Source organism: Procambarus clarkii, chromosome 24, assembly GCF_040958095.1.
Source record: "Procambarus clarkii isolate CNS0578487 chromosome 24, FALCON_Pclarkii_2.0, whole genome shotgun sequence".
Lineage (NCBI taxonomy): Eukaryota > Metazoa > Arthropoda > Malacostraca > Decapoda > Cambaridae > Procambarus > Procambarus clarkii.
This window is the reverse complement of record NC_091173.1, coordinates 28,840,129-28,912,217: the sequence shown is the minus strand read 5'-3', so window position 1 is coordinate 28,912,217 and position 72,089 is coordinate 28,840,129. Positions and strand designations below refer to the sequence as shown.

Below are 72,089 nucleotides of genomic sequence, written 5' to 3'. Positions count from 1 at the left end.
TTACGAGAACCCGAGTCCAGAGTGTTGATTATGAACACCACAGGTCTTTTTTTATGTATTTTTATCCATATTTTCCGGACGTCATCAGCTAGGAAACATCCTAGATAGTCTACCTTAGCACCTAAATTACTTCTGATAGCCTCATTTATTTCCAAACAATTCATATTAGTATTTTATCCTCGCGTATCGCAAATAACGCGACGATCCACGTTAATGCTGATCACACCCATTGTAGAACCGTAAACTAGTATGACTTTATTTCTAGCTACTCCGCGTTTAAATTCCAAAGTGATCCTCAGATTACCACTTTTTTCAATTGGGATGGTGTCATCTATATCCTCGGGTTGTAAATTAAAGGCCAGTATGGTTCCACCATTCACATATGTGTCATAAGATAATATATTGTCTTTATCGAAGCCTAAGGCTTGTAATGCTGTGTAATACAACTTGGCTCAGTTATGAGGGAAGTCACACCCAATATTGACAATATTAGTGCTATTCTCTGATATTAATACTTTACTAAGCTCGCAGTTTTCCAAATAAAGCGGGTTGCGATTATATGCACCAGACACTGCCTCCATATCAAGGATGATCATATATAAATGTTCTGGTATAACAGTCCCCCATGGCTGGTCCATTGTTATAGAGCGTTGACCTGTGCCCAATATATACGTTTTGTATAAAGTTTTATTAAAAGTATACGTAATAGGAGAGTTGTTCTGCACCATGGCTTTATTAATGGCTACTAATCCTTCAGGGTATGGCAATACTCGATCCACCCATAGACGTGTAGACTTGATATTGTATTTAAAATTAGCGTGTTCATTATCGCTGAGTATAAGCCACTTATCAGGTTGAAGTTCGAGCCTCACCCTGATGTCCACATTATCCAAAACGTATTCACTAACGGATGTGACATCCAGCATTAGTTTAAAACAAGTATTCACACCACTCGTTTTCATATTAGTCATCCGCTGCTTCTCACTAGCCGAGGCATTAGTGAAATAACCAGCTTCAATTTTACCAGGATCGACTCGGTTAAAAAACTGTGACAGTTTATCATAGCGGTTAGCCTTACACCCAGAAATCGTAGATAATAACTTTACTGTATGACCAGAATGAGAATAATGAGCTGGTTTCAACTACTGTTTCGTTTAAATACACAATAGCGGATTTGAATAGAGTTTGCGATAATCCATTCACCAACGATGCGTTTTTAGCATCTCCTAAAGGCGTTATTCCATCTTCTTCGGTTAGATCAATAGTCAACTCCAAAGCTATAGATGATAAATCCACCAGTTGACCATTCACTCCCTTGATGATGAATTCCAGATAAGTGTCTGTAAACTTATTATTGACCCCAGAATTCACAGGTAATACATCCACCGTTTGTCTGCTGGCAATTGTTGATTCTACCAATCGAGGGGAAAATACTTTAGGAAAGGCTTCACTAACAGCAGCGGTATAGTGTTCTAATGGCACCTGGAGGCCCAGAGCGTTATATCCGGCCATGTTCGCGCTTTAGACAACACCAGCCGAGTGAGAAGAAGTTATGACAACACATCATTATATTTCGCTTTAGTAAAACGTTTGATGTTTACTAATTTTTTTGTTTGTTTATTCTTTTTCTGCACTCTTCCGCCTATCATTTGCTTCCCCACTTCTTTCAATGTTTCAATTCCGCGTTTCTTAAGAGATTGTTTGAAAGTTTGTTTGTCATTATTAATGTCGTCTAGTACGTTCTGCCCCAAGCTAAGCGCAGCCGGAGCCAGAGTCCTCATGATAAAGGGCGCTGCTCGACGCGCTATTCCGCTTAAAAAGGAGAATATTCCTCCTCCTCGCGTATAACGTCTACTGCTGTTGAAAATCCGTATATCATCAGTTCCACCACCTCTAGGAGGGGTTAACAGAATGTATAATTCCTCAACAGAGGGGGGAATAAAGTGGACACGCATTTCTCCGCTTGTTTCAGACGAATGAGGAGTGGCGGGAAAGCATTGGTGTTATATACCTCCTGCAACGGGGCGTACATGCAAGACTGCTATGGTGCACCCACGTTCATCAAAATGTATGGGGTTACCATCTTGATCCCTAATAGTGATGCTGACGCTGTCTATCATGTTAGTGTTAAGATGCACATATAGTTTTTTATTGTTGCTGTTATCACTTCCATTTAGGGAGATTACATCCAAAATATTTACAGACTGGTTTCCATATCTAGTAGAAGAGATTCTATCGCAATAAACACACAGAATATCAACTCCTCCTCTAGGCATTGGCGGGAATAGACATGTGTTAACTACACTCGAGGCATACTGACGTTTTGCGAATATGTCATATTCAGTTTCTGGAACTACGCCCAACACTTTCCCAAAAGCTGTTCCAAATGATAATGTAACTCTACTGATGTTTTTATGCCCCGTTGCAGAGCTAATATTCTCATCACTAATCACAGTAGTGAACTTGTTTCGATTGGAGGAAGAATCATATTTAATAAAATGCGTTCCATATTTAGCTGAAAATTGTTTTAATGACTTTCCTAAAAAACTCAGTTTAGCATTACTTGAAAATATGGCCTCTATTTCTGTATTAATCGTGGTATTAATTTCTTTTATAGTTCCGGCTAAAACATCAGATGATAATAAATGCTTTGAATGCATGTATTTCCCCTCGCTCACTTTCTCATACGTAATGCCTACACGTATATATGCCTCAGGATTATCACGCTTAATAACGTAATGTGAAGTGGGGAGGAGTAATTTTTGTAGACACATTTCATAACTCCTCCTGGGATCTAATTCTAGCTGGTTAAACAATCGATTTTGGAAAGATGCGGGGATGTTATTGGGGAATAAATGCGTATCTGATACACTGGTGGCGTATATCACGTGAGTGTCCATCGCTCTATCTCCTTAGACCGCTTTTTGTCTAGTAAAGCCATCTACACATTACACGCTCATTTATATACACTCACCTGCTAATATACGATCCAGGAAGCTTTCCTTTTACTGTGAGGATCAATCTTGACAGTTGCCTTTCTCTTAACAGATGGAGGCTCATACACTTGACTGCTTGCCGTAGTATTACGGAATAAATCTCGCGATGTAGATGTTAGTGTGAAAAACAGTTGAGCAATGGGGAGTTTATCCGGTAAAAAAACAGATTTAAGCACAGTCATTTTATGTATAATGTCATTAATTATATGTATGCCAGATACTGGAACCAATACATTTCCATTCAGATCCCAACGAACGATTCCGGTAGCATCATAATGGTTTAGCAAGGATCTCGCATATTCGTGATCTCTCACTTTCAACTTCAAATCTATTAAATGTTTTATGGAAGGGTTGGTATGCAGCTGAGGAGGAGGTGGTGGTGGTTTGACAGTAAGATGACGAGCATCCGCTTTCACAGTGGGGTAAGCAGTGCTGTGTACAGCTTTCCGGTTGTCTACTATTTTACGCGGTACGAGATAAAAGGCTTTCATTTTTACTTTACTTACTGAACAACCGTGTAATTAAACTAGCTGCAATCGGTAAAATAATGGATAAAATACTGCCTCCTCGTTTGCTGGTTAATATCTGTTTCTTAGTTGACACAGAAGGTTTCTTACAGGCTAGTGACCGAATAAGCAATTTATATTTTTTCAACTTTTTAACGACCTTGTCAGGCACGGGCAATTTTTTTTTTTTAAAAGTTATTAAAAATTTGATAAACAATTTATATGTGGTTTCTTCAATTTTTCGATCAACTGTTTTCTCGAGGAATACAGAAGTTTTGATAATAGTTGGATCAATTCCTTGTATTTATAAACTAAGGGCTTCTTCATTATAAATGTAATATCTCAGCAGCATTAATCCATTGATCGAATGATCGATCATAACCTGCGTACCTAACTTTATACTGGAGTTTGCCAGAGACTCTGCGTTGTCCCAATACCTTCTCAATATTAAAGGTTTGAGGCAAATGTGTTGGTGTTAATTCTTGTTTATAGAAGCCACCAACAATTTCTTCCCCATTCTTTTAGAAAGTATAAAGGGATGTGTTGTCTCCGATCAATAAGTGTAACTGTAAAGATCTCTCGGGTGTTCTGCTGCTTAAACCCTTTCTTAAACTTGGAAATGCGATCAGATAGAGTGATGCGTACTGTAGCACCAACACTCAATCGATGAATGACAGCTCTCTTTGATTTGCTCGGGCTTTTATACATTAAATCAAATTGTTTGGCGTGTTCGCTGGGCGAGGATAGAGCGTGCACCTCCGCAGGTGTCTTCCCCTTCAATCCTCTGTGTGGGGTTAAATTATGTTTTCACAATATCTGGTAGAGCCTGCATGTATTTTAAAGTGTTGCGCGCCGTCATAAACTTGTAAAGTTTACCTTTAAAAGTACGTATGAACCGCTCAGCGATTGAAGCTTTAGTGTCCTGAGAAAATACACTATATAACTGTACTTTCTTTGCTGCCAGCATTTTTTTCATAGTGGCGTTATAAAATTCGCCAGCTCGATCAGAATTATTTTTGCGCACTCCCTGAGAATGAGGTGAATCTAGAATTAAAGCCAGAGCTTTACTGGTACTTTTCCCGTCCTTGCTGCGTAAGGGTACTACTTGGGCGTACCTGGAGAAAATATCTACACATACGAGTAAATATTTCACTCCGTCATTATGTTTGTCCAATAAACTCATCTCGGCCAAGTCTATAGCTTAAAATAGTCGTGGTTTAGGGCTTAACACCCGACGCCGAGGGAATTTATGCGGTTGTAAATAATGCAACGTATAGGAGTCGGAGCTTTTCAGATAGTCCTTTACATCGGCTAGAGTTATACTAGAGTTAATTAATTTGGCGGCCTTATACAATCTCTGTACCCTTCCAAGCCCCCCGCTAGATGAGGGGTCGTTATATACTCGTTCCAGTACATCTTTCTTGCTCACCATTGGTAAACTATCTCATAGGGCGGTTCGTGAACAATATTACCTCGTAATGTTATCGTAGATGGAGTGTTCGAGCCCAGATCTACTAGCAAATAGCCGTAGGGTTGGCTAATAACTTGCTTATATAACTACAAATTTCTTTGAATCCACTTTCCCAAATATTTGTTGTCCGAGTGTTTCAATTTGTGACAGGTCTCGTGATTTAACCAATATGAAATGAGAAGCATTTAAACTAATATTCCTAGAATATTTACCAGGAAAAAATATATTTTGTGTAATCAATATGACGGAAACCGTGAAATGTCGGCCCCTAGTAAACATGTCTGATACGATTTTTGAATTCGCAGACTCTGTAAAAAGATCGTCGTAGATTACTAAGATATGCGAGTCATTATCTACTCGCTCTTCCACAGGATCAATAATGGTTGAATTCTCGATCAGCTTCCCTTTAATTTGTGGATCTGATCGTAATTCAGAGTAACCTCCTCCGCATATGATTATTGAGGAGAGCTTGTGGTGATACTTCCTTACAAGTTTACTGCACAAGTAGGATCTTCCGCTGTTTGAATAACCAGCAATAATAACACGAGATGGTTCTCTGAAAATATCTAGATGTTCCGCATGGATTATATCATAGGAACTGTCCATGATTAATGCTTCGTTAAGACTGCTAAAAACTAAGGAACTGAGGTGGTATTTATACAAACAGTCATTTACAGGTGTTTATTCACATATTTTATGTACAGCAACATCATTTTTAAAACTAATCATAGTTCTTACAGTTCACAAACAATAATATTAAACAGCATATTTTAAAACTAATCATAGTTCTTACAGTTCACAAACAATAATATTAAACATCCTATTCATTTAGTATAAAAGTTCGTCATATGAGGCATCCATCTTAATACTACCTAACAATTGTACAACATAAAATTTAGCGAGGGATGAATAGTTTCTGAGCTGTAGCATCGCGTTTGCTCCAGAGGCAGAATATTGAGTAGAGTCTCTGTGGTTGCTCTACTTCCTCTTCCATAAACACTTCTTCCATCTCTTCCTCTCCCACTTCTACATCTATCTCATCATCATTGTTATTGGGAATATCAGGATGACCATACGCTAAGGACTGTGTGGGGCTTAAAATGTAGCGTTTATCGTCAAATGCTGACAATCCTCTGCAGGTACTGCGACATGTACAAATCTTTCCTTGCACGTTGCGTATAGATCTCGACACATACCTGATTGAAGTGTTTGTTTCAAGAGTGTGTTGAAACGAGTCGTGTGAGAGTTTCTCTTGTAGGTGGTATGGCATGCCCTTTCACTTACAAGTGTGCTCCCCATCATGTGTGGTGAACGAATATGTTTTAGGTCTGAGAGCAATTAACTGGTTAATAATCTTAGAGCCTATTTCAGACTTGAGCAATCCTAGTTCACCTTCTCGCGCTTTAGAGTATGATGGATGTGTGTCATTAAAATTGCTAAAATCCATACAGTCGAAGAGAGGAGACTTATTCAACTCTTCAAACACATCCTGACAGTCCAGTTTAATGATGAAAGAGTCTGTGTCTGTATATAACAGACTCGCTTTATCCCCATACGCAGGTTTGACAACATCATACCAGAACTCATAGAGTCGCCTCTTAGCAATTTGAAGTATATGATAGCCCAGATACGTAGGAGTGTTGACTAGGAGAGACTTCTGCTTGATAGTACATATCACACGATCCTTACTTAACAAAAGACTCCGCTTGAAGAATGGGTTTCGAGCATGTTTCAGGAAATGACTACGATCTGTGACCAAATAGTGTTTGTTCCCATATTTAGATACATCTGTGAGACTCTTTCCATATATAGAGTTTGATACGAGTTTGAAAGCCTTTTTTTTTATCGCGCATTTGGTACTGGCTCGTTCACGAACATTGGTTTCAATGAAGTCTTTAAGGTAACTCCTGCTCGAATTCGTAGATGTCATGAACTTTAGCTACTTCTAATCCAATGCGCATGAGCAACTGTAACAAGTCCAGACTAACGAGGTAGTCTTTCTGAGGAAGATGAGAAGCAATTAATTTAGTGTTGTTTTTAGGCAGACCGCGACTTTCTTCTGTAAGAATATTATTACTGTAGGGTGAAATGTGTTCCTCAGTAATGCATGTATGTGAAAGAACTAGGGGCAGTTCATCTGTATACCTAGCTACCTCAGGTCGGACCTGCAGTGTATCACACAACACCCAATATCCCTTGGACCCGTCACATGAGATATTCTCCAAGCCTTGCTCCAGCAGCACGTCACGCTCATTGTGTGTCAGTTTCCGAATCCCACCCCGAGGGAGCAGTTCAGTCATACACGCCCCGTAAAGACTATTAAAGTCTAAGTAAATGATGTAGCTACTATCTTCCCCTAGATCTAAGCCTGTGTGCCTGTTCTCCACATTCGTGTACTGTCTCGTCACACTGGTGAACCCACCTCGGAGATTCCGACGAAGTAAATCATATAACAATGGGTCTGACACAACATCAAGTTGAACTTTCGATTTAAGCAAGAACGCATCCCAAGCAAATGAGGGTAAAGAAAAGTAGTGTGAAATGTCTAATTTGTAGAGAGCAAGCATGGTATCTCGCCAGACTGTGAACACATCGGCTAGCAAGTAAGTAAGTAATTATCAAAAGAAGGCACCAAACCGGGAAGGCTATGTAGCACCATCAAATACGCAAAATAATCAGAGGGCGCTAAATATCACCAAGGATGCCAATACGAGAACAAAAACGCATAAGGCGAACGATATCAAAAGTATCCGAGTCACCAAGAATTCTATCGAGGGACAGGTGACCGCGAGGGGCGGTCGTAAAGCAAGACACACGCTCGTCCTGGAAGTCAGGACATTCAAGAAGGACATGCACGACCGTAAGAGGGACAATGCAACTAGGACAATAAGGAGCAGGGCGGCGCTCCATCAAGTGACCATGGGTTAAGCGAGTATGGCCAATACGCAACCTCGCCAGAGCTGTTTCCCACCGCCGGTTACGGTGGAAGGAGGACGGCCACGAGGAAACAACATTTAAGAGTACGTAGCTTGTTACCAGTAACAGACAACCAAGAAGCCTGCCAACGGGTAAGAACTGAGGAATGGATAACTGGGTAAAAGTCGGAATACGGAATGCCTTTACGAGAGATGGGACAAGAGCGGACAGCTTCCTTAGCGGCAGCATCCGCACGCTCATTTAAAGACACACCAATATGGCTGGGAACCCAACAAAACTCAACCGACTTAAATTTACTGTGAACGAGAAACAGCCAATGCTGGATCTCGACAACTACTGGATGAACCGGATTAAAGGACCCGAGAGCCATGAGGGCACTACGAGAGTCAACAACAACCACAAAGGAAGACTGACAACGAGAAAGCAGGAGACGAAGTGCATAGAGAATAGCATAAAGTTCTGCTGTAAAGATGCTAGTCTCCGGAGGCAAGCGACACATATAAGTGTGATCAGGAAAAACAACAGAGTAGCCAACACCGTCCGCTGACTTAGACCCATCGGTGAAGACAGAAACGGAGCGGGAGTGAGAAGAAAAGTGCTCGAGGAAAAGGCGTTTTAGAACCGTAGGAGGGGTAAAAGCTTTAGTGATACGGGTCAAGGAAGTACAAAACCGCGGAAGAGGGACCCTCCACGGGGGCAAAGAAGGAACAACACGAGGAGAAACACCAGAAATACGAACGGAGAGAGAATCCTGTAGGCGAGATAACCGGACAGAAAGAGGGAGGTGGTGAAGAGGAACAGGAACCGCAGGAGGGGTAAAAGTTAAAGCACGACAGAGGCGAGAGGAAGGATGTTGCAAGGACCGCGCAAGATAGCGAAGACAGTAGCGATCACGGCGGTCCTGGAGAGACAGGAAGCCAGTGTCAACATACAAGCTAAGGATGGGAGTCGAACGAAAGGCACCAGAACTGAGGCGCAACCCAGTATGGTGCAAAGCATCAAGACGGCGAAGAGTAGAAGGAGAAGCAGACGAGTAAGCAGGGCAACCATAATCGAGCTTAGACAGGACGAGAGAGGAATGTAAAGCAAGGAGTGCGCGCCTATCTGCCCCCCAAGAAGTATGGGACAAGACCCGAAGGAGGGTAAGGGCCTTAGAGCACTCAACACGGAGGTAAGAGATATGGGGAGACCAAGACAAACGAGTGTCAAGGAATAACCCCAAAAGCTTCGCGGAATCTTTGTATTCAAGGGGATGACCATAAAGTGACAAAGAGGGACGAAGAACAACCCGTTTCCGCGTAAAAGTCATGGCACAAGTCTTAGAAGTAGAGAACTTGAAGCCATGACCTGTGGCCCAAGACGACACGGCATCAATTGCAAGTTGAAGCCGGCGTTGAAGGAGAGGCGAATCATCACCCTGACAACAAAGGGTAAGATCATCGACATAGAGAGCGGAGAAGACACCAGAAGGAAGAGAGGAAAGAAGACCATTGAGGGCAACAAGAAAAAGAGTAGTGCTCAGAACACTACCCTGGGGCACACCTTCGTATTGCTGAAAAGAGGGAGAGAGAGCGGTACCAAGGCGCACCCGAAAGGAACGACGAGAGAGGAAGCTGCGGAGAAAGAGAGGGAGATGGCCACGAAGGCCAAGAGAATGAAGTTGAGATAGGATATGATAACGCCAAGTGGTGTCGTAAGCCTTTTCTAGGTCAAAAAGGCAACCCGTTCTCACACAAGACAGCACATATATGACTTAATGCTTAAAGTCAATATGTTGAATATGAATTAGTAAATATGTGATATATTCCCAGTTACTTTTTTTACCAAGGCCCAAACTCTTCCTCACGTACCAATTTACGTGTCACAGTACCCGTCCGTCAACATAGATTGCAGAATATTCGTGATTGGCTCAATTATAAGGAAAATTGTAGTTTTCAGGTCCCACATGGGTTGTGAAATTTACCTACTATTGTCCATGCTCTTAGAATATTACAGATCAGCTACTTCCTATTGAAGGCTCGTAGTTTTGTTTTGAGAAATATTAGTTGTTCTTAGTAAATTATAATAAGCACTAAAAATTATTACATAGAATAACAGTCCTTCACCAATCAATATTATATACCATAGTTTGTGCTTTACAAATCTTTAAAGAATGTTTTGTAGGAACGCTAACAGAAAACGATGTTACGTTGGAATGTCTATGGGGTAAACTACTGCAAACAGGACGGTATTGTGTCTACTAAACCAACTATAGCTAGGATGGGTATATTGTCACCTACCGCCTGTTAGGTGGGAAAGGGGTCCAATACCACCCACAGGATGGGTATGAGGGTCACATCCACCCACAGGATGAGTATGGGGATCACATCCACCCACAGGAAGGGTATGGGGTCCAATACCACCCACAGGATGAGTATGGCGTCCACTACAACCCACAGGATGGGTATGGGGCTCCAACCACCCATAGAATGGGTATGGGGCTCCAACCACCCATAGAATGGGTATGGGGCTCCAACCACAAATAAAATGGGTATAGGATCCAATAACACCCACTGGATGTGTATTGCGTCCATTGCCGCGCGTCGAGCTCGAAAACCGCAGCATTCATCTCAGAACCATGCCTATTTCACACAGATTCCTTAATAAACGTAAGAGTTTTATATGTCACAAGAAAGATAGAAATATAAGCTTCATTCTAAATACCTTACCATGGGCATATTTAAATTTAAAGCGAAGATACGTGTACTTTTATAATAGCCGAGCTTTAACCCCGGACAGATTGATCGACCGAGCAACTCTCTCTCAGAACAATGTTTATTTCACGTGAATTCGTTAATAAACATATATGATTTATATGTCTCAAGAAAGGCAGACATATAAGCTTCACTTTAAACACTTTACCATAGACATATTTAAAGTTCTAATGAAGATACATGTATTTTAAAAATTACGGAGCTCCCACCCCGTACAGACTGAACGACAGAGCAATTCTCTCAGATCAATGTTTATTTCACGTAAATTCGTTAATAAACACAAATGTTTTATGTCTTAAGCAAGATAGAAATAAGAGCTTCATTTTAAATACATTACAATAGACATATTTATAGCTCAAGTGAAGATACATATGTTTTTATAGTAGCGCTCAGTAGCTTGTCGGGCATGGAGTGCAGACGCCTACGCACTTGCCGATATATTGTATAATTAACAAAGATACGCTAATAAAGCCTAAAATCTTATATGCCTCCAGAAAGATCGAGATATGAACATTATTATGATTTCACCAAATGAAATATATCATGTTCGAGAACAAAGATATATCAATTTTAAATTAAGTTTCGACTCTTGCTCGGGCGAGAGAGAGGGAGCGACTCTCGCCCCATCTATTGGAGATTCTGTCCACTGAAGACCCAAAGCAACTCAAACCCTCCTAGCATTATTTAAGTAATGAAGTAATATGGTATATTTACTATAATGTGGGTGCTGAATGCAGAACATGAGAAAACATATATTTACTCCAAACTAATATAATTTCATTATGAAATAAGTAAATAAGTAGCATCAAAGGAAGTCGACGGTCCAAGCGTCAATGTTGTGGAGCGACTTATCCAAGATATATCGTTGTTTGGAAAGTGTTTGTTGGCATATCCAGTTGTCGCACTTCTCTGCACAAATTATCACAAATTTAAATTATAATGTTAACTAGTAGAATACGTATTTTTAATAAAATCTAACATAACTAGCCAGAAAACATTTAACATTTATTAAAAAAATATATGTTTGGAAGTTAAATCGACTTCATAGGACAATTGTTTTGTTATATCAACCAATATATCTTTGTTATATTGTTTTTGTTATATCAACCAATCCTTGTAAAAATTTATTGCATGTATGTACCTTACCTAAATAAAATTGTATTGTATTGTATATATACTCGTTATTCGTTGACATGCGTTCGCTACTTAAACTACCATGTACTGTACTTATGTAAAATCTCCCATGTCTCTTCGCTCATCTCACCGAACCCTACAGGCTCTTTGATATATTGTTTAATTAATTGAGCTTCACAAATAAAGCTTATAATTGTATATGTTATCAAAAAGGCAGAGCTTATTTTAGTTCATTTATTATGCACCCCATACCCATCCTATGAGCGATAGTGGAGTGTTACAGAGGCACATAATGGGCTCAGGGACTGAGCCCCACAATTCATATAGCCAAGCAAGTTATAATCTTGATAAGCTAGTTACAAAAGTCAATGCACATTGTCACATCAACAATGGGCTCGAGTCCGACCACAAGTACAGCAGTTTATAATTTAAGCAACTGACATATATGGAGGGCTAGTGTCACAATTGATATGTTTATCCTACACATAACCCCCTCTCCCCCATCCAATGGGCAGCGGTGGATAGGTTACAATCAAGTCGTTTTTTGCGTTTTATTCAGAGATTAGATCTTATTGGGTGAGGAAAGATATTCATATTTGAAAGAAGGCTTCTTGGCTGATGCTCTCCATTGATGGAAAATATACAACCTTTTGAAAATCAATGTTAGTTTGATCTAGATATTGTAATTAACAAAAGTATTTATGTCATCTGAAAGGTAGAAATATAGGCTACATTTAAAATCCTTTGTCATAAATATAACTGAAGTGAAAACGAAGTTATATGCGTTTTGATAGTTACTTGATGGCTAGCTCTGAGAGTGTGAAGCCCTGCACACCAGCCAATAAATTGTATAATTAGTTTCCATATATTTTAATTAATCTTAAAAATCTATATGTCAGAAGAAAGGAAGATGTAGCCGTTAATGTGACAACATTTAAAAATATATATATCTTAAGTTAAATAAATAATACCACCTTATTGCCGGTGTCCGGACACATGAAAACTACCTAGGTATCAGTATCCAGCCAGGCGGGGATCACAGGCTGCTCAATACTGATAAATTATGTAATGCACTACTTGTGGTCCATCTCGAACCCATTTATGATGTGACGACTTATAGTGAATTTTGTAACTAGCTCATCAAGATTGTAACTTGCTTAGCTAAATGAATTGTGGGGTTCGGTCCATTCATTTTCTTTCTTTATTATGCACCCCATAATACACATCCCGTGGGCGGTGGTGTAAAGGATTACAGAGGCACATAATCGGTTCAGGAACTGAACCCTCTAGTTCGTTTAGCTAAGCAAATAACAATCTTTTGACGCTAGTTACAAAATTATTAATGTACACATACTTATGCATACATGTACATATTCATACGTATACATATATACATACATATTTAATCACCACCACAAATACACACATCAGTAATCTTTTGTGTCACAAGTGATTCAACAAGAGGCTCACAACAGTCACTATACAAGGCACTTTACATTTATGGTGAGTCACACAGTTACTAGTCTTGCTGCACACACACCCAACTGGGCGGCAGCTTTACAGTCATGTGCTCCACACCCACCCAACTGGGCGGCAGCTTTACAGTCATGTGCTCCACACCCACCCAACTGGGCGGCTGCTTTACAGTCATGTGCTCCACACCCACCCAACTGGGCGGCAGCTTTACAGTCATGTGCTCCACACCCACCCAACTGGGCGGCAGCTTTACAGTCATGTGTATGCATTACCTACAGTAAGCAAATTTTGGATACTTCGCTAAGATTTCGGGCAGCACATCATTATGAATGAAGTACTTACACATTTCATGGACACTATTGATGATGTTATCTTTAAATTCCGCGATTTTTCACATTCCATTATATAAAGACGCAAAGTATGCGAATAGTTCTGCTGACAGAGTTTACATTTAGTCAAATCTACATCATCAGATGTTACAAACTCCCAGAGGTACTTGTAGCTGAGCCTAAACCTAGCAGTGGTAACATCTAGAAGTCTGCTAACATTATTGGATGACCCATAGACGAGCGATTCATCAAAGTTTATACAATATTGTGAAATTGAGAGTCAGTGTAGTAACATAAATTGGTAAATCATAAATATTGTAAGTTGACCAGACCACACACTAGAAATTGAAGGGACGACGACGTTTCGGTCCGTCCTGGACCATTCTCAAGTCGATATAGTGAGACTTGAGAATGGTCCAGGACGGACCGAAACGTCGTCGTCCCTTCAATTTCTAGTGTGTGGTCTGGTCAACATACTTCAGCCACGTTGTTGTGACTCATCGCCTGCATAAATATTGTAAGTTAAGAATCTGATGCATGTGTGTGTGTTGGGGGGGGGGGGGGGGGGCGGGGGTTATACCCTTGGTAAGCGAGAGTGGAAAGTAACCTTAGACGTACTGCGGTCAATGTAGGGGGAGGGGGAGGGAAGGTGGGAGAGTCAAATCCACCCTCCAACATCTGGACATAGTACCAGCAGCCTCCACAACACTCCATCAGCCTCCAACTGAAGCTTGTAGATGCTTCATCTAACCTCACCTATGTCACACATTAACCTACAGTTCCTGTGATATTTAAACTCCTCATCACAGTGGCGTCTCACCAAAATAAACTGTATTGGATTTTGTCCCGAAATAGCTATATGCTGACTGGACGTGTATGTATGTATGTATGTATGTATGTATGTATGTATGTATGCATGCATGTATGTATGCATGTATGAATATATAGATGGATGGATGTATGTATGTACGCATGCATGCATGTATGTATGCATGCATGTATGTATGTATGTATGTATGTATGTATGTATGTATGCATGCATGCATGCATGCATGCATGTGTAACAGACTAGGCTGTTGTAAGAATTATCCAGAGTGGTTTATCGACAAAAGAGAATGGGAAGCTGAGCCGCATGGTGACCTGACCCCCAGGGGAATTCGCGGTGGAAATAACCGACGCTTTGTTCATATCTGCGTATAATGAATCATCCTATAGTATTCAGCAATTTAGAGAAAATTAGCCTTTATTCATTTTGCATTAAAATTGTATTGTATAATAGTACTGGATACAATATCAAGAGTATTCTAATTATTGAGTTTAAGTCACCATCAGTGACGTCACGAATCAGATCTAACTTTTAAAGCGGAGTGACCGGCGGTCATAGGTCATCAGGGGTTGACATGTCTAGTATTTCTCAAAGTTCAATTAACCATTCTGGGGATCGGGAACAGCTCTGCCGTTAGATGTTTGTAATTTAATTCAGTAAAATAATTCAACCAGTCTGGATCAATTCAGTATAAACAGAGGATAATTGTTATAACTTAACCGTGCTAAAGTAACTGGGTAAGCGATGCGGAACAATACAAGGTTCTAGTCTGGGCTAGGCCAGACGAGGACAAGTCAGTGTGAATACGGGAGCAGCTGGGAGAGGTCAAACATCTTACCTCTCCCCAAGACCACCCAACACCTAGAGCTGTGGTCGCCCAAGGTATAGTTGCTATTGTTAATTATAGGGATAGTCTTCTCATTTGCCACTCAGGTCAAGTAGGGAGTGTTAAAGTGATAGGGAGTGAACACATTTAGATTTTGTTTTAGTTTTCTTTTAATAAATTAAATTTGTTATTAATTTGCATTTTATTGTTTCCATGTGTTTTATGTGTATACTTGTCCTGGTCACGTGGTCCACACGAGGCAGAGTTGCATTGGGCGCCGATTCTAACATCGAATCGGAATTATCATTACCGTGTAATTTATTCCACACTCAAGGTCATCGTTTATAGTGGGGATCAAGCCCCTAGGTTGATTAATTAGCGTGATCGATCCAGACCTCGATCATTGCTCTTGTATTACTGGTCTGGTGGTGGCAGCAGAGGTGACTCTAGGGTTTTGTTCAGAGCTTAGGTCACGTCATACTGGGTGTAGAATCCTAAGTCGGTCAATCGTCTTAGGACCACGTGGCGTGGAGTTGGCTTTGTTAAAAGTTTTGGAGTCCCTTGGTTTAGAAACAAAAGTAAGAATACGGGTAGAGGGAGTAGAAAGAAGGAAGCAAAGAGAGAGGAACCCTAACCCGTGTTACACATGTATGTATGTATGTATGTATGTATGCATGTATGCATGTATGCATGTATGCATGTATGTATGTATGGATAGATGGATGGATGTATGTATGTACGCATGCATGCATGTATGTATGTAATGTATGTATGTATGTATTTATATACGCATGTATATACGCATGTATTTATATACGCATGTATGTATGTATGTATGTATGTATGTATGTATGTATGTATGTATGTACTCACCTAATTGTACTTGCGGGGTTGAGCTTTGGCTCTTTGGTCCCGCCTCTCACCTCCACCATGTATGTATGTATGTATGCATGTATGTATGTATGTATGTATGTATGTATGTATGTATGTATGTATGTATGTATGAATGGATAGATGGATGGATGTATGTATGTACGCATGCATGCATGTATGTATGCATGTATGTATGTATGTATGTATGTATGTATGTATGTATGTATGGATAGATGGATGGATGTATGTACGCATGCATGCATGTATGTATGTATGTAATGTATGTATGTATGTATGTATTTATATACGCATGTATATACGCATGTATTTATATACGCATGTATGTATGTATGTATGTACTCACCTAATTGTACTCACCTAATTGTGCTTGCGGGGTTGAGCTTTGGCTCTTTGGTCCCGCCTCTCAACTGTCAATCAACTGGTGTACAGATTCCTGAGCCTACTGGGCTCTATCATATCTACATTTGAAACTGTGTATGGAGTCAGCCTCCACCACATCACTTCCTAGTGCATTCCATTTATTAACTACTCTGACACTGAAAAAATCTTTCTAACGTCTCTGTGGCTCGTCTGGGTACTAAGTTTCCACCTGTGTCCCCTTGTTCGTGTCCCACCCGTGCTGAAGAGTTTGTCTTTGTCCACCCTGTCAATTCCCCTGAGAATTTTGTAGGTGGTTATCATGTCTCCCCTTACTCTTCTGTTTTCCAGGGATGTGAGGTTCAGCTCCTTTAGCCTTTCCTCGTAGCTCAATCCTCTCAGTTCCGGGACGAGCCTGCTGGCATACCGCTGAATCTTCTCTAACTTTGTCTTGTGTTTAACTAGGTATGGACTCCAGGCTGGAGCTGCATACTCCAGGATTGGTCTTACATAAGTGGTATACAGGGTTCTGAAAGATTCCTTACACAAGTTTCTGAAGGCAGTTCTTATGTTGGCCAGTCTAGCATATGCCGCTGATGATATTCTTTTGATGTGGGCCTCTGGGGACAGGTTCGGTGTGATATCAACCCCCAGATCCTTCTCTCTATTTGATTCTTGCAGGATTTCCCCTCCCAGATGATACCTTGTGTTCAGCCTCCTGCTCCCTTCGCCTAATTTCATCACCTTACACTTTCCAGAGTTGAACTTCAGCAGCCATTTTCTAGACCATTCCTCCAGTTTATCCAGGTCATCCTGTAGTCTCTGTCTATCTTCATCCGTCTTGATTCTTCTCATAATTTTTGCATCATCAGCAAACATCGAGAGGAATGAGTCTATACCCTCTGGAAGATCGTTCACATATATTAGAAACAGGATGGGTCCAAGTACTGAGCCCTGTGGGACTCCGCTGGTGACATCTCGCCACTCTGATGTCTTCCCCCTCACAGTTACTCGCTGTTTCCTGTTGCTTAAGTACTCCCTTATCCACTGGAGCACCTTCCCTTTTACTCCTGCCTGTTGCTCCAACTTTTTTAACAGCCTTTTATGGGGTACTGTGTCAAAGGCTTTTTGGCAATCCAGGAAAATGCAGTCGGCCCACCCTTCTCTTTCCTGCCTAATTTTCGTTGCCTGGTCATAAAATTCTATTAAACCTGTGAGGCACGATCTACCATCTCTGAACCCATGTTGGTGGTGCGTTACAAAGTTATTTCCCTCCAGATGCTCTACGAGCCTTTTCCTCACGATCTTCTCCAGCACCTTGCATGGTATACAAGTTAAGGAAACTGGCCTGTAATTCAGTGCCTCTTGCCTGTCACCCTTTTTGTATATTGGGACCACGTTAGCTGTCTTCCAACTTTCTGGTAAGTCTCCTGTTTCCAGTGACCTGTTATACACCATAGAGAGTGGCACACTTAGTGCTTCTGCACCTTCCTTTAGTATCCATGGTGAGATTCTATCAGGCCCAACAGCCTTTGTCACATCTAGCTCCAGCAGACACCTTTTGACCTCATCACTGGTGAGGTCAAATTCCTCCAAGGTTGCTTGGTTTGCCGCCTCCTCATTTAGTGCAGGGGCTTCTCCTTGTTCTATTGTGAAGACCTCCTGGAATCTCTTGTTGAGTTCTTCACACACCTCCTTGTCATTCTCTGTGTATCTGTTCTCCCCTTTCCGCAGCTTCATCACTTGTTCCTTCACTGCTGTTTTCCTCCTGATATGGCTGTGGAGCAGCTTTGGTTGGGTCTTGGCTTTACTCGCGATGTCATTTTCAAACTGTCTCTCTGCTTCCCTCCTCACTCTGATGTACTCATTTCTGGCCCTCTGGTATCTCTCCCTGCTCTCTGGTGTTCTGTTATTTCTGTAGTTTCTCCATGTTCTTTTGCTCAGTTGTTTCGCTACCTTACATTCCTGGTTGAACCATGGGTTTTTCTGTTGTTTTTCGTTTTTCTCCTTTTGGACGGGGATAAACCTGTCTGCAGCTTCCTGGCACTTTTGGGTGACAATATTCATCATGACCTGCACATTCTTGTCTCTAAGTTCTGTTTCCCATGGTATTCCCCTGAGGAAGTTCCTCATCTCGTCATATTTTCCTCTTCGGTAATTCAGTCTTTTCCCCTCCACTCCCATCCTTGGATAGGTTATCCCTACCTCCACCAAGTACTCAAAGGTCAGTACACTGTGGTCACTCATTCCTATGGGGGCTTCAACTTTGACTTCCCTTATTTCTGACTCATTCAGGGTGAATATTAAGTCGAGTCTAGCTGGTTCATCATTGCCTCTCATTCTTGTGGGTTCCTTGACATGCTGGCTCAGAAAATTCCTTGTTGCCACTTCCAAGAGTTTAGCTCGCCACGTATCTGCACCACGATGGGGGTCCCCATTCTCCCATGTATGTATGTATGTATGTATGCATGCATGTATGCATGTATGTATGTATGTATGTATGTATGTATGTATGTATGTATGTATGTATGAATGTATGTATGTATGTATGTATGTATGTATGTATGCATGCATGCATGTATGTATGTATGTATGTATGTATGTATGTATGTATGTATGCATGTATGTATGTATGTATGTACGCATGTATGTATGTACGCATGTATGTATGTATGTATGTATGTATGTATGTATGTATGTATGTATTCCCAATCACGTTAAAGACTCCCCCTCTATCATCCAGTTTAAGAGAAAAACAACTATGTACTAAATAATCGACTCCTTGTAACTTTAATTATGCTGACCTTCCTATCTGTATTCAGACTGAGCCTACCATCATTAGAGGTGATTATAACGCTAGACATAGGAATATTGGTAATTCGCAGTTCAGTAATCGTAACGGCAACCAACTGGTGTCACTATTAGGTAGTCACGATGATGCACAGATTGTGGATGACCTTGAACCGACGAATATCTACGGAGGTATTCTTGGTCTATGTCTCGGTTTCAACGTCTCTCACACCGTGTGCACCTCGTCAATAGTGCCAGTTATGGCGTCTGATCATCTGGGCATATTAGCCACTGTAAGCATTGGAAGCTCTATCCTCCCTGGTGGAGTGTTCAAGCGGAAGAGGCTGGCTGTGCCCATCGATCAACGAGACAATCTTGTTGCTCATGTGTCAGATTGGTGCAGTTCATCTGAGCCTTCATCAGTTGAAGATTTTAACAATGAGCTCACAGGTACTATCAAACAGTTTATAGAATCACTTGATCCATCGTCCAGGCCACGTAACCCAAATTACACTGGTCATAGCACTTATGTTTATTATAATGATTCTAAATTGCAGACACTAAAACGCACTGCCAGAATAATTGGACTAGCTTGTAGAAGGACCCGCACTGCTGAAATGCTTCGGCTCTTTCAAGCGGCTCTGGCTAAGGCCAGGGAACGTATGGTGGAGCTGAGGCAGACAGACTGGGAAACTTTTGTCCGTGGTCTCAATTCTCACACGCCACTAAGTCGGGCATGGAAGGATATCAACAAGATCAAAGGGAAAAATGCTGCAGAGATCTCGTACCCTAATCCTCTGCACAGAGCAAATGAGCTTGTTGGTGCTTGGGCCACGACTTCCAGCTTTGACAGTCTTCCTCTACCCTCACAGAATGAATTAAATGATAGATATACTGATAGGGCAAGGTTCCTTGACTTTATGCGTCATCAAGAGGATGACTGTGACATGCTTTTACTGAATACGAACTAGATTCTGCTCTACATAAAGGCAAAGCTACATGACCCGGGGAGGATGGAGTTACTGACGGCATACTGCATATGCTTCTGCTAGTTCCAGGGAATACCTTTCTTCAATTGTATAATATGTGCTATGTAACTGGGGAGCTTCCTAAGTCATGGACCAACAGTGTTATTATTCCCATTCCTAAACCTCACCAGCCGAGTGCTTTTCGCCCAATCTCCCTCACTAGTTGTCTCTATAAGTGTCTTGAGAGGATGGTTCTCAACCGTCTCCTTTACAAAATTAATATGTTGTCTCCCCAGATATATGGTTTTATGCATGGAAAGAGTGTACATCACTGTATTACCACATTCCTCACCCTGCATACTGATAGGTCATACACCACTTTCCTAGATCTTAAGTCAGCCTTTGACATTGCTAACCCACACGTCATTCTGAGAGAACTTGCTAAAATGAATGTTGGAATGTTAATGTTAAAAATTGTTCAAACTGAAATAAATATATAACACTGTACGGTACAGTTGTGTTTAATTATGTTTTGCGATTCCTTTGCAAAAGGTATTTGTGCACCAAGTACTACTAGGTCATTATGAGATATGCTGAATGTTGTCAATATACCGTCTGAATACGCTTCACTTTGCGTTAATCATTGGACGTCCTAATGATTAAGGTCCCCAAAAGGACTTAATCAGACCTCAGTGGATAATTTTACTCTCTCTCTCTCTCTCTCTCTCTCTCTCTCTCTCTCTCTCAGAGCATCCCCTTATGTGTTGTATGTGGGTGCTGAAGTTCAGTCTCTTGTCTATGTATAGGTGAAGGAACTTTCCATAATTGTTATTGCTAATGTATACTTGTAATACTGGGTATACATCCGGTGTTCTTACCCTCGACCGCGGCGAGGGTAAGCCGTGGTCGTATGGTCTGAAACCCACAAATATTTACAATGGGGGGGGGGATAACATTTCCTCTTCAAGCACGCGCACACAAATGAACTATGTTACTTAACTGGAAGCACTCGTACAACATAATTTACACGATTTCTCAGGATAATTATACTTCTTACCAGCATATATACACTATAGTACCTAGGAGGTTCTCTTCAATGGTATCTAAGATAATTAAAAGAACCCAAGCAAACCACTGTGGAAATGTGCAGGACAATCATATCAATTGTGACACTAGCTCTCCACATATGGCATTTGCTTAATTTAGAAACTGTACTTGTGGTCGATCTCGAACCCACGTTGTTGATGTGACGATGTGTTATGAATTTTGTGGCTAGCTCCTCAAGATTGTAACTTGCTTAGATAAATATATTGTGTGTTCAGTCCCTGAACCCATTATGTGATAAATTAACTAAACTAAAAACTATAGTCTGGCGACGAAACCTGAACTGCATAATGTAAATAGGGATTAACCAGAAAAAGATATAGGTGAAGAATAACACAAGGTAACTGCGTTAATTACAATATCTAGATCAAACTAACATTGATTTTCAAAGGTTGTATATTTTCCATCAATGGAGTGCATCAGCCAAGAAGCCTTCTTTAAAATATGAATATCTTTCCGCACCCAATAAGATCTAATCTCGAAATAAAAAGCAAAAAACGACTTGATTGTAACCTATCCACCGCTGCCCATTGGATGGGGGAGAGGGGGTTATGTGTAGGATAAACATATCAATTGTGACACTAGCCCTCCATATATGTCAGTTGCTTAAATTATAAACTGTACTTGTGGTCGGTCTCGAGCCCATTGTTGGTGTGACAATGTGCATTGACTTTTGTAACTAGCTTATCAAGATTATAACTTCCTTGGCTATATGAATTGTGGGGCTCAGTCCCTGAGCCCATTATGTGCCTCTGTAACACTCCACTATCGCCCATAGGATGGGTATGGGGTGCATAATAAATGAACTAAACTAAGCTCTGCCTTTTTGTTAACAGATACAATTATCAGCTTTATTTGTGAATCTCAATTAATTAAACAATATATCACAGAGCCTGTAGGGTTCGGTGAGATGAGCGAAGAGACATGGGAGATTAAATGGGATTCTTGTAATGTTATTTGTCTATTTGTACTCACTGAATTTGTGCGCCCCTTGAGGGACTTGAAGTAGAGGGGGGGTAGAAATAGCCTAAGCTACTCTATCCTTTTGAGATGTATTTATTGCTTATCTCAATAAACATACTTGAACTTGACATGGGAGATTTTACATAAGTACAGTACATGGTAGTTTAAGTAGCGAACGCATGTCAACGAATAACGAGTATATATACAATACAATACAATACAATTTTATTTAGGTAAGGTACATACATACAATAAATTTTTACAAGGATTGGTTGATATAACAAAAACAATATAACAAAGATATATTGGTTGATATAACAAAACAATTGTCCTATGAAGTCGATTTAACTTCCAAACATATATTTTTTTAATAAATGTTAAATGTTTTCTGGCTAGTTATGTTAGATTTTATTAAAAATACGTATTCTACTTGTTAACATTATAATTTAAATTTGTGATAATTTGTGCAGAGAAGTGCGACAACTGGATATGCCAACAAACACTTTCCAAACAACGATATATCTTGGATAAGTCGCTCCACAACATTGACGCTTGGACCGTCGACTTCCTTTGATGCTACTTATTTACTTATTTCATAATGAAATTATATTAGTTTGGAGTAAATATATGTTTTCTCATGTTCTGCATTCAGCACCCACATTATAGTAAATATACCATATTACTTCATTACTTAAATAATGCTAGGAGGGTTTGAGTTGCTTTGGGTCTTTAGTGGACAGAATCTCCAATAGATGGGGCGAGAGTCGCTCCCTCTCTCTCGCCCGAGCAAGAGTCGAAACTTAATTTAAAATTGATATATCTTTGTTCTCGAACATGATATATTTCATTTGGTGAAATCATAATAATGTTCATATCTCGATCTTTCTGGAGGCATATAAGATTTTAGGCTTTATTAGCGTATCTTTGTTAATTATACAATATATCGGCAAGTGCGTAGGCGTCTGCACTCCATGCCCGACAAGCTACTGAGCGCTACTATAAAAACATATGTATCTTCACTTGAGCTATAAATATGTCTATTGTAATGTATTTAAAATGAAGCTCTTATTTCTATCTTGCTTAAGACATAAAACATTTGTGTTTATTAACGAATTTACGTGAAATAAACATTGATCTGAGAGAGTTGCTCTGTCGTTCAGTCTGTACTGGGTGGGAGCTCCGTAATTTTTAAAATACATGTATCTTCATTAGAACTTTAAATATGTCTATGGTAAAGTGTTTAAAGTGAAGCTTATATGTCTGCCTTTCTTGAGACATATAAAACATATATGTTTATTAACGAATTCACGTGAAATAAACATTGTTCTGAGAGAGAGTTGCTCGGTCGATCAATCTGTCCGGGGTTAAAGCTCGGCTATTATAAAAGTACACGTATCTTCGCTTTAAATTTAAATATGCCCATGGTAAGGTATTTAGAATGAAGCTTATATTTCTATCTTTCTTGTGACATATAAAACTCTTACGTTTATTAAGGAATCTGTGTGAAATAGGCATGGTTCTGAGATGAATGCTGCGGGTTTTCGAGCTCGACGCGCGGCAATGGACGCAATACACATCCAGTGGGTGTTATTGGACCTTATACCCATTTTATTTGTGGTTGGAGTCCCATACCCATTCTATGGGTGGTTGGAGCCCCATACCCATTCTATGGGTGGTTGGAGCCCCATACCCATCCTGTGGGTTGTAGTGGACGCCATACTCATCCTGTGGGTGGTATTGGACCCCATACCCTTCCTGTGGGTGGATGTGATCCCCATACTCATCCTGTGGGTGGATGTGACCCTCATACCCATCCTGTGGGTGGTATTGGACCCCTTTCCCACCTAACAGGCGGTAGGTGACAATATACCCATCCTAGCTATAGTTGGTATAGTAGACACAATACCGTCCTGTTTGCAGTAGTTTACCCCATACACATTCCAACGTAACATCGTTTTCTGTTAGCGTTCCTACAAAACATCCTTTAAAGATTTGTAAAGCACAAACTATGGTATATAATATTGATTGGTGAAGGACTGTTATTCTATGTAATAATTTTTAGTGCTTATTATAATTTACTAAGAACAACTAATATTTCTCAAAACAAAACTACGAGCCTTCAATAGGAAGTAGCTGATCTGTAATATTCTAAGAGCATGGACAATAGTAGGAAAATTTTACAACCCATGTGGGACCTGAAAACTACAATTTTCCTTATAATTGAGCCAATCACGAATATTCTGCTATCTATGTTGACGGACGGGTACTGTGACACGTAAATTGGTACGTGAGGAAGAGTTTGGGCCTTGGTAAAAAAAGTAACTGGGAATATATCACATATTTACTAATTCATATTCAACATATTGACTTTAAGCATTAAGTCATATATGTGCTGTCTTGTGTGAGAACGGGTTGCAAAAAGGACGGCAACAACGGAGGTCTTCGCAGCAAAAGCAGTACGAATATAGACCTCCAAGTTCACCAGGACATCTGTCGTGCTGCGGCACTTGCGGAAACCAAATTGAGAAGGGGAGAGGAGGTGATGGTGTTCCAGGAACCACATCAGACGAACGTTAACCATACGTTCAAAGAGTTTGCAGACAACTTGTGAGAGCAATAGGGCGAAAGTCCTTAGGGAAAGTACCCAGAGACCCCGGTTTGCGAACAGGGAGGACAACGGCATCGAGCCAGTCCTCAGGGACTGACGACGACTCCCAGATCCGATTATACAGACTCAGTAAATACTGAGACGTGCTCGGAGGGAGATGGCGAAGCATCTCATAATGAATACCATCGGAGCCCGCCGCCGTAGAACCGCAGAGGGCCAGGGCAGAACGAAGTTCAGAGAGAGAGAAGGGATCATTATAGGGAAGCTGAAGATGAGTGCAGAAATCTAAAGGACGAGACTCAAGGACAGGTTTACGAAGAAGGAAAGATTGGGGAAGATGAAGACCAGAGCTAACAGAAGAAAAATGGGAACCCAGTTCGGAAGCGACCTGCAACGGGTCCGCCACAAGAGTATCATGGAGGTGAAGGACCGGTGAAACATCGGGAACGAACTTACCCGCTATCTTGCGGATACGCTTCCAGATCTGGGCCAGAGGGGTCTCGGACGTAATTGTTGAGACATAAGATGCCCAACATTCACGTTTAGCCGTACGGATGGCCCTACGGGCCACCGCACTCGCTTTCCGAAAGAAAAGAAAAGAATCGGTCGTCTGCCTACGGCGGTGCCTCTTCCAGGCTGCACGCTTACAGCGGACAGCCCGAGCACAGTCCGCATTCCACCAGGGAACGCACTTCCGTGGACCCCGAGAGGAAGAGCGAGGAATAGAGCGGAGGGCAGTGTTGAAGACAGTGTCATGAAAAATGAGGAGAGCGCGAGAGAGAGGCAGAAGGGAGAGGTCAGAGAGAGCAGCACTGAGGGTAAATAGGGTCCAGTCTGCCTTAGCAAACTGCCACCTAGGGAAAGAGAGGGAAGGGCGAAAAGAGAAAAAGGAAACAAGGATGGGGAAATGATCACTTCCATGGAGGTCATCAAGAACCTGCCACGTGAAATCTAAGTAAAGAGAAGAAGAGCAGAGAGAAAGATCAAGACAAGAAAGGGTGCGAGTCCGAGAGTCCAAATGAGTGGGCTCACCAGAATTCAGAAGAGACAGGGAAGAAGAGAGGAGAAACGGCTCAAGGAGGCGACCCCGGGTATTCGTCAGAACGTCACCCCAAAGAGAATGACGACAATTGAAGTCACCCAGCAGGAGCACAGGCTCCGGCAAGGAGTCCAGGAGGTGTTTCAAATCAGGAAGAGAGAGCGGGACACTCGGGGGGAGATAAATGGAACAAACTGTGTACCATTTCCCCACAAAGATACGAGCAGCAGAACAATGGAGAGGCGAAGGAAAAAGTAAAGGAACAAAGGGAACATCAGCCCGAATCAAAAGAGCAGAAGAATTAGAAGCCCCAGCAATGGCTGGGGGGGGGGAGAGAAAGGAATAGCCACAAAAACGACCAGGACGAGCACCAAGCATTGGCTCCTGGAGACAGACAGAAAGGGGCGAAAACCTCAAAATCAGAAGTTGGAGTTCGAGGAAATTGGCGTAATAACCTCGAACGTTCCATTGAAGAATGGACAACGACGAGAAGAGAAAGGACAAAAACAGAGAACAAGGAAGAAACAAAGGCGAAAGACCAACAGAGCACGTTAAAGAATATCAGGGTCGGGATCAGGGTCAGCAAAGTCAGGGTTAGGGGGCATGGGTAAACTGAGCAAAGACGGAGGGAAGGAAACGGGAGAACAGAGCAGAGGTGGGCGGGCAGGGTCTGGAGGAGGAAGAGGAGGAGACAACGGAGAGGAGCCGTCAAGGACAGCAGCAGGAGGAGGGGGAGTAGAAAGAGGGGAGCGCACCCCAGCAAGAGCAGCAACCGAAAGGGAAGCAGGGGCCAAAGAAACCTCCATAGCAGGAACAGGGGGCGCAAGCACTGAAACGGGAGGGGAAGGAGCAACAGAGCCAGAAGGAGGAGCTGAGGAAGAAAGCGAAGCCTTCTTACCCGCCGGGGAAGAGGAAGGAGAGGAGCCAGGCTTACGCTTCTGACTTAAAGAGACCGGTGTCCCAGCAACTACGTACCGGGCAACGGATTCCAGTGTCTCAACAGGAGAAGCCGAACGAGAGCACACACGACGGCCGTTAGGAGAGCGATGGACATCCGCCCGCACCGACAGGCGGTGGGGAGAGCCAATAGATGGAGGAAGAGGATGGGAAGGAGGATCGGAGGGGGACGAGGAAGAAGACACAGAAGACACGACAGACCGGGTAGAAGGAAGGGGAACCCCAGACAGAGGACCAGGAGGAGGATCCTTCGGGAGAGAACCCAAAGGAACAGAGGAGGGGGCAGTGGGCGCATCAGGGTCCAAGGCCCGGAAACGGTTGTGAGTCTGAGGAAGGCGGGAAGGACGAGGAGAGGAAGAGCGCAACACGCGAGCATAAGAGATATTAGCATAAGGCGGGAGCCGGCGAACCTGGCGCCTCGCCTCAGGAAAAGATAAACGCTCCCGGTGCTTCAGGTTGAGGACGGCTGCCTCAAGCTTGTAATGGACACACGCACGGGAGAAGGTAGGATGGGCCTCACCGCAGTTGAGGCAACGAGCCTGGGGAGAAGTGCACTCCGACTTAGAGTGACCTTCGCCACCACACAATGGACAGAGAGACAGTCCCGGAGCAGCGGAGGGCACCATGCCCAAACCTCCAGCACTTGTTGCAGAGCCGAGGAGAAGGAATGTACTCCTGGACAGAGCACCTGGCACCAGCAAGAATGACAGAGGGTGGAAGGGTCCTACCATCAAAGGTAATCTTCACAACCCGGAGGGGTTGACGGCGACTACCACGAGGGGGACGAGTAAACGTGTCCACCTGGAGAATAGAATGGCCCTGGGCAGCGAGGATATGGCGAATATCGTCGTGGCAGTCGCGCAGGTCCCGAACACCGGTTGCAAGATGGGGCGGGAGCAAAATAGTGCCAACACTGGCATTCAATTGAGCGTTCTTCGAGACCCGAACGGGGGTCTCGCCAAGGCAGGATAAGGCAGCCAAGCGGGAAGCAGCATCCTGAGAAGGAGCAGCAATGACACGTGTACCGAGACGAGTGGGGTTGAAAGTAATGGAGGCATCCACGGAATCAATGAGATGTCGATGAAGGGAGAAATCGTCAGGAGGCGCAGAATCAAGAGGGAGGAGATCAAAATATTTGGCCCACGAAGCGGGACCAAACAAGGCTTGATAGGTAGCAGAACTGGAAGGAATCGAGCGAGGGCGGCCGTGACGAGGACGGCGGTGAGAACCCCCAGAGAGAGAGGGGTTAAAAGGCGCAGTAGTTACAACTAGAGAAGGAGCCGCGCCAGGGGACGAGGTAGTCACCACTGGGGGCTTGGGGCTCGACCCAACCACAGAGGAGGGAGGGGAGCCAGGGGAAGGAGTCAGAGAGGCCAAAGAAGGAGCAAGGTCGGGGCCCAATGCAGCGGAGGCTACAGAGCCCGGTCTTCCAATACGGACCGACTCGGGGGCTTGGTCGCCCACCCCACGAGCCTGAAAAGGTAAGCCAGAAGCAGCCGAAACAGGGGTTATCATCTTGACGAAATTAAGAATTCACTCACGAATGTGCCCCCACACCCACCATGGAGCCACAATTAGAGGCAGGACACCCAACAAGAAGCTATCGCCGATCTTGTCGGGGCCTCCTAGGGGTGCGTCGTGAGTATACGCCCCACAAACGCCACCTTAAGAAACCGACAGTCCGTCGAGATCGGGTTCAGTGACGAAGTGGGGATTGACAATAAAAGGTTCCCCTCGCTCTCGACGTCGGGTACTGCAGTTCTACGGGTGCATGAGTATGCCTCCTCAAGCACCTGGGCGTCAAAATAGAAGAAGGCCATGGAAGAACCAGAACGAGCAAAAGGTCGGCAGGAAACGGCAAGCAGATAGGAGAAGAGGGGGGAGAAAAACGAAACAGAAGGAAAAGGAAAAGGTGCCCAGCAGAATTGGAGAGGGCGGCAGCAGGAGCACAAGGCTAGAAAAGGACAGAGGACTGTCCAAAGGAGCATCACACTCCAGCAGCCGCCCACGAAGCCCCCACACGGCGACAACGAGCTGAGCGGGGAGGGGGCATCGGCTAGCAATCCTGTGTCCACTTTGAGGTAAAGGAGCAGATACTCCCCTATGTTACGACATTTAGCCAAATCAAAAATTTCTAAGGCTTGTTTATAATCTGTTTCTGACAACTCTTCGCCTTTTAGTGTATTGTAAAACTTATCATGAGAAGGGAGTTGTGGTTCATCTAACACAGACATAGAGGATAAATAATCATAGCAGAATGATTGTTTACCCTTCAACAGTTTTGGGATGGCCGCTTTATTTACCCCTTTTAACATAGCGAAAGTGAATGTGGTAGGTTTCCCACTATCAATATGATCCTTGGCTATTCTTCCTAGCGAGCCGTTGAGAAGGGCTAAACTATCCAAAAATCTTAAGTTGTTCACAACTTTCATAAATTTAAATCCATCCTTAGCTAATATATCTATTTCACTCCCTTGTCGATCTCGCATCTCGTTTAGGATTACTCCTAAATCATAGGAAGCGTTGTGTGAAAATGTGTATAGGAACTTTTATGAATTTATACTCTGCAAATTACATCTATCACAGTAAGCTGCTTGATAATTGTGGAATCTTACTGTGTGGTCGTGATGACAGACTTTGATTACATCTTCTCCGTTAAAAGGTTCATCACAGAGTTCACAGGCTGTTTTTGTCTCAAATATTGCCTGTTGCTGAGACATGTGAAGTTCATAGGATACTAACCCCTTCTTGATTCGTGCCCATGACGCTTCTAGCGTGGTTATAAAGTGATTGACCGCATCTTTACCCAAATAAGTATCTTTCTCGACAATATTCTTCTGTCTGTCAATGATAATGTATGCATACGCCACTGCGTTGTGTCGTGTTTCTATCATTCCCTTAGGGTTCGAGCGGTCTAGCATGCACTCAAAGTCATAAAAGCACATTTGACTAGGACCATAACCCCGTCCATAGTTACGGAAAGTAATCTTCCTCTCTGGTGGGTAGAATTTGAGAGTCTGATGTACTTTGCATGTACTTTCATGACTCTGCATGCTATCTGCTGGGAGTGATATCAAAACAATGACAGAAGCTGTGTTGCCTTGGGATTAGATCTGGATTGTTGCTCATATTACGTACATATTGGTTAAAATCCTTAATTAATACTAAATGTTGAGCTTCCAACATCAGCAATGGTATGACATCCGTATAACCCCCTCTTCCCTTCCTAGCTAGTGTAATGTAGTGTCGCTGTTGTCGTCTAGCATTTTCATCTCTTTCTAGCGAATAGATGAATATACTGACTTTATTCATTTTCTCTACCTTGTGAATATCCTCAAACGTCACTGCAGAATTGACATCAGCTGGCCATTTCATGTGTCTGAGACACCAACTAGCATTCACAGATCTAGCGCGGATATTATCTAGGTGCATTCCCTTAGCTAAACATTTATAAGCTGCAACACACTGCATAAGGCAAATATCAGCCTCTCCCTCTGGATTGAAAACCAACTGCTTTCCACGCAAGCCTTCAGGATAGTCTACATGCGAGCCTAATCTTATCGGATGTTCAATCTGACCACAGTTAATGTAAAACCCAGTGAGCCGCTCAACCAAGACATTGGACCCTTCCCTCGCTTCCAGATACTGGGATATTTTCTCTGTCAATTCGTCAGCCCAAAAATCAATAAGAGTTTCTACTTCCTCTAGAGTAATTCTTTGCCCCTCACCTCGTATGGGAAAGCCATCGTTATTTATAGGATCCAACCGTCTTGTTGTACATTTAAATTTCGCACAATTAGAGTGACGTCTGGGTAAATTAGGAGGAATGGGTGTTGTGGGGAGAAAAGGGATCGAACCTCATTAATGAAAAAATCTCTGTATGTTCGCAGATAGAGACCTGGGGAGGTGTTAACATGTTCTGGTATGGAGAATGAAAGCCGAACATAACTGCCGTTATAGTTATCAATTCAATCCAGCAGCTGAGGTTGAATTTCTAGGGCAGGTGGAGGAGAGGGAGAGAGAGGTGGTGATGGGAGAGGGCTAGGAGGGGTGGGGGGTGGCGATAACCCACCCCCTCCGAGATGAATGGGTGAGACCGCTGGGTCCGCTATTACGCCAGACGGTGCTAACAAGTCAGAATTGACAGACGCTGGCGGGTCAAGGTCACGGTCTGCTGAGCTGTCGTCTGAGTCACTGTCTGAGATGAAAATGGTACGATTCTCACCACTGCGGCTGCTGCTGCTGTTGCTGCTGCTGCTGCTGGATGCCAAATCTATGCACAGCGGTGTGTTGTCTGTAAAAAAAAAGAAAACATTATCTCTAGAAAGAATGAAAGCGTATATATTATGAGGTATGGGAACAGACTAGGGGGGTTAATATGTTTAGGAAATAGACTGAAATCGGACAGTAATAACTTACTTATGTCTTGGTGAAGGGGTTGAGCAGGTGAGTGGGTATGAATTTGTAACATCGTGTTAACAGGGGGCGATACCGTCTCGTAGCCCCCCATCTGTCGGGGGGGGGGGGTGACCTTGATGAAGGGGCTGTGTCTCCTGGCGAGTGAGATGTGCTCTCCTTAGCTCAGTGTGTGAGGAATGGGGTATAGGCTCGATGACGTCAACCTGTTCACTCCGTCGATTGAGGTATGGATTATAACCTGAAATGGAACAAATGATATTCAGCACGGGTGAATGGGGAAAAATATGTTTATTATTATGCATGTGTGTTCGCTTGCAAGTGGATGAAATGCAGATACGAGAAGTATATTTTTATATGCTACCTACGTTTATGTGAAGTTTCATTCCGACGATGACCTCCTCGCGGGGTGGGTGAGCAATAAGGACACTTCACGGTTTTGTAAACTGAAATTGGAAAGAACATATTTGTGTGGAATGTAATAGCCCGAATGAGAAAATATTCTCACACTATAGTAGTTTACACGCGATATTTCACCTGTGGATGCCATAAAATGAACTGTGGAATATTAAATATGAATAACACTCACGGTTATCACAGAAAATCTGCTGACATCGCTTGCATTTGATGTCGTAATGTCCTAGGGGCGGTTTTTCACAGCTAGCGCATTGCAGTCGACACAGTTGATTCGGTGATGGAATATAAAACACTCCGCATTTCATGCATGCTGTAGAGCTTCGCCTTTCCATGACATGGAGCTGTAAGACGCGTGTGTAGCGGATGAAGTCTCGCAGGGAACTGGCGGGGCGTTTGGTGTGTGAGGGGAGTGAAACGACCTGGGTCAAATGAGAAGTGATTGATGGGTGACAGGTGAGGGTCTGTCTGTCGGCAGGAGTAAGTACCTCGCGCCTCCTTACCGGAATCCACAGTGTATGGGGAGTCGTCGTGGGACGAACATCAACACTCTGAAGACAACGAAAACCCTTTAGACAAATGACCCAAGGGAATGGCCAACTTCCGCAGGAGAGTGCTCTCTCACCCCTCAACACTTGCGACTTCCTGTAGGGAAGCTAATGGACGTTCAGGCCTTCCACTCAGGTATGGGGGTTCTCCTCTCCCTCCCCCCTCCCCAAACATCCTCTAGTCACGATCATCAAACTATTATCATTAAGTCCAAGACAATCTCCTTCCTCATATTCCACTCTTATCCTTGTATTTTCATACATCTTCCCAGAAATTCCCTTTGTGTCTAGAGCGAGGGGCCGCACCTGCTCACCCGCCACTCAAGACCGCCTCCGACAGGATTAAGGTTACGCAAACACACATACATATTCATTTACTCCTTCCTCTCTCTTCCTTCTATTTTCTTACTCTATCACTTACTCTCACACTACTCACATCTTTCCCCTATCCCCGAGGACTAGACCCACGCGCGGGGTGGGGGGCCTCACCTGCTCACACTCAAGACCGACACGCGCCAAACTTCCGGGAAATTCCCTTACCCCCTGTGACTAGACACCCGCGCTGCGACTACGACGTCGCGCACCACCTGGCACTCATCAACTTACTCTCTTTCATGACCACTTACCATAACACACTCACACGCGTCCGAAACGCACTAAACTTCCCCGAAAATCACCCCCAAAACCTGTGCGACGACGACGACGCGCTGCGACTACGACGTCGCGCCTCACCTGCTCAGATGGCACTCAAGAGTGCCACCTGGGGCAGCTGGTGCGCGCGGTCGTAGTCGTATATTTCACTACTAGGACAGCCAAGTAACATTCTTACACATGTCCCTGACATGTGTAAGCCTGTGTACGGCTTACACAGCCGTCTGTGTACGCTACTGTGTACGCCACCAGCAATCTCTAGCAGCTTCAAGCCTCAGTACTACAGGTACAAACGTTACCATCATCCTCCTCCTGGTGGTTCCTGAACCTCGGGCAGCTGTAAGTGCTTGACCGCAGTGGCCACCCATCTGTGGTCACAATCAGCATCATTTCAAAAACTTACTATTTGTCTGTGAATTGTCTTCCATTGACTTGATCATGCATCAAAGTCCACATCTATTTGCCTGTCAGTGCCTGAATAAGTGAAGGCAGAGTCTTTGAGACGAAGATTACCTGATCCATCCCTGGCGTGTCCTACACTGTTTAGGACACATACTGACACACAGAGCAATCACGCTAACGTGATGTATCAAAGAATAAGTAGTCGTTATGAGGATTCTAACCTATGCGCTGGGCATTTCCAGGTGCACACACAATACAACCAGACCATGATATGATCAAATGATTGCAATCTTGGGTTCTACTAAACCTTCTAGGCTTCCGTGGAAGCCCCTGGAACCCCCGATAGATCAGTTGAATCTCAGGATGCAATCTTTTTACCATGTTGTGGCCTGGTTGTCGGGGGCATGTGCCTGGGAACGCGCAGCGCATAAGTTGCCTGTGCACATGAGCGCTTTTTTAAGTTGTTAGACAAATATTTTAATCGAGTTCAAACACGCATTGTAATATTAATTCTCAAATTCAAATGTTCGTTTCTACATCGGAGAATTATGATTTAACACTCAGTATAATTGACACTAGATTATCCTCAACTCTGTATTAACATTTAAAAATATATATAAAATATATTTTTTCTTAACCTATTCCAACATTATTATAAGCAGCATAATACATGGGTGCTTAATACACCGGATGACTTACACATCACAATTAAGTTAGGTAAGTTAGGTTGGGTTGCATCATTAATGTATGATTCAGAACGCTAGTTAAAAAGAAGAAAAACAGTGAAGCTAGCATTATGGGTCACTTAGATGGAGGACATGGTAAAAGAATTGCAACCGGGAAATCATCCTGATTTACCGACGGATCCTGCAGTCTCTCAGACAAACCAGGGTTTTACGCAACTCCCCCCATGCACTCGAGCTATGTCAGACATAGGCTGTTCTACCTCTTCGCCCTTACTTCATTACACACACAAATCACAACAGCGTGATGCATCAAATGAACAAATCCACAAGGAATTGCATAAAACCCTGGTTTGTGTCTCATACTGCAGGATCCGTCGGTAAATCTGGATGATTTCCTGGTTGCAATTCTTTTACCATGTCGTAGCTCAGTCTATTAAGGCAGCGTCTGGAATCCTCTTGGACGTAGGTTCGAATCCTCGTCACGACCCTTGTGGATTTGTTCTCTAGAATCTCTTGTATTAATACCATCTCACAAATATAGCCCCCCACAATGACTGACAAGCAGCCAAATTAGCAGCCTTAGTAATCCCATCTCTGCTGTCAAGACTATTGTTCCCAGCACACTGGTGTAATAGAGAAATTACCGACTCCCTACGGTCTGAAATCACCAATATAAAAACCTGGGATTTGTTTAGATTCGAAACCTGTGTTTATGGGCAGCACAAAACGACCACCAGACTGACTGACAAAATCTGAGTAAGGCCCAACCGACCTGCACAATACGTTCTTAACATACTGAGAAGCTGCTCGTTAACCACACAATATATCAAGGCAACACGTGTCAGCAGACTCTGCAAAAGTCATTAACAGACTGGCTTGACTACTTGAAAATAAAAATGATGAATGACTTTCCACTTCCGACAAAATATTTCTTTGACAACCACAAAATTAAAAAGATTCCTCCAGCAACACACTGACTACTTTGACCGTAATGCTGGTGTGCCACAAGGCTGTGTACTGGTGCCAACATTACACCACACACTGCAGAGGGAAGGAAGGGGAGGAGTGGCGGCCCGGCTGATGGAGGAGTGGCGGCCTTGCTGATGAAGGACTAGAGTTACGAGGAGATGGATATCCCGGGCTGCGAGGAGTTCAGAGACTACATAACAGGCACCATGACGATGGGAGGACCATATATAGTAGCAGTCATATATAACCCTCCATTAAATGACAATGACAGGCAAGATTATGACAAACAGCAGTACCTAGTATAACAAAGGGAAGTCTGTCGCCGGTTAGAAATCTATCCCTACTTCTAATCGGGGGAGGGGGGGGGGGACTCCAACCATGGAAAGTTACGAGAACCGTATGGGGGCACAGAACGAGCTAAACTACTGGACATGGTCCAGTACTGGTCCGAGTGTGTATGACCAGATGTATATCAGCATGAAATCTCCGGAGTGCACATTCAGCAATGCACTCTCCTGTATCCTCTGGTCCAAGGTCCAAGGTCTAAGGTCTGCCTTGCTGGTTATCTATGGGCAGCCCTCTGGCTGGGCTGACCAAGAATATAGTAAGAGTTGTTGCATTCCCAACTCACCCCCGAGGAGATTATACCCATCAGTGGAACTCAGTGGTTCCATTCATAGGGAAAGAACGTAGAGGGTTAGTCTCGTGCTCCCAGTCCTGAAGGGTTCACTCACGTTAACGCAGCTCTCCTAACCTTCCTTGTTCCTTTTCCATGACACGAAACCTCGACAGAACTTACTTATGTTAAGAATTGTCATTGGTTTAGGAATTTGTCTGCCATTTGTCTATTCGGTAACAGGATCATTGGATAAAGGGAAAGTAGACCAAATGGTCTAACCGGTATCGTGCAGCACGAACCGAACTGACGAAACCAATCAATGACATCAACTTAGAGAAAATCTGAAGCCGGGGAGTCTTCTAATCTTGTCTGTATGTGATAATGATAGAACTAGTATTCTGAGCAGACCTAGATAAATTATGGACATTGACTAGGAATTTCAAAGAGTACCCAAGCTGAAGATTCTTCCAGAAGGCATCCGGGATACAGCAGAAATGGTATATTTGTTGAATGAAAGAATAAAGCGCAATTTAAAAAATAAATGGTGATGGCAAACAGGCCGGAAACAACGACAGGCCCAGACCAAGAGGCTGAGGAGGAGGAGACGTTGGTCACCATGACCAGTTCCACAACAAAGCAGCTATAGCTACAACAGAGACCATGGGATGACCTGCGGGTATTTGATAACAGGGGCTGTCCCCTCCTAGAGCAGGCCGTGGTCCTCATCATAAAATAGGAACCAGGTCAACCGATTCAACACAATTTGAGACAACCCAAGGAACGACTGCCAAGTGTAACATTGACCTCGTAGAGGAGCATTACAGTTTTATGACTGACACTACTGACAAAGGAATTAGAGTTGAGACCAGAGCTACAGAAGAGACGACGACTACGGGTACAACGAAGGAAGAATATTGCAACAACAGCAATAAAGGTAAAGTACGATACCAAAGATTTAGTTCCTTCGAAGATTCTCTGTTGTAAGTGTTATTACCTGGTTGGTCTGTGTGATAAGCAATAAAAATCTAAATATTTTGATATATTAATATACTGTGTATATTTAGGCATTGGTTAGGTTAAGTGTTTAGGTTCTGATGGCAATTATTTGTATTTGTAGTACGTGGGTGAAACACTTTTCAACTTCGTGGTTCGAACAAATGTCAACCGTGAATCGCTGAAGGAGAAATGTTTGAACGTCATCAGTTGTGGCAGCCTGTCCAATAAACAAACGCTAAAGTACATTCCATGCATCCGCCAAACCCCATTTATTAATGAAAACGGTTTACACTAAAATGATGACGCTCGAACACCCTCGGAACAAGTGCTTCGCTGACGACTTTTGTTCAAACCACAACGCTGTTAATGCTTCACCCACGTACTACAAATACTTGCCAACAGACCCTAAACAACTAACCTAAACAATTCATAAATATCCACAGTATGATAATATATATTATTAATTTCTATTTGACAAAAGTTATGTTTTGAATTAACAGAATTATAAAATAGACGAATGCGTCTTTGGGGGTTGACCGCTGGATGGAATGGACTAGGTCTGAGGACGGGTTGGTTGTGGGACATGTGATACAAAACGTTTCATTTATAAACATGGGGGTTTGGCAGGTGCATGGTATGGACTTTATCCTTTGTTTATGAGGTCGACCTGTTACACACTACTCAATAAATCCTGCTCTAACATTACTCTAAAAGTGCTTCGCTGACGACCTCTGCTCGAATCCCAAAGCTATAACTTTCACCCCATGTAGTTCTAATACAAATAATGGCCAACAGGACCTTAACATCTAATCTAACCTACCCCCTAAATATACATTGAAATTGAAATTATAATATTAACTTTGATGAAGGTAATACAATTTTTAATACACAATGATGAAACTGATGAATGCATTGGATTAGGTGGGGGTGCGGGGGAGGGGGGGGGGACGGCTACCACTAACTAGCCACGCCTGAGGACGTGATGCTGGAAACGAGCATTTGCCCTTTTGTGGAAGAGGACTGGCTGCTTTACTACAGTTTACTATACAATTTAATATACAGTTAACTGCAGTTCAAGCCGTCCATGAATGGGCAAGTTCAAGCAGACCTGAAATTTACTATCTAGACCCGCATGGAGGAGCTTCCCTTCCTAGGTACTCAAGTGTGTATATATAGACTGAGAAAGACCACCCGGTTTCCCTCAAAAGACCTCTTATTCTCTCTGGGAATCCGAGTCAAAGGAATAACAAGTGATCAGAATAATCTGGGGGAAGCCTTTGAGGTGCTCTGGGGGCATCTTTAAAGCTAGAGGCTGTCCAGAATCTACCATACAAGAAGCTGCCATGAAACTAGCCCCTCTCCAGTGACAAATTCTTATACAGGAACAAACACATCCAGACTATAGAGGATTGTTCTAACCAAGTTACATAATTCAGACAGCTTCAGGAAGCATCCGAAAGGAAGTTAACAAGCTCTAGTCATGGTTAGTTTAGTTCACTTATTATGCATCCCATACCCATCATGTGGACGGTAGTGGAAAGGGTTAGAGGCACATAATGGGCTCAGGGACTGAACCCCACAATTTTGCTAAACAAGTTACAATCTTGAGCTAGTTACAAAATTCAAAAGATCGTCACATCATTGGGTTCGAGATCGACCATAAGTTCAATTACTAAATTAAGAAACTGACATATGAAGAGAGCTAGTGTCAATATGTTTGTCCTGCACACCGCACCCCCCATCCAGTGGGGAGCGGTGGATAGGTTACAATCACTAAGTTACTACCTACAGTTAGCAAACTAGGGATATTTGGCCAAGATTTCTGGTAGCAGATTATTTTAAATGAAGTATTTACACATCTCTGGAACATGTTTATAGAATTCTCTGAATTCGCGTATCTATTGCACTCCATCACAGTGACGGAGGGTGTGCGAATAATTTTGTTAACAGTTTATATTTGGTCAGGTCTACATCAGCAGAAAATTTTAATTCCCAATGATACTTGTAACCGAGTGTAAGCCGAGCAGTTGCAACATCTTGAAGTCTCCAGATTGAATTTCATGATCCATAGGTGTGTGGTGACTCTTGCATGATAATATAATGATAGATGGAATTACTGGTGTCGATTTCCCTTCGCCTCAGCGCTACAAGATTTTGTTGAAGTTCTTTTGCTCTCAGACTGCTTATTGGCAATCCAAGGTTATATTCAGTTTCTCCTTTAAAGACAGATTCTTTGGCTAACTCATCATGTCTATCATGCATTCGGAGGCCAACTTGAGATGGAGTCCACATGAAATGGACTCTTACCATCATTAATAATTTTGTTGTATTTGTGTCTAGCTTCAGACACGAGCATGTTACATCTATGTCTTAAGAGTTGAGAGCAATTAAGGATGAGAGAGTCACTTACAATTAATGTATCAAACTTTGAAGACTTACACATTTCAGTGGGAGAATCGAGGCAAATACTTCTGTCTGAAGGGTAGAGGCCCAGTTATTTATACGGACTCGCAACTCAAAATATAAGCCATCGCACATTGTCAGGACAACTGCACTTCCAGCTGTTCACGCGGGGCGGTGTTGGGAACCATCAGTGTATATGATTTGAGAGAGAGAATCCTCTCTGGACAGAGCATCAATATGGGTAAAGGCGTTGAGCTTTACCTCAAGACGAAGCTCGGGCTGATCTTTAATTTGTTTCTTGGGTGGAAAGGGAGATATTAAAATGGGAAATGGTGTAATCTCCCACGATGCAGTTAAGTGCCGTTGTCTCTCTTGGTACAAATTATAAATAATATATTCAGAGTTCAGTTCGTTTTAGTTATCCATTTGGTACAATGTTGACCTTCAAATACAATAATCAAGGAGGGGCTCCTGTGCAAGGGTTAAGATGAGTTAGCTTAAGCATTTTTATACCACTGAGTTAATTTCAGTAACACGATCAACAACGCTCGGAATATTAAGTTCCTTTCTCATGTTAAGTATCGTTGTGGTACGATGGCACCCAAGGATTATCCTCAAGGCTTCGTTCTGCAATTTTTCAAGCCCTCCAAGCTCTCTGAGGCATCAAAGCAAGCAGAGGTGCAGCATAATCTATTAAAGATCTAATGTATGAAAGGTACATTTTGACAATTCTGACATTGGCATCATAGCCTGAGTGATAATCTACAACAGCCTTGAGATCTCTGAGCCTCTTTATACTGACGACAAAGTCTGAATACAACAGGTCCTTACAGTGGCACCTCAAGGCCAAATTATTTGAATCTATTTACATAGTCAAGCTGGGATCTATCAGACAGTTAAATCTTGCGAACAGCTCCTCCTTGCCCAGGTCCCAACCACTTGAGCTGGACGGTAGAGCGACGGTCTCGCTTCATGCAGGTCGATGTTCAATTCCCGGCCGTCCAAGAGGTTGGGAATCATCCCGCCCCCCATCCAGTCCCATCCCAAATCCTTATCCTGACCCCTTTTAAGTGCTATATAGTCATTATGGCTTGGCGCTTTCCCCCTGATAATTCCCTTCCGTTCCCCCTTGTCTTGGTGGGAGCCGATTTAGTTTGTTTTCTCTGCCGAGATGACTAAACCTAGGTCTTGACACGAGTTTAATACAGTTAAGAGTGTTCTGCGTGCTGGCATACCCAGTGGTGTGTATCATATCAGCAATATAGGATTTTTTTTGGCAATGAAATTCCTGCGCGTGCCCGTCTGGCTGGCACACTAAATGTTGCTTGTTTCTATTTTACTTAGGCGGAGTGTGAGTATTTATGACTCTTATGGTCGCTTCAGTAAGGTTTTGTCCCCATGTGTTTAACAACTTCTGCTCTGTTCAATCGAAGTTGAAATCTTATTGGGTTTGTAACTGCACAGTGTTAGATAATGCAGCATAGCTAATCATGTGCACGTTGTGTTTGTTCGGAACACAGTTTAACAGCGTGTTTATTAAGGTATTTAATAATTTAGGACTGAGGACACCTCCCTGTGGGGTACCTAGTTCGAAGTCTCTTGTTACATAACTATGCCCCTGGAAAAACACATGACTTCCTGTTGAATAAGTATCCCCTAATCCAACAAAGAAGCCGACCACCCATATTCATTCTCGCAAGCTCACTTAAGATAACATGTCGGTTTGCAATATCAAAGGCAGACTTGAGATCTAGGAAGGTGGTATATAATTTCAGTGTGAAGAGTAAGAAAGGTGGTGATGCAATGATGCACACTCCTTCCATGCATCATTGCACCACCACCATGATATATAGCTCCTTCAGATACATAGCTATATATCTGGGGGGGGGGATAACATTGTTCTTATTCTATGGAGGAGACTGTTTAGAACCACACTCTCGAATGTTTTGTAAATGCAGCTAGTAAGGGAAATTGGGCAGAACGTATTATCTTTATTTAACTTGGTAACTGGAATGATTATACTGTTGGTCAAAGAGATAGGAAGTAAGTAAGTAATTATCAAAAGAAGGCACCAAACCGGGAAGGCTATGTAGCACCATCAAATACGCAAAATAATCAGAGGGCGCTAAATATCACCAAGGATGCCAATACGAGAACAAAAACGCATAAGGCGAACGATATCAAAAGTATCCGAGTCACCAAGAATTCTATCGAGGGACAGGTGACCGCGAGGGGCGGTCGGAAAGCAAGACACACGCTCGTCCTGGAAGTCAGGACATTCAAGAAGGACATGCACGACCGTAAGAGGGACAATGCAACTAGGACAATAAGGAGCAGGGCGGCGCTCCATCAAGTGACCATGGGTTAAGCGAGTATGGCCAATACGCAACCTCGCCAGAGCTGTTTCCCACCGCCGGTTACGGTGGAAGGAGGACGGCCACGAGGAAACACAACATTTAAGAGTACGTAGCTTGTTACCAGTAACAGACAACCAAGAAGCCTGCCAACGGGTAAGGACTGAGGAATGGATAACCGGGTAAAAGTCGGAATACGGAATGCCTTTACGAGAGATGGGACAAGAGCGGACAGCTTCCTTAGCGGCAGCATCCGCACGCTCATTTAAAGACACACCAATATGGCTGGGAACCCAACAAAACTCAACCGACTTAAATTTACTGTGAACGAGAAACCGCCAATGCTGGATCTCGACAAGTACTGGATGAACCGGATTAAAGGACCCGAGAGCCATGAGGGCACTACGAGAGTCAACAACAACCACAAAGGAAGACTGACAACGAGAAAGCAGGAGACGAAGAGCATAGAGAATAGCATAAAGTTCCGCTGTAAAGATGCTAGTCTCCGGAGGCAAGCGACACATATAAGTGCAATCAGGAAACACAACAGAGTAGCCAACACCGTCCGCTGACTTAGACCCATCGGTGAAGACAGAAACGGAGCGGGAGTGAGAAGAAAAGTGCTCGAGGAAAAGGCGTTTTAGAACCGTAGGAGGGGTAAAAGCTTTAGTGATACGGGTCAAGGAAGTACAAAACCGCGGAAGAGGGACCCTCCACGGGGGCAAAGAAGGAACAACACGAGGAGAAACATCAGAAATACGAACGGAGAGAGAATCCTGCAGGCGAGATAACCGGACAGAAAGAGGGAGGTGGTGAAGAGGAACAGGAACCGCAGGAGGGGTAAAAGTTAAAGCACGACAGAGGCGAGAGGAAGGATGTTGCAAGGACCGCGCAAGATAGCGAAGACAGTAGCGATCACGGCGGTCCTGGAGAGACAGGAAGCCAGTGTCAACATATAAGCTAAGGATGGGAGTCGAACGAAAGGCACCAAAACTGAGGCGCAACCCAGTATGGTGCAAAGCATCAAGACGGCGAAGAGTAGGAGGAGAAGCAGACGAGTAAGCAGGGCAACCATAATCGAGCTTAGACAGGACGAGAGAGGAATGTAAAGCAAGGAGAGTGCGCCTATCTGCCCCCAAGAAGTATGGGACAAGACCCGAAGGAGGGTAAGGGCCTTAGAGCACTCAACACGGAGGTAAGAGATATGGGGAGACCAAGACAAACGAGTGTCAAGGAATAACCCCAAAAGCTTCGCGGAATCTTTGTATTCAAGGGGATGACCATAAAGTGACAAAGAGGGACAAAGAACAACCCGTTTCCGCGTAAAAGTCATGGCACAAGTCTTAGAAGTAGAGAACTTGAAGCCATGACCTGTGGCCCAAGACGACACGGCATCAATTGCAAGTTGAAGCCGGCATTGAAGGAGAGGCGAATCATCACCCTGACAACAAAGGGTAAGATCATCGACATAGAGAGCGGAGAAGACACCAGAAGGAAGAGAGGAAAGAAGACCATTGAGGGCAACAAGAAAAAGAGTAGTGCTCAGAACACTACCCTGGGGCACACCTTCGTATTGCTGAAAAGAGGGAGAGAGCGGTACCAAGGCGCACCCGAAAGGAACGACGAGAGAGGAAGCTGCGGAGAAAGAGAGGGAGATGACCACGAAGGCCAAAAGAATGAAGTTGAGATAGGATATGATAACGCCAAGTGGTGTCGTAAGCCTTTTCTAGGTCAAAAAGGACGGCAACAACGGAGGTCTTCGCAGCAAAAGCAGTACGAATATAGACCTCCAAGTTCACCAGGACATCTGTCGTGCTGCGGCACTTGCGGAAACCAAATTGAGAAGGGGAGAGGAGGTGATGGTGTTCCAGGAACCACATCAGACGAACGTTAACCATACGTTCAAAGAGTTTGCAGACACAACTTGTGAGAGCAATAGGGCGAAAGTCCTTAGGGGAAGTACCCAGAGACCCCGGTTTGCGAACAGGGAGGACAACGGCATCGAGCCAGTCCTCAGGGACTGACGACAACTCCCAGATCCGATTATACAGACTCAGTAAATACCGAGACGTGCTCGGAGGGAGATGGCGAAGCATCTCATAATGAATACCATCGGAGCCCGCCGCCGTAGAACCGCAGAGGGCCAGGGCAGAACGAAGTTCAGAGAGAGAAGGGATCATTATAGGGAAGTTGAAGATGAGTGCAGAAATCTAAAGGACGAGACTCAAGGACAGGTTTACGAAGAAGGAAAGATCGGGGAAGATGAAGACCAGAGCTAACAGAAGAAAAGTGGGAACCCAGTTCGGAAGCGACCTGCAACGGGTCCGCCACAAGAGTATCATGGAGGTGAAGGACCGGTGAAACATCGGGAACGAACTTGCCCGCTATCTTGCGGATACGCTTCCAGATCTGGGCCAGAGGGGTCTCGGACGTAATTGTTGAGACATAAGATGCCCAACATTCACGTTTAGCCGTACGGATGGCCCTACGGGCCACCGCACTCGCTTTCCGAAAGAAAAGAAAAGAATCGGTCGTCTGCCTACGGCGGTGCCTCTTCCAGGCTGCACGCTTACAGCGGACAGCCCGAGCACAGTCCGCATTCCACCAGGGAACGCACTTCCGAGGACCCCGAGAGGAAGAGCGAGGAATAGAGCGGAGGGCAGCGTTGAAGACAGTGTCATGAAAAAGGAGGAGAGCGCGAGAGAGGGGCAGAAGGGAGAGGTCAGGGAGAGCAGCACTGAGGGTAAATAGGGTCCAGTCTGCCTTAGCAAACTGCCACCTAGGGAAAGAGAGGGAAGGGCGAAAAGAGAAAAAGGAAACAAGGATGGGGAAATGATCACTTCTATGGAGGTCATCAAGAACCTGCCACGTGAAATTTAAGTAAAGAGAAGAAGAGCAGAGAGAAAGATCAAGACAAGAACGGGTGCGAGTCCCAGAGTCCAAATGAGTGGGCTCACCAGAATTCAGAAGAGACGGAAGAAGAGAGGAGAAACGGTTCAAGGAGGCGACCCCGGGTATTCGTCAGAACGTCACCCCAAAGAGAATGACGACAATTGAAGTCACCCAGCAGGAGCACAGGCTCCGGCAAGGAGTCCAGGAGGTGTTTCAAATCAGGAAGAGAGAGCGGGACACTCGGGGGGAGATAAATGGAACAAACTGTGTACCATTTCCCCACAAAGATACGAGCAGCAGAACAATTGAGAGGCGAAGGAAAAAGTAAAGGAACAAAGGGAACATCAGCCCGAACCAAGAGAGCAGAAGAATTATAAGCCCCAGCAATGGCTGGGGGGGTGGGGAGAGAAAGGAATAGCCACGAAAACGACCAGGACGAGCACCAAGCATTGGCTCCTGGAGACAGACACAAAGGGGCGAAAACCGCAAAATCAGAAGTTGGAGTTCGAGGAAATTGGCGTAATAACCTCGAACGTTTCATTGAAGAATGGACAACGACGAGAAGAGAAAGGACAAAAACAGAGAACAAGGAAGAAACAAAGGCGAAAGAGCAACAGAGCACGTTAAAGAATATCAGGGTCGGGATCAGGGTCAGCAAAGTCAGGGTTAGGGGGCATGGGTAAACTGAGCAAAGACGGAGGGAAGGAAACGGGAGAACAGATCAGAGGTGGGCGGGCAGGGTCCGGAGGAGGAGGAGGAGGAAGAGGAGGAAGAGGAGGAGACAACGGAGAGGAGCCATCAAGGACAGCAGCAGGAGGAGGGGGAGTAGAAAGAGGGGAGCGCACCCCAGCAAGAGCAGCAACCGAAAGGGAAGCAGGGGCCAAAGAAACCTCCATAGCAGGAACAGGGGGGCGTAAGCACTGAAACGGGAGGGGAAGGAGCAACAGAGCCAGAAGGAGGAGCTGAGGAAGAAAGCGAAGCCTTCTTACCCGCCGGGGAAGAGGAAGGAGAGGAGCCAGGCTTACGCTTCTGACTTAAAGAGACAGGCGTCCCAGCAACTACGTACCGGGCAACGGATTCCAGTGTCTCAACAGGAGAAGCCGAACGAGAGCACACACGACGGCCGTTAGAAGAGCGATGGACATCCGCCCGCACCGACAGGCGGTGGGGAGAGCCGATAGATGGAGGAAGAGGATGGGAAGGAGGATCGGAGGGGGACGAGGAAGAAGACACAGAAGACACGACAGACCGGGTAGAAGGAAGGGGAACCCCAGACAGAGGACCAGGAGGAGGATCCTTCGGGAGAGAACCCAAAGGAACAGAGGAGGGGGCAGTGGGCGCATCAGGGTCCAAGGCCCGGAAACGGTTGTGAGTCTGAGGAAGGCGGGAAGGACGAGGAGAGGAAGAGCGCAACACGCGAGCATAAGAGATATTAGCATAAGGCGGGAGCCGGCGAACCTGGCGCCTCGCCTCAGGAAAAGATAAACGCTCCCGGTGCTTCAGGTTGAGGACGGCTGCCTCAAGCTTGTAATGGACACACGCACGGGAGAAGGTAGGATGGGCCTCACCGCAGTTGAGGCAACGAGCCTGGGGAGAAGTGCACTCCGACTTAGAGTGACCTTCGCCACCACACAATGGACAGAGAGACAGTCCCGGAGCAGCGGAGGGCACCATGCCCAAACCTCCAGCACTTGTTGCAGAGCCGAGGAGAAGGAATGTACTCTTGGACAGAGCACCTGGCACCAGCAAGAATGACAGGGTGGAAGGGTCCTACCATCAAAGGTAATCTTCACAACCCGGAGGGGTTGACGGCGACTACCACGAGGGGGACGAGTAAACGTGTCCACCTGGAGAATAGAATGGCCCTGGGCAGCGAGGATATGGCGAATATCGTCGTAGCAGTCGCGCATGTCCCGAACACCGGTTGCAACATGGGGCGGGAGCAAAATAGTGCCAACACTGGCATTCAACTGAGCGTTCTTCGAGACCCGAACGGGGGTCTCGCCAAGGCAGGATAAGGCAGCCAAGCGGGAAGCAGCATCCTGAGAAGGAGCAGCAACGACACGTGTACCGAGACGAGTGGGGTTGAAAGTAATGGAGGCATCCACGGAATCAATGAGATGTTGATGAAGGGAGAAATCGTCAGGAGACGCAGAATCAAGAGGGAGGAGATCAAAATATTTGGCCCACGAAGCGGGACCAAACAAGGCTTGATAGGTAGCAGAACTGGAAGGAATCGAGCGAGGGCGGCCGTGAGAACCCCCAGAGAGAGAGGGGTTAAAAGGCGCAGTAGTTACAACTAGAGAAGGAGCCGCGCCAGGGGACGAGGTAGTCACCACTGGGGGCTTGGGGCTCGACCCAACCACAGAGGAGGGAGGGGAGCCAGGGGAAGGAGTCAGAGAGGCCAAAGGAGGAGCAAGGTCGGGGCCCAATGCAGCGGAGGCTACAGAGCCCGGTCTTCCAATACGGACCGACTCGGGGGCTTGGTCGCCCACCCCACGAGCCTGAGAAGGTAAGCCAGAAGCAGCCGAAACAGGGGTTATCATCTTGACGAAAAGAAGAATTCACTCACGAATGTGCCCCCACACCCACCATGGAGCCACAATTAGAGGCAGGACACCCAACAAGAAGCTATCGCCGATCTTGTCGGGGCCTCCTAGGGGTGCGTCGTGAGTATATGCCCCACAAACGCCACCTTAAGAAACCGACAGTCCGTCGAGATCGGGTTCAGTGACGAAGTGGGGATTGACAATAAAAGGTTCCCCTCGCTCTCGACGTCGGGTACTGCAGTTCTACGGGTGCATGAGTATGCCTCCTCAAGCACCCGGGCGTCAAAATAGAAGAAGGCCATGGAAGAACCAGAACGAGCAAAAGGTCGGCAGGAAACGGCAAGCAGATAGGAGAAGAGGGGGGAGAAAAACGAAACAGAAGGAAAAGGAAAAGGTGCCCAGCAGAATTGGAGAGGATGGCAGCAGGAGCACAAGGCTAGAAAAGGACAGAGGACTGTCCTAAGGAGCATCACACTCCGGCAGCCGCCCACGAAGCCCCCACACGGCGACAACGAGCTGAGCGGGGAGGGGGAAAGAGATAGGAAGTTCCTCAGTTACATAGCTCATATTATATATCTCAAGAAGGGGATTTCCTGGTACTAGAGGAAGCAAACAAAATGCCATAAGTGGTGCCATCCTCATCGGGTGATGTGGCTTTACCTTTGCTTAGGGCGAAAAAAAAACTGGGTAAATGGCACGTTGCATTCATCTTCCTTGTGGATCATGAAGTCAACGAGCCTTTCTAGATCTCCGTAACCAACATTTAATCTGATTATGATCTGGGGGAAGATTATTGAAGCTAGAGGTGGTTGCCCAAGCATCGACAACCTCGTTTGCTCTGTGTAGAGGGTGAGACACTTGAACGATCTTATCGCCTTTGAATATTCTTCCATGCCTGGCTGAGGGGGTGTGAGAATTTAGACTTTACAAGTGTCCCAGTTATCTTGCCTGAGCTCTGTCATGCGCTCCTTCGCCTTGGCTAGGGCTTTCTGAAAGAGCTTGAGCATTGCTGGCGTACGTGTTTCCCTATATGCAAGTCCAACTGTTTAGCAGTGCATTTCTAAGTACGCAGTTTAGGGTCATTGTAATAGACATGGTGTTTATTACTTTTCATATCGTTCCGACCACTGGTTGGTGCAGAGGGCCGAATTAAAGGGTCAGCGAACATCTGAATGTTCTGTACTAGATCGTCGTTAAGTATCTCGACTGTGGAGGGATCATAAAGTGCTGTAACACTGACACATGAGTGACAGTCTTTACGTCGAGCAGGAGAAACACTGAGCCGTTTGCGTTTAAAAATTACCACCATGCAGGATGGTATTTCAGATACATAGAGTAGTCAATCAAGGATGATCTGACATCGTTTTTTCTTACATCTTTTATAACATATGATATTGTAACATATGTTACAATAGATGTGGACCAGACCTGAGTGACGTTGAAACCAACACAGAGGTCTAGAATGCCTCCGCAAATGTGTGGGTTCAAGGTCACCCACAATCTGCACATCTTCGTGACTATTTAGTAGCGACAGCAGTTGATTCCCATTCCCGTTTCTGAAGCGAGAGCCGCCAATGTCCTTGTGTCTAGCATTGTAGTCACCAAGAATGATGGTGGGCTCTGCTTGAGCGCAGGCCAGAAGATCAATATAATTTAACTCTCCTGCTGGAGCATATAGATTAAATATATTAAGGATAGAGTTGCCCACATAAGTACTCGCTACATAATATTCTTGCCCTCAGTTTGCTTTTCTCGAAGAAGTTAATGGGGTAGGGATTGTTTGATTTATAGAATGCAAGAGTTACTGGATCTGAGAGAGTAAGAAACAAATGAGAGCAATTTTGAGGGCGAGGTTCTTGCAGGAACTCTGCACTCCTGGAGACTTACAATATTGGTGTGTTCAGTTGTTACTTTGTGATGGAAATTACAGAACTTTTTTGACGGATGCAATGTTCCAGCTAAGGATGGATAACTCATTTGTACATTTCAAATAAGCATTATATAGATTTATATTATTAGTCCACTTAATATATATTATCACTAGATACAACTCCAGGAACATTTCTTAGCATATTACCAATGTCCCATTTGCCTCTAATTGTCTAGTACATATCTAAAAAAAAGAGTGTACAAGAGTTGTTACATTCTTGTACAGCCACTAGTACCGTAGCGTTTCGGGCAGGTCCCTGGAATACGACCCCCCCCCCCGCCGCGAAGAATCGTTGTTACAACCAAGTACACATTTTACTGTTGAGTTAAACAGAGGCTACAGTTAAGGATTTGGGCCCAGTAAATCCTCCCCGGCCAGGATACGAACCCATGACAAAGCGCTCGCGGAACGCCAGGTGAGTGTCTTACCACTACACCACGGAGACTGGAACTTTATAGATGAAAAGGCAAACAAAGTCGATCCAATATCTTAGCACAGCTTTGACAGTTAACCATCGTGGAAGGGCTCCTCTTCACAAGCATTCCAGATCACTGGAAGTTTCACCTGATTGGCAAGGGAGCACATGTTTGGAGGGTTCAGGGGTGGAAGGAGGGGTATCTTCTTGAGTTATCTTGAGATGATTTCGGGGCTTTTAAGTGTCCCCGCAACCCGGTCCTCGACCAGGCCTCCACCCCCAGGAAGCTGCCCGTGACAGCTGACTAACACTTAGGTACCTATTTTACTGCTAAATAACAGGGGCATAGGGTGAAAAACTCTGCCCATTGTTTCTCGCCGGCGCCCGGGATCGAACCCGGGACCACAGGATCACAAGATCAGCGTGCTGTCCGCTCGGCCGACTGGCTCCCGGGGCAGGGGGGAAGGAGAGAGGCAGTCCTTGCTTAAAAGTTCCCTCATGCCCGTGAGCAGCTCTGCAATGTTGCTAATGGATTTTCTCTCATATCGGAGCTGCTCTTTAAGCCGCTCCGTCTCCTGCTGTGACTCCTGCTGGTGTTCCTGCCACAGTTCACGATGGTCTGCATCTGCTTGATCAGTGGAGCGACCCAGTGGCGAGTTGATATGGAGGCTGATGTTGCTGTCCGTCTCAGCTTGATCCTGTTGCTTACCTCCCAACTTCCAGTTGTCTGGGGTCCAGCTGTGGGAGGTCCTCCCAGAGTAGGCGACAGTCTCAGACCTGGGGAGTGACCACTCTACATCAAGGGCGTGCCCACTACTGGCAGAATCGAGGTGTGGCCATTCTACATCAGGGGCAGGCCCACCACTGGCAGAAGTTACAGCACCTGGTACTTGTGGGGAAGCTGGAGTGATGGCAGGAGTCTTTGATCTGGCACTGGTCCCCCTTGTGCACTTCGTAATTACCAGGTGTTGAGTTTTGCAGTCGGCTGGAGTGAATATCACCTCCAGATGGCTTTGAACAGCGAGTGGAGCTGGAGGCAGAACTTTACAACCGTTCTTCATGGTGGTGTGGAGGAGAAGGCCTTAGGAGGCAGGTTCCTGGCACTTTACGTGCATTAGGCTGAACAGAAACCTGCCGTCTGGCCCCCTGGTATACGTGGTGGTTGGCAGATGGTAAAGAATTTGATAGCCAGCTGCTACGAACAACGTCCAGATGGCTCAGCACAGGTAGTAGAACCAACAGCAGTACCTGGCAACCGTCCTCCCGGGTGGGTCCGGCCGGGCGCACTACGGTAAACGCCAATTACATAATCCGGCAAGGCATCATACGCCAATTATATAATCTTTTCTCCCCCTAATAATGAGGAACCGTGAGCACTAACAACAAACCTGAAGCACCACGTTACCCCGTTCCGGAGACCCAGGAATGTTCACCTCTAACACTTCAGTGTCTGCCGCCTGACCACAATATTTGTCAATTTGCAGAATTGCTGCAGCGTTCAGGGGCTACCAATATCTTGTGCAAGATGCGGATGATGGCCACGTAGCTGCAAGTGCTCAGCCTCCCAAAACTGTGTCCGACGGTATATTCAGCTTGCTAGGTTATGCCCCGGCACTTTCCCCTCACACACTTTCCTTCTAACCCCAGCTGCAACATCACCCGCTTGGGTAATGTTTGTGTTTATAATTGATTGGACTGGTGGGATAGTAAAGACTAACAGAAGGGTGGATGGAGAGGGAAGAGCATTGAAATGTACCCAAAAATGTTAGATAAACATTAACATGTTACACCACAACTAAATGTTCAAATTACTGGCCAGAAGAATGGTTTACCACTCTGAAGTGGTTAATGCATAGAGTTCTTAGGCTATACCTATTAGAAGGCCACCGCTGCAAGGTATAACATGTTAAACTAGTTCCCTTCACCTGTTGTACTTGTGGGAATATACACACACTACATTATGACCAATTGCGATTCGAAAGTTTTCCCAAGTAACTTTAATCCCTCCATACCTGCAGTGCTGTTGTACGAGACCAATTTCTTGGGTCTGGTTGACCAAACCTGCAGTGCCATTCTACTGATGCACCCTCGTACATACCTGAAATTACACATTATATTAAATACCTCAGAATACTAAATTGAACATATCCTAATTTAAAGATGAAGAAATAACTAGACAATCGCCCAGGTCAGACTGTTTGATGCAAAAAGCAGGCTTATACCACAGAATGGCATAACCCAACCTCAGACTTGTCATCCACAGCTCGTTCTCAACAACGGTCAGGTGGTCGTTAACCCGGCAGCCAAACATGACCGTTCTCAACACAACGGTCAGGTGGTCGTTAACCCGGCAGCCAAACATGACCGTTCTCAACACAACGGTCAGGTGGTCGTTAACCCGGCAGCCAAACATGACCGTTCTCAACACAACGGTCAGGTGGTCGTTAACCCGGCAGCCAAACATGACCGTTCTCAACACAACGGTCAGGTGGTCGTTAACCCGGCAGCCAAACATGACCGTTCTCAACACAACGGTCAGGTGGTCGTTAACCCGGCAGCCAAACATGACCGTTCTCAACACAACGGTCAGGTGGTCGTTAACCCGGCAGCCAAACATGACCGTTCTCAACACAACGGTCAGGTGGTCGTTAACCCGGCAGCCAAACATGACCGTTCTCAACACAACGGTCAGGTGGTCGTTAACCCGGCAGCCAAACATGACCGTTCTCAACACAACGGTCAGGTGGTCGTTAACCCGGCAGCCAAACATGACCGTTCTCAACACAACGGTCAGGTGGTCGTTAACCCGGCAGCCAAACATGACCGTTCTCAACACAACGGTCAGGTGGTCGTTAACCCGGCAGCCAAACATGAACGTTCTCAACACAACGGTCAGGTGGTCGTTAACCCGGCAGCCAAACATGACCGTTCTCAACACAACGGTCAGGTGGTCGTTAACCCGGCAGCCAAACATGAACGTTCTCAACAACGGCCAAGTGGTCGTTAACCCGGCAGCCAAACATGAACGTTCTCAACAACGACCAAGTGGTCGTTATCCCGGCAGCCAAACATGACCGTTCTCAACAACGGCCAAGTGGTCGTTAACCCGGCAGCCAAACATGAACGTTCTCAACAACGGCCAAGTGGTCGTTAACCCGGCAGCCAAACATGGACATGAAAAACGCTTTACATTTAACTTGTCCTCAGTCTATGCTCGTCCGTGCACTGACCCACAACAGTTCATCCATTGTAACAAGATTTATTTACAACAGTTTTTGATACGTAAACTATTATAATACATTATTATTTATGAGGCGAGGGAGACAGGTGGGAATGCACTCACGTGTTATAATTTCCATCAACAACTATCATAGTTGATGGAAATTATTTAAATTTTACAAATATTTAAATTACACACAATTTTAATATTCATTAATATATATTTGTAGTGAACAAAATATAGTACTTGGTTACACAGGACGTTAATGTTAATTAAGGCGTCTCTGGGGTTGGCGGCAGCGTGGACGACACTGACTCAGGATGGACAGTTTCATTCACATGGGATGGGCCGAGAGTATGGGGGGGGGGGGGGAGGGCCATGTGACGCTTGCTAGACTAAGTCTTTGGTCCGTATTTCAAAGATTGAAATCTGATCGTTAACAAACACCTTATAACTGCCAGAATTTAACTATAATAATAATTGTGTAAACTCTTTTACACCAGAGGGAGCCGGTCGGCCGAGCGGACAGCACGCTGGACTTGTGATCCTGTGGTTCTGGGTTCGATCCCAGGCGCCGGCGAGAAACAATGGGCAGAGTTTCTTTTACCCTATGCTCCTGTTACCTAGCAGTAAAATAGGTACTTGGGTGTTAGTCAGCTGTCACGGGCTGCTTCCTGGGGGTGGAGGCCTGGTCGAGGACCGGGCCGCGGGGACACTAAAGCCCCGAAATCATCTCAAGATAACCTCAAGATAGCTTTGGGTCGAACGGTTAATGTCACTATAAAGTTGACACTCAAGCCGCTGTTGTGGAACAGTTAATCACACGTCTCGTCCAACAGACAAATGTATTTTACTCTATCTTTACAAATGAGTAAACCAAAACAAATTTTTTTTTTTTTAATAAAACCTTAACATCTTGTAACTATGCTTATTTAGAGTCAGTAAATATACACTATTGCACCAAGAGAATACAATGTGATAAAATAAGTAATCATCTAGAGTAACTTGCCTGTAAGCCTGGCGCAGGTAACCTCATGCACAGGACTGTCCAGGTGACTAATTTAGTAAAACCAATGAGGCGGGCGCTGAGCAGCACCTCTCCCCACGCCGGCCCGCGCCACACTGACCGCCGCGCCTCTTGACTAGCTTGGCCTGATGGGTCAACTACCTGTGACGTCATTCACCTCACCTGACATGAGGCCGCCTCACATACAAATAATTCCCAAGTAAAGTCACTTCAACAATTTTAATATAGAGTTTATTTCTATTAATGTGAAGTATGAGCAAGTGTGAGTATGTATTAAAAGCACATACTTCACTACTGGACATTAAACCCACTACCACACCCACCTAGTAGCTTGGAAGCTCCATAACGCCTTCTGTAACCGTTATGTTGGGGTCTAGGGGAGGGGCCAGGTACAGCAACCAGTTACGGTGCTCAGCGTCCTGTGTGTGTGTATTTACTGTGTGCCTGTAGGGTCGGGCTCACTATAGACCGTGCTACATGGACATTCCCTTCCGGGTACATAAATCTAAAACAATAAACATGTAGGGTCGATCTCTTAGCTCTTGGACCCCGCCTTTCTAATAGCTGGTTGTGTAATTTACCGACTCCAGCCCTATTTTCCTTCTTTCATATCAACTACATGTGTTTTTTTTCCTCTTCCTTTCACATCACCCTCAGCAGCAGTTGCATAACTCCCAGGTACCTATTTACTGCTAGATGAAAAGCTACATCAGGTGAAAAAAAATCGGAAATTTTCTCTGTTTCGACCGGGAATCAAACCCGGGCCCATAGGACAACGACCTCAGAGTGCTATATACTCTGTTGCAAGGACCTGTGCATTCGTGTATGTGTTTGTGCGGACTCGCATAGATGTACTCACCGAGATGTGCCTTCATGGTCATGCTAGGCTTTTAGCCCCACCTTCTAAACATTCTTAGATTATTGCAATGTCTGTTTTATCCCTCTTTATTCATATTTACATATAAATTGTTTAATATAATTAACTTCAACGACTTCAAAGTTTAAACAGTTCCATTTATTGACAGCTCTGACACTGAAAAAGTTCTGTCTGACGTCCATGTGACTCATTTGGGTCTTTAATTTCTTTCTATGATCCCCTCGTTCTGCTGTTCTTTGCTTTGAACAATATTATTTTGTCTGCCTTGTCAATTTCCCTTAAAATTGTATATATTATCATATCCCCCCTTCTCTCCCCTTTCCTACAGTGTGGTAAGGCCCAGTTCTCTGTCTTTCCTTATAGCTTAAACCCTTCACCTCAGGAACGAGTCTCGTTGCATAGCTTTGGACGTTTCCTAGTTTCTTCTTGTCCTTTTATAGGTAAGAGTTCCATGCTGAGGATTCATATTCAAGTGTGGGTCTCACCTTTCCTGTACATAGGGACCGGAAAGCTCCCTTGCCCAAATTTCTGAAGGATACACGGATGTTGGCCAAAATGGTTTATGCAGCTGTTATTCTGCTAATGTGAGCTTCTGGCGTCACAAATGGCGTTATGTCCACTCCCAGGACTTTCTTCTTTTCCGATAAAATAATCTGTTTTCTTTTTATTCTATATTGCTGTACTGGTCTTGGTGCGCCTGTTCCCTTCCTCATAACTTTGCATTTGGCTGGGTTAAACTAACAGCCATTTTTGAGAACATTTTTGAAGTATGTCTAAATTTAACTGAATGCTCACAATCTATCACTGTCCTAACTTCTCATTAGCTTTCCATTATTGGTAAATATTGATTCAGGAGAATATTTCCTCTGTCAGATGATTGACATAAATTTTAAACAGTTGGGTCCTAGAAGCGACCCTTGTGGTACTCCAATTGTAACCTCTCTCCACTCTGATATGTCTGCCCTTTTGATTCTTTCTTGAGATATATTCTCTGACCCACCTTAGGACTTTTCCTGTTACACCAGCCTGCTCCTCTAATTTGAGTAGGAGTCTTTCATGCAGGATCGTATCAAATGTTTTCTGGCAGTCGAGGAATATGCATTCTGCTCATCCTTCTGTCTTGCTTGATTCCCGTCATCTTGTTATCAAATTCCAGCAAGTTTATCAAGCAGGATTTTTTCTTTACTAAACCTGTCCTGGCGCCTCGAAACAAAACCGATTTGTTCTAAATGTTCCACAGGCCAGGTACTGATCTGTCAATCTCTAGTAACTTGTAACAGTTTATGGATGGAAATAATAATAAATAAAATACTCCCATCTATCACAAGTCACCACAGAGCTAAAGCAGCGGAAGGAAGACTCACTGATGTAATGGAAACAAGACACTGTGTACTCCTCTTTCGAACCTGCCATTGTGATAGATGGAAGTATTTTATTTTTGATTTGCTCCTTAATCTGTGAAAAACTTATTATTTAAGTAGGCCTGCAGCAGCTACTCAACTGCTTTGCTGCAGCTTGTTCTGCATTTGGCCTGACAATCAGCCTGAAGAAGACAAAGGTGATTGGACCAGATGTCAATGAGCTACCCTGTATAAATATAGCAGACTATGTGCTGGAGGCAGTTCACGAGTTTGTGTACCTGGGCTCCACAATCTCAGACACCCTTTCCCTGGACACTGAGCTCAACAGGCATGTCGGGAAGACCGCAACAACACTGGCCAGGCTCACAAAGCGCATTTGGGAAAATGCCAAACTGACAGTGCACACCAAGGCACAAGTCTACATGGCATGTGTGGTGAGTACACTTCTCTACGGCTCGGAATCCTGGACCCAGCGCTCTCGCCAGGAGAGACGGCTCAATACCTTTCACATGCGGAACCTGACACGCATCCTTGACATCACGTGGAAAGACCACGTCACCAACAACACAGTACTCGAGAAAACAGGAGTCCCTTCAATGTTCACTTTCCTGAAACAGAGACGCATGCGATGGCTGGGACATGTCACACGCATGGGCGATGGTCGCATACCGAAGGACCTCTTGTATTGAGAACTGGCATCAGGAATTAGACCCACTCCACTGTTTCAAAGATGCCTGCAAACGCGACCTCAAGCAGATGAACATCGACATCAACACTTGGGAGGCAGCAGCTGCGGACAGATCTGCCTGGAGATGTAAAGTGCAGAAGGGACTCCAGCAATTCGAGGATGAACTGAAGAGGCAGGCAGAGGATAATAGACTTCAGAGGAGGTCACGACCACTGTCAGACGCACCCGCTTCGGCGTTTATCTGCGTTCTTGGGACTGTCATTCTCAGGTTGGCCTTCACAGCCACAGAAGGCGCTGCATCCAACTAAACTACAACAACTAGACACCCAGGGCATACCTCCATAACCCCAAGGGATTGACAGATGCCTACTACTCCATCTTACCCCGGAGCAGTAGAGCTGCCACTTTCTATAGCATCAGGTAGCTCAGCGTAAGTTATCTTGGTGCATGTTACTTATCCAGTATTTAAAGCACATATAGTTACTCCATTTCTAATATTTTCCCATGAATCGATGGTGACTCGTGTCTTCAGATAAGGACTCCATATTAGCAGCACTAGCCCATTTGTCTACTAACTCATTAGCAACATTTCCTGGATCTGGGTGAGCTGTAAATTTGGTCTCACAACCCCTGATTTTGTTTACTGCTCTTCATATGAATTTGAGGTTCTTAGTAAGAAACCCTGCCTCCCACCATTTCTGCCTCCTTCCATCCCTGCCTCCCACCATCTCTGCCTCCTTCCATCCCTGCCTCCCACCATCTCTGCCACCCACCAACCCTGCCTTCCACAAGCCCTGCCTCCCACCAAACCAGCCTCCCACCATCCCTGCCTCCCACCAGCCCTGCCTCCCACCAACCATGCCTCCAACTAACCCACCTCCCACCATCCCTGCCTCCCACCAACTCTGCCACACACCAACCCTGCCTCCCACCATCCCCACCTCCCACCATCTTTTGCCTCCCACCAACCCTGCCTCCCACCATCTCTGCCTCCCACCAACCCTGCCTCCCACCAACTCTGCCTCCCACCAACTCTGCCTCCCACCAACCCTGCCTCCCACCAACTCTGCCTCCCACCAACTCTGCCTCCCACCAACCCTGCCTCCCACCATCTCTGCCTCTTACCAACCCTGCCTCCCACCATCTCTCCCTCTCACCAACCCTGCCTCCCACCAACCCTGCCTCCCACCAACTCTGCCTCCCACCAACCCTGCCTCCCACCATCTCTCCCTCTCACCAACCCTGCCTCCCACCAACCCTGCTTCCCACCAACCCTGCCTCCCACCAACCCTGCCTCCCACCAATTCTGCCTGCCTGCCACCAACCCTGCCTGCCACCAACCCTGCCTCCCACCAAATCTGCCTCCCACCAACCCTGCCTCCCACCATCTCTGCCTCCCACCAACCCTGCCTCCCACCAACTCTGCCTCCCACCAACTCTGCCTCCCACCAACCCTGCCTCCCACCATCTCTCCCTCTCACCAACCCTGCCTCCCACCAACCCTGCTTCCCACCAACCCTGCCTTCCACCAACCCTGCCTCCCACCAATTCTGCCTGCCTGCCACCAACCCTGCCTGCCACCAACCCTTCCTCCAGTTACGTACTCCTAGCTGAATACGTATATAAATTTAAAATAAACTTGTGTTCCATTTCATCATATATGTACACATTATATTTTTGTAAATTATCGTGTGGTGTGGCAGCGTCAGTGGGGACAGGAGCGCGGTTGCTTTTCACACGTCTAATACCTGTTAGATTCGGGAAGTTAGAATTGCTGGACCTGTTCAGTTTGGGAGTTCCAGATGTCACTTTTATTTAGTTTATGTAATTGTATATTTACTGTAATTAAGCAGGTGGCATTGTACTTATATATTTTGCAAGTAACTATTATATGTAATTTGCATTCTTATGTGTTTTGAGAACAAGTGGTTGTTCAATTAGTTTTAAATATTAAAAAGTCTTTAGTTTCCATCCCTCATCCTGGATGAGGCAGAGGAGGAGAGGATTATGGGTAGCGACAGAGCGAGAGTCAGTAGCTTCAAGGGACTCGAAGGAATAACATGTGGGAGATAAGTCTGTTTACTTGTTGTTGTGCCATATTTTATTATATTATATTAGGTGAAAGACAATACTTTTTGTTTGTTGTATAAGTTAACTTGACCATCTGTGTTTTTATATTATACTGTCTTGAATATATATATTATAAGTTATATGTATAATTCTTCAGTCCTAAGGGAGAAATACTTTTAATTCTTAGCCTGTTATCATTCATGGGGTTATACTGGTGACCCGCTTTAGAGAGCAGCAGTTGTATCCCTAGACGTAATTAAAGCTTGGCTGTTGTAGGGTCACGAGCCGTAACGAACGATAGGTAACACCTCCCACCTATTCTGCCTACAACCAACCCTGCCTACAACCAACCCTGCCTCCCACCAACCCTGCCTCCCACCAACCCTGCCTCTCACCAACCCTGCCTACCACCAACCCTGCCTTCCACCAAATCTGCCTCCCACCAACCCTGCCTGCCACCAACCCTGCTTCCCACCAACCCTGCCTCCCACCAACCCTGCCTCCCACCAACCCTCCCTCCCATCACCCCTGCCTCCCATCACCCCTGCCTCCCATCACCCCTGCCTCCCACCAACCTTGCCTCCCACCAACCATGTCTTCCACCAACCCTGCCTCTCACCAACTCTGCCTTCATCCAACCCTGCCTCCCACTATACCAGCCTCCCACGAACTCTTCCTCCCAACAACACTGCCTGCCACCAACCCTGCCTCCCACAAACTCTGCCTCCCACCAACCCTGCCTCGTACCAACCCTGCCTCCCACCAACCCTGACTCCCACTATACCAGCCTCCCACGAACTCTTCCTCCCAACAACACTGCCTGCAACCAACCCTGCCTCCCACAAACTCTGCCTCCCACCAACCCTGCCTCGTACCAACCCTGCCTTCCACTATACCAGCCTCCCACGAACTCTTCCTCCCAACAACACTGCCTGCCACCAACCTTGCCTCCCACAAACTCTGCCTCCCACCAACCCTGCCTCGTACCAACCCTGCCTCCCACCAACCCTGCCTCGTACCAACCCTGCCTCCCACCAACCCTGCCTCCCACTATACCAGCCTCCCACGAACTCTTCCTCCCAACAACACTGCCTGCCACCAACCCTGCCTCCCACAAACTCTGCCTCCCACCAACCCTGCCTCGTACCAACCCTGCCTCCCACCAACCCTGCCTCCCACTATACCAGCCTCCCACGAACTCTTCCTCCCAACAACACTGCCTGCCACCAACCTTGCCTCCCACAAACTCTGCCTCCCACCAACCCTGCCTCGTACCAACCCTGCCTCCCACCAACCCTGCCTCGTACCAACCCTGCCTCCCACCAACCCTGCTGTTACGTATTCCTAGCTGGATACGTATATAAATTTAAATAAACTTCCATTTCACCATTACCTGTATATATATTATATTTTTGTAAATTATCGTGTAGGAGTCTCGTCGTGGACGTGGTGGTGAGCAGACGTGTTTTGATTCGCTCTGCTACTGGCGTCTGGTGGGTGGACGTGCTTGTCGTCACTGTTGGCCGGCGTGTTGACGGATGGGCGGATAACGTCAACGCTGGGGGTGGTATATGTGCCGTCATGGGCTCCTACACACCTCCACTAAAGCGGAAGGAGTCCATAGGACTCAAGTTTAGTTGTCATGCTGATCCCGACCTTGTATCCACCACGATCTTCGATGTGTTACAGATCAAGCAGGAAGAAATATTTGGTTACCAAACACTGCCAGGGAACAGAGTGGTGTTGAAATTTGAAAACAATGTGGCGTGTCGGGAAACCGACACACACACAACCACACACACACAAATAACACAGTCTCCCCTAGTCTGTACTCCCTTCAGGATGGAAAATGGGAGACTCCGTGACGTCATCGACTCCGTGACGTCATGGAAGTCATTGTATATTTACATTATGAAACATTGTTAATAGACTAGTTTAGTCTCTAAAGTTAACAAAAAAGTAATCAATAAGACTGAATATAATTATTTACATCAAATAGTAGCTAGGTTCCCTTGTTAAGGTAAAATTACTTTGAGTGAGGAACCAGAGCATAAGGGCGTTGCCCCGAGTGGGGAGGAAGGCGTCCACATTGTCAATAACAACAAAACAGGGGATCAGCCTACCACGCTGTCTTGGTTAACTGGTGTAACAACTAGACACCCCATTTACGTGTCAACACCAGCAACACAGCCTAACAACATCACAACAACGACTGTATCCGTCTACCAAGTATTGTATATTATTCTAGTGCACTGTTTAATATAAATAGTAGATGGTTAAGTCGTGGAAGATCCCCAAATACACTGTATGTGTACCCCATTACAACCCTCACAGTTCATGTCATACCTGTAATTGATATGTTTAGGGAACTTTGATTAATTCCTTGCATCCCATACAGGTAAATTGTGAGAGGAGCAGCAAGAATCTGCGCAGACAGTTGGTTCATACACATAATTAACTACTTGTTTGCCAAGCCTTGTCCTTCCCACCAGCCGCCATTACGTGGCACAAAGAGGCAGGGCCACACCCAATCTGAGGCCACACCTACACGCCTTACCAGGCCCATTCTACTGGCATAGCTAAGCCATTTATGCTTTTAGTAGTAGTAGTCATAATTACTTATTATGAAGTAGATTAGACCACCATATGTGGTACACTGTATATTGAAATAACTGAAATAATAGATTTAAAGGTAAACAATTGGTAGTTTAAGGAGGAGCCATAACAAAGTGGTTTAGGCTACCAATTGTCCCTCCCAATAGTGTGTAAGAAGATTTCAGGCAGTTTACCAGTATATACAGTCCACTTAATTAATACTTACTTACTAAGAAAATAAATAAGACATAACTTTATTTTATTAAATCAATTTGAAAAGAGAGATTAGCTGCCTGGAATTTCCCCACATTATTATGGTCCTACGGAACCGGATTATTTAGTTCTTTGAACTAGATATTATACATACATATAGTGATAGTGCAATATTACCTACACACATTATAGCAGGAAGACACTGCTATATTTTTTGCATATTTTCTAGCCTAACTTTTCAATCTCATAGCAAACAGAACTTACAACAAGCACTATTATTGTTCTGACAGTACCAAAGGAACAATTGTGTTTTTTTCATTTCATTACAAGAGGTTGATAAGAGGCTACTTTACTTATAAGTTACTTTTATATGTTTTTTTGTAATTATTGCATTATTATTGCCATTACTGTAACATTTACTGCATGCCACATTATTTACTACTAATTCTTGCACAAAGGTGGAACATTTTAGGCTGGTGTTGTACAGCAACCTAGTCTAATTTATTGTGCTAACCTGGTGTAAGGGTAAGAATTTTACACTTGTCTAGAGTTGAACACATATTACAACCTAGCAAGTACATATTTGTATGCAGTATTTCAGACAACCCGAGTTGTGTTGTAAATATGATATCAATATAACATTAGTACAATTTAACTATAATCATTTCACCTTTGAGTGTTAACCTGTGTCTCTGTACCAACCAAGAGTGATAATGATGGGCTAACTTGCGGATACCAGCATTGATACAGGTCTACCACTCAAATTATAGTGTGTATGATTTTACAGTGTACATTTAAATAAATGAAAAGAAGCTCTAGTTCGGAAACTAGTGGCTTTACTAATACAAGTGCCATAAATAGTCCTGACACTAGTCTATACGACTAACAAGTACTTCCAAGATGTCTACTGTCAAAAATGTCCAAATAACCCTCACAGGATAGAGGGATCATTTATCACGGCAGATTAGCACATGTGAAGACATGAGTAAACAAACTCCAGTTAACTATGTAGCATTGGAAAATTATCTTAAGCTTACACGGAACAAATATGACCGTGTGTTGCAACAAATGAAAGAATATCAAGTTTTACTTCAGAATACCAGTGTTGGTGGAGAAACATTACAAGATGTTATACAAGAACATTCCGATTATGAAGATACAATGTTTACACAGTTGCAATACTTTGATGATATCATACATGCCCATAAAACCAATATAAATACTGCAACCACAACTTCCCAGAACCAGACAGCACCAGAAGTCAAATTGCCATCACTTAGTTTACCAACTTTTTCTGGAACAGAAGACGAGAGTTGGGACGGTTTCTGGAGCAAATTTGTCGATTCTGTGGATTCTAATGCTAATGTGCCAAAAACAACAAAGTTTACATACTTACAGAGTGTCTTGAAGGATGAAGCGTATCAGGTAGTCTGTAATCTAAATCACACAGATGATGATTATGACAATGCAGTGCAACTCCTGAAAGATAATTACGCTAAACCTGAAAGGACTATCAGAATTCTAACACAGAGACTGTTAGACATTAAACCTCCAAAAAATACTGCAGTCTCACTCCAAACCTTCAGATTGGAGCTTGAGTCCATGCTCAAGGCACTTAAAAATAAAGTGAACCTGGATGAGTCAGACTGGATAATACAAGTCCATATGACACGTAAATTACCCAGGGACATACTGGATAAGTTGTTTGTATTCGTAGGTAAGTCATCCTTGACTGTAAAGGAGATTACAAAGGGTTTACAAACCATCATAGAACGAGAAAGAGTTAATCCAGAAGGAAAATCGACATCTAAATCTACGTCTGCTACTAATAGTAAACAACAGAGTACAAACAGTACTCCAAACAAAGCTAAAACATCTTCCCCCTCCACAAAGTGGAATCAGGGCAGTGTAGGAACATATGCAGTTGGTCCCTCTAAACCTACAGTTAACGCGTCACCCAAGACGGTGACTCCTCAAGATACTGTTAATGTCTGGAGACCATGTGTGTTTTGTGAGCAATCACATTCCATGTACAATTGCAGACGCTACCCTGATCGTGCAACACGCATAAAACGACTCAAGGAGTTACATAGATGTAGCAAGTGTATAAGGGAACATCATCCCGACAATTGCACAACTGCAATGCGCATCTGCACTAAGTGCCATAAGGGTCAACACCATACTGCACTTTGTGGGGACACAAGTATAAAGTCTCCCAAACCACTGGAGGAGGAAGGAGCTACAGCATCAGTAAAGCTTTGTACTGTGTTACCTGACATAAGTGTCTTCACAACCAGGTCTAACCATAAATCAGCTCTACCTACTGCACGATTGATCATAAGAAATGGAAAGAATAAAGCCACCGTACGTGGATTATTTGATCAAGGGTCCCAACTGACCTTTATATCCAAGGAGTTGGTAGATAAACTGAAACTTACACCTGTAGAGGAGACACGGATAAACATAGCAGGATTCCTGACTAATCTCAGGAGCCCGAACTTACAGGGTAGTATGACCCACAGTACGATTAGGAAGTTATGTACGAAAAGTACCAGCACTAGTAGTAGATAGATTTCCAACAGACCTGTATATAGAAGGTCTAGGAACAACAGCCAAATTCCTGGAAGAAAAGGGAATTCCTTTGGCTGATAACATTACATCGGACAACCTTTCCAATATTGGAATCCTTATGGGATCAGATGTCTACCATAAGTTTATCATAGGAAAGGAAGATTACCACGGTATGAACGTGTTACCATCTGCAGGTGGCTATTTACTAACAGGCCCAGTATTACGGCTAAAACAACCCGCACCTGTGGATCACCAACATGCCAACACAGTAATGGTTGCATGACTAGGAGAACAGTCTCCACTGCAACTCAGAGACATTTCCGAGGATGAGCTTGATCCCACAGTATATAAGTTATGGGACCTGGCAACTCTCGGCATTGTCCCTGAACAACCTAGCCCAGATGATGACTGGACTTATAAACAATACCTAGACTCAGTTATCTACAGAGATAATCAGTACTGAGTCAGGTTACCATGGAAGCTGAATCACCCTCAGCTACCCATCAACCACTTCATGGCACAAAATCAATTAAGATCACAGGTGTTACGTTTACAAAGACAACCTGAGAACTTGAAGTTGTACCATGAAATAATACAGAAGCAGCTCGATGACAAATTTATCGAAGTTGTAACAAATGATAACCCAAAGGAAGGACATTATCTGCCACACCACCATGTTCAGAAGAATTCTGCGACTACCCCACTACGGATAGTATTTAATTGCAGTGCTAAGATGGGGCAGAATAGTGTTTCGTTAAATGATTGCCTTCAAACAGGCCCAAGCCTATCACAAAGGCTTTATGATGTGCTGTTAAAGTTTCGTATAGGGACTTATGCATATACGGCTGACATTAGCAAGGCATTCCTTAGGGTAGGTCTTCAAGAAGAAGACCGGAACTACACAAAGTTCCTATGGATTAAGGATCCTAATGATCCAAACAGTGAAATAATCACTTATTGGTTTGCGTCTGTTTTGTTCGGAGCCACGAGCTCACCATTTCTGCTTCAAGCTACCTTGGATACGCACTTGAAGAAGTCCAATAGCCCGAACAAGACAGAAATTAGCGAAAACCTGTATGTGGATAATTTTCAAGGAACAGCCAACAGTGAAAGTAAGCTGTTGGACATATACCATGAGGCCAATCGAGAATTAATGGGAGCCAATATGCCTCTCCAGTCTTGAGTCTCTAACAATGACAAATTAAAACAACTGATCACAACTGAATTTCCCGATTACCAAGTACCCGAGATGACAAAGGTACTAGGTGTCCAATGGAACACGACAACCGATCAGTTGACAATCAAGTCAGTGGAGACAGATACCACTAACTTAACAATGAGAAAATTGCTATCACAAGTCACCAAACCCTTCGACCCATTAGGCTTATTAAGTCCAATACTAATTAATGGGAAGATGATAATACAGGAATGTTGGCAACAAAAGATAGGCTGGGATGATCTTCTAACACCTGCCCTACAGGAAAAATGGCAAGGGTTAGTGAAAGATTTAAGTATCCTAGAGTCTGTCAAGTTCCCTAGGAACACAGTAGTAAATGAAAAGGACCCAATTAAGCTGCATGTATTTTGTGATGCCTCAGGAAATTCTTATGGTACAGTAGCTTACCTGGTCTCAAATGGGCAAGCCAATTTGCTCACATCAAAGGCCAGAGTGGCACCTTTAAAGAAAAGATCACTGCCACAACTGGAATTAACAGCCTTACTGCTAGGTGTAAGATTGGCTCATTATCTGATCAAGGCCTTAAGCCACATCCACTTTAAAGAAACAGTAGTATGGTCAGATAATGAGGCAGTGCTACAGTGGGTTAAAAACAATAACAGTACGAATCCTTACGTGAGTAACCGCGTTAAGGAAATACGAGAGTTGTCAGCAGGGTATAAACTAAGATATGTACCTACTAAAGAGAATCCAGCTGACTATCTCTCCCGAGGCCTGACTTTACGGCAATTAACAAAGGCAGAGATGTGGTTCAATGGACCTCAGTGGCTAATCAGCGACCAGTGGCCTGAACAAAAGCCGCAAGTCATTGTGACCAATGTCACTGTTCCCACTGAGAACCCGGAACTACCTCGGACTTTGGTAATTGATCCTGCTCGGTACTCTGAACTGAACAAACTTGTAGGTGTCACCCAAGTAGTGTTTGATTTTCTAAAGAAAATAGGAATCAAGCATAAATTCCCTAGTGCCTTAAGGTACTCGGTTAAAAGAGCTCAGACCGACACATTCGGGACAGAAATTGACAATGTTCCTAAGAAGCTACAACATGATCTGGGTCTCTGGTTAGACACTGACAATTATAACTTGATAAGATGCAGAGGACGCTTACAACATGCTGACATAGATCTGGAAGCAAAAAATCCAATATTGCTCCCTCGTCACCACATAGTAAGCAAACTAATTGTGTTACATATACACAAATACTGCACTCTGCATGGTGGGGTATTAGATACTCTCACAGAATTAAGACAACAGTACTGGCTACCCCAAGGTAGACAGACAGTAAAATCCATAATCAAATCCTGTGTTGTATGCCGGAGATACGATGCCAGAGTGTGTCCATATCCTGGCCCTCCTCCACGTCCGAAGGAACGAGTCGTACATATTCATCCTTTTGAGACAACAGGAGTAGATTTCACAGGAGCACTGACACTGACAGGCACTAAAGACAAGAAACCAGTAAAGGCCTATATCTGTCTTTTTACTTGTGCCACAACAAGGGCAGTCCATCTAAAAGTGACTCCCGATATGAGTGCCGAAGCATTCTTAGAGGCTTTCCGCAGGTTGGCTTGACGTAGATCTTGTCCCAAGTTAATGATTTCAGACAATGGGTCCAACTTGGTGGCAGGAGAAGCATGCCTGAGGAAAATCTGGACACACCCAAAGGTACGCACAGCCCTAACTCAACGGCAGTGCTATTGGAAATTCATACCTCCCAGAGCACCATGGCATGGAGGCTTCTATGAACGGATGGTTGGTACGGTGAAACGGTCTTTACGGAAAACCCTACACCGCCAAAAGATTGACCTTCAGGAGCTTCAAACAGTAATCATAGAAATAGAAGCACGAGTTAACAACCGACCACTTACCTACCTCTCTGATGATGTTTTGCAGCGTGAACCATTAAGTCCAGCTCATCTGATGTATGGGAGACCTCTCACAACACTTGTGTCCCTTACGGATGAGGAACCAGAGGATCCTTCATATGTCAAAGAGAGTGATTTGGTTCAACGTTTCAAACATCTTTCAGGGGTGATAAGTCGGTGGAATGACGTATGGACTCGTGAATACCTAACAGCTCTGAGGGAGTATCATTACGGGGCAAACAATCCCTATAACAGAATTAACTTGAACCCTGGTGACATAGTTCTGGTGGATAGTGACGGACCACGCTCGGAGTGGCCTATAGGAGAAATAGTCCTCTGTTCATCCAGACAGCCAGGGCATCTTGAGAATAGTGAAAGTAAAATGTAAAGGCAACACTACTCTCAAAACATTAGAGAAATTAGTACCTTTAGAACTGGCCAGGAAAGAAGACGTACAACGACTTCCAGCACCCGATACGCCAGTACGGGACATACGTCCCCAACGGACTGCTGCACAACAATGTAAACTCAAATTAAAGCAGCACTATAATTCTGAGGGAGAAGAATAAAGTGATCGCAGTCCTTAACGGGACTTCGACCCGTGTTCTGCCCCCTGGGAATTATGTCGGGAAACCGACACACACACACACAAATAACACAGTCTCCCCTAGTCTGTACTCCCTTCAGGATGGAAAATGGGAGACTCCGTGACGTCATCGACTCCGTGACGTCATGGAAGTCATTGTATATTTACATTATGAAACATTGTTAATAGACTAGTTTAGTCTCTAAAGTTAACAAAAAAGTAATCAATAAGACTGAATATAATTATTTACATCAAATAGTAGCTAGGTTCCCTTGTTAAGGTAAAATTACTTTGAGTGAGGAACCAGAGCATAAGGGCGTTGCCCCGAGTGGGGAGGAAGGCGTCCACATTGTCAATAACAACAAAACAGGGGATCAGCCTACCACGCTGTCTTGGTTAACTGGTGTAACAACTAGACACCCCATTTACGTGTCAACACCAGCAACACAGCCTAACAACATCACAACAACGACTGTATCCGTCTACCAAGTATTGTATATTATTCTAGTGCACTGTTTAATATAAATAGTAGATGGTTAAGTCGTGGAAGATCCCCAAATACACCGTATGTGTACCCCATTACAACCCTCACAGTTCATGTCATACCTGTAATTGATATGTTTAGGGAACTTTGATTAATTCCTTGCATCCATACAGGTAAATTGTGAGAGGAGCAGCAAGAATCTGCGCAGACAGTTGGTTCATACACATAGTTAACTACTTGTTTGCCAAGCCTTGTCCTTCCCACCAGCCGCCATTACGTGGCACAAAGAGGCAGGGCCACACCCAATCTCAGGCTACACCTACACGCCTTACCAGGCCCATTCTACTGGCATAGCTAAGCCATTTATGCTTTTAGTAGTAGTAGTCATAATTACTTATTATGAAGTAGATTAGACCACCATATGTGGTACACTGTATATTGAAATAACTGAAATAATAGATTTAAAGGTAAACAATTGGTAGTTTAAGGAGGAGCCATAACAAAGTGGTTTAGGCTACCAATTGTCCCTCCCAATAGTGTGTAAGAAGATTTCAGGCAGTTTACCAGTATATACAGTCCACTTAATTAATACTTACTTACTAAGAAAATAAATAAGACATAACTTTATTTTATTAAATCAATTTGAAAAAGAGAGATTAGCTGCCTGGAATTTCCCCACATTATTATGGTCCTACGGAACTGGATTATTTAGTTCTTTGAACTAGATATTATACATACATATAGTGATAGTGCAATATTACCTACACACATTATAGCAGGAAGACACTGCTATATTTTTTGCATATTTTCTAGCCTAACTTTTCAATCTCATAGCAAACAGAACTTACAACAAGCACTATTATTGTTCTGACAGTACCAAAGGAACAATTGTGTTTTTTTCATTTCATTACAAGAGGTTGATAAGAGGCTACTTTACTTATAAGTTACTTTTATATGTTTTTTTGTAATTATTGCATTATTATTGCCATTACTGTAACATTTACTGCATGCCACATTATTTACTACTAATTCTTGCACAAAGGTGGAACATTTTAGGCTGGTGTTGTACAGCAACCTAGTCTAATTTATTGTGCTAACCTGGTGTAAGGGTAAGAATTTTACACTTGTCTAGAGTTGAACACACATTACAACCTAGCAAGTACATATTTGTATGCAGTATTTCAGACAACCCGAGTTGTGTTGTAAATATGATATCAATATAACATTAGTACAATTTAACTATAATCATTTCACCTTTGAGTGTTAACCTGTGTCTCTGTACCAACCAAGAGTGATAATGATGGGCTAACTTGCGGATACCAGCATTGATACAGGTCTACCACTCAAATTATAGTGTGTATGATTTTACAGTGTACATTTAAATAAATGAAAAGAAGCTCTAGTTCGGAAACTAGTGGCTTTACTAATACAAGTGCCATAAATAGTCCTGACACTAGTCTATACGACTAACAAGTACTTCCAAGATGTCTACTGTCAAAAATGTCCAAATAACCCTCACAGGATAGAGGGATCATTTATCACGGCAGATTAGCACATGTGAAGACATGAGTAAACAAACTCCAGTTAACTATGTAGCATTGGAAAATTATCTTAAGCTTACACGGAACAAATATGACCGTGTGTTGCAACAAATGAAAGAATATCAAGTTTTACTTCAGAATACCAGTGTTGGTGGAGAAACATTACAAGATGTTATACAAGAACATTCCGATTATGAAGATACAATGTTTACACAGTTGCAATACTTTGATGATATCATACATGCCCATAAAACCAATATAAATACTGCAACCACAACTTCCCAGAACCAGACAGCACCAGAAGTCAAATTGCCATCACTTAGTTTACCAACTTTTTCTGGAACAGAAGACGAGAGTTGGGACGGTTTCTGGAGCAAATTTGTCGATTCTGTGGTTTCTAATGCTAATGTGCCAAAAACAACAAAGTTTACATACTTACAGAGTGTCTTGAAGGATGAAGCGTATCAGGTAGTCTGTAATCTAAATCACACAGATGATGATTATGACAATGCAGTGCAACTCCTGAAAGATAATTACGCTAAACCTGAAAGGACTATCAGAATTCTAACACAGAGACTGTTAGACATTAAACCTCCAAAAAATACTGCAGTCTCACTCCAAACCTTCAGATTGGAGCTTGAGTCCATGCTCAAGGCACTTAAAAATAAAGTGAACCTGGATGAGTCAGACTGGATAATACAAGTCCATATGACACGTAAATTACCCAGGGACATACTGGATAAGTTGTTTGTATTCGTAGGTAAGTCATCCTTGACTGTAAAGGAGATTACAAAGGGTTTACAAACCATCATAGAACGAGAAAGAGTTAATCCAGAAGGAAAATCGACATCTAAATCTACGTCTGCTACTAATAGTAAACAACAGAGTACAAACAGTACTCCAAACAAAGCTAAAACATCTTCCCCCTCCACAAAGTGGAATCAGGGCAGTGTAGGAACATATGCAGTTGGTCCCTCTAAACCTACAGTTAACGCGTCACCCAAGACGGTGACTCCTCAAGATACTGTTAATGTCTGGAGACCATGTGTGTTTTGTGAGCAATCACATTCCATGTACAATTGCAGACGCTACCCTGATCGTGCAACACGCATAAAACGACTCAAGGAGTTACATAGATGTAGCAAGTGTATAAGGGAACATCATCCCGACAATTGCACAACTGCAATGCGCATCTGCACTAAGTGCCATAAGGGTCAACACCATACTGCACTTTGTGGGGACACAAGTATAAAGTCTCCCAAACCACTGGAGGAGGAAGGAGCTACAGCATCAGTAAAGCTTTGTACTGTGTTACCTGACATAAGTGTCTTCACAACCAGGTCTAACCATAAATCAGCTCTACCTACTGCACGATTGATCATAAGAAATGGAAAGAATAAAGCCACCGTACGTGGATTATTTGATCAAGGGTCCCAACTGACCTTTATATCCAAGGAGTTGGTAGATAAACTGAAACTTACACCTGTAGAGGAGACACGGATAAACATAGCAGGATTCCTGACTAACTCAGGAGCCCGAACTTACAGGGTAGTATGACCCACAGTACGATTAGGAAGTTATGTACGAAAAGTACCAGCACTAGTAGTAGATAGATTTCCAACAGACCTGTATATAGAAGGTCTAGGAACAACAGCCAAATTCCTGGAAGAAAAGGGAATTCCTTTGGCTGATAACATTACATCGGACAACCTTTCCAATATTGGAATCCTTATGGGATCAGATGTCTACCATAAGTTTATCATAGGAAAGGAAGATTACCACGGTATGAACGTGTTACCATCTGCAGGTGGCTATTTACTAACAGGCCCAGTATTACGGCTAAAACAACCCGCACCTGTGGATCACCAACATGCCAACACAGTAATGGTTGCATGACTAGGAGAACAGTCTCCACTGCAACTCAGAGACATTTCCGAGGATGAGCTTGATCCCACAGTATATAAGTTATGGGACCTGGCAACTCTCGGCATTGTCCCTGAACAACCTAGCCCAGATGATGACTGGACTTATAAACAATACCTAGACTCAGTTATCTACAGAGATAATCAGTACTGAGTCAGGTTACCATGGAAGCTGAATCACCCTCAGCTACCCATCAACCACTTCATGGCACAAAATCAATTAAGATCACAGGTGTTACGTTTACAAAGACAACCTGAGAACTTGAAGTTGTACCATGAAATAATACAGAAGCAGCTCGATGACAAATTTATCGAAGTTGTAACAAATGATAACCCAAAGGAAGGACATTATCTGCCACACCACCATGTTCAGAAGAATTCTGCGACTACCCCACTACGGATAGTATTTAATTGCAGTGCTAAGATGGGGCAGAATAGTGTTTCGTTAAATGATTGCCTTCAAACAGGCCCAAGCTTATCACAAAGGCTTTATGATGTGCTGTTAAAGTTTCGTATAGGGACTTATGCATATACGGCTGACATTAGCAAGGCATTCCTTAGGGTAGGTCTTCAAGAAGAAGACCGGAACTACACAAAGTTCCTATGGATTAAGGATCCTAATGATCCAAACAGTGAAATAATCATTTATTGGTT

General features: G+C 44.2%; 1 long non-coding RNA gene across 2 annotated transcripts; it reads right to left on the bottom strand.

Moving 5' to 3' along the window:
- Positions 1–30,410: 30,410 nt before the first annotated feature.
- On the bottom strand, positions 30,411–53,554 carry LOC138368223 (uncharacterized). Of its 2 annotated transcripts, none has more exons than XR_011229543.1 (5): positions 53,408–53,554; positions 31,940–32,315; positions 31,719–31,796; positions 31,354–31,591; positions 30,411–31,228 (listed from the first exon to the last, which is right to left on the bottom strand). It is a non-coding gene; the product is annotated as an uncharacterized lncRNA (long non-coding RNA). The 2 variants fall into 2 exon arrangements; XR_011229544.1 differs by lacking the exon at positions 53,408–53,554 and adding an exon at positions 51,191–51,282.
- Between the last annotated feature and the right edge of the window lie 18,535 nt (positions 53,555–72,089).